The sequence below is a fragment of the Pyrus communis genome, chromosome 2, assembly GCF_963583255.1.
Source record: "Pyrus communis chromosome 2, drPyrComm1.1, whole genome shotgun sequence".
Taxonomy (NCBI): domain Eukaryota; kingdom Viridiplantae; phylum Streptophyta; class Magnoliopsida; order Rosales; family Rosaceae; genus Pyrus; species Pyrus communis.
Window position 1 is genome coordinate 6,793,191 of NC_084804.1, and position 64,845 is coordinate 6,858,035.

The 64,845-nt window shown below is 35.7% G+C and overlaps 3 protein-coding genes, 2 long non-coding RNA genes and 3 pseudogenes across 6 annotated transcripts; 2 read left to right on the forward strand and 6 right to left on the reverse strand.

Moving 5' to 3' along the window:
* Window positions 1-19,793: 19,793 nt before the first annotated feature.
* Window positions 19,794-22,933, reverse strand: LOC137726274 (uncharacterized). 2 transcript variants are annotated; one of them, XM_068465175.1, is made up of 4 exons: window positions 22,797-22,933; window positions 22,503-22,605; window positions 20,916-21,087; window positions 19,794-20,100 (listed from the first exon to the last, which is right to left on the reverse strand). In XM_068465175.1, exons 1-4 carry the CDS (start codon window positions 22,869-22,871, stop codon window positions 20,040-20,042), a joined length of 411 nt encoding a protein of 136 aa, XP_068321276.1. In that variant the 5' UTR covers window positions 22,872-22,933; the 3' UTR covers window positions 19,794-20,039. The 2 variants fall into 2 exon arrangements, with proteins under 2 accessions (XP_068321276.1, XP_068321275.1); XM_068465174.1 differs by having other exon boundaries at window positions 19,794-20,103.
* Window positions 22,934-23,311: 378 nt separating this feature from the next.
* Window positions 23,312-28,408, forward strand: LOC137724644 (multiple RNA-binding domain-containing protein 1-like; annotated as a pseudogene).
* A 4,838-nt stretch (window positions 28,409-33,246) lies between these two features.
* LOC137722770 (transcription factor JUNGBRUNNEN 1-like) lies at window positions 33,247-34,728 on the reverse strand. The gene is made up of 3 exons (XM_068461860.1): window positions 34,492-34,728; window positions 34,007-34,296; window positions 33,247-33,770 (listed from the first exon to the last, which is right to left on the reverse strand). Exons 1-3 carry the CDS (start codon window positions 34,706-34,708, stop codon window positions 33,372-33,374), a joined length of 906 nt encoding a protein of 301 aa, XP_068317961.1. The 5' UTR covers window positions 34,709-34,728; the 3' UTR covers window positions 33,247-33,371.
* A 4,523-nt stretch (window positions 34,729-39,251) lies between these two features.
* LOC137724645 (CBBY-like protein) lies at window positions 39,252-43,828 on the forward strand (annotated as a pseudogene).
* On the reverse strand, window positions 43,823-45,084 carry LOC137726941 (uncharacterized). Its single transcript, XR_011067703.1, has 3 exons — window positions 45,044-45,084; window positions 44,053-44,157; window positions 43,823-43,949 (listed from the first exon to the last, which is right to left on the reverse strand). It is a non-coding gene; the product is annotated as an uncharacterized lncRNA (long non-coding RNA).
* A 50-nt stretch (window positions 45,085-45,134) lies between these two features.
* On the reverse strand, window positions 45,135-52,632 carry LOC137724646 (protein ROOT HAIR DEFECTIVE 3 homolog 2-like). The gene is made up of 14 exons (XM_068463391.1): window positions 52,534-52,632; window positions 49,892-49,962; window positions 49,721-49,784; window positions 49,528-49,602; window positions 49,247-49,294; window positions 49,081-49,145; window positions 48,934-48,988; window positions 48,376-48,534; window positions 48,221-48,289; window positions 48,032-48,123; window positions 47,866-47,944; window positions 46,115-46,277; window positions 45,696-45,820; window positions 45,135-45,197 (listed from the first exon to the last, which is right to left on the reverse strand). Exons 1-14 carry the CDS (start codon window positions 52,570-52,572, stop codon window positions 45,135-45,137), a joined length of 1,167 nt encoding a protein of 388 aa, XP_068319492.1. The 5' UTR covers window positions 52,573-52,632.
* Window positions 52,633-53,852: 1,220 nt separating this feature from the next.
* On the reverse strand, window positions 53,853-58,031 carry LOC137724647 (probable LRR receptor-like serine/threonine-protein kinase At1g56130; annotated as a pseudogene).
* A 258-nt stretch (window positions 58,032-58,289) lies between these two features.
* Window positions 58,290-58,839, reverse strand: LOC137724513 (uncharacterized). The gene is made up of 3 exons (XR_011067427.1): window positions 58,702-58,839; window positions 58,512-58,583; window positions 58,290-58,406 (listed from the first exon to the last, which is right to left on the reverse strand). It is a non-coding gene; the product is annotated as an uncharacterized lncRNA (long non-coding RNA).
* Window positions 58,840-64,845: the final 6,006 nt, after the last annotated feature.

A 64,845-nucleotide genomic window follows, 5' to 3' on the forward strand; every position in this document is an offset into this window, starting at 1 on the left:
TTTCTTCTCCGATGCCTCGACCGCCTCAACGTTCATCCGCATTAGGTGATTCTGGTACTGATTCTTCTAATTCATCCCCAATTACTGAAACTAATGAGTTTATCGTATGGAGAATGCATGATAGGGCTATTATGCAATTAATCACTACTACTCTTTCACCTGTTGCTTTATCTTGTGCAATTGGAAGTACTAGTTCGAGAGATTTGTGGATTCGATTAAAAGAACAATTCTCAATTGTTTCCAAAACTAGTATCTTTCAAATGAAATCAAATATTCAGAATATTAAGAAAGGCGCATACTCTGTTTCTCAGTATTTGCATAGAATTAGGGAAGCTAGAGACTATTTATCTATTGCTGGGGTTTACTTTCTTGATGAGGACATTGTTATTCTTGCCTTAAATGGGTTACCACCAGAGTATAATACATTTCGAATAGTTAGTATAGGCTGTGAAAGTGTCATTACTCTCAAGGAATTTCGATCTTAGTTGCTTGCTGAAGAGATCATTGTTGAAAATTCTACAACTACCCCATTAATAACTGCAACGGTAGCTACAAATCAGTCAAATGGTTCTCAAGGATATAGCCAATCTAACTTTGTTAATGGCAGTTTCAGATCTTACAATGGCAATAAAAATAGAGGTAGAGGGAGATATCATAACAACTCGAGGTCATTTGCACCTAAATAGATGCTTCCAACTCAAACTCATGTGTTTCCTACACCAACTCCAAGTGTACTTGGTCATTCTCCAACACAATACTATGGGGCTTCCAGTGCTCTTCCACTGCATCCATGTCAATTATGTACCCTGAAGGCCATATTGCAATGTTTTGTCACTTAAAACTTCTTGAGAAATCCACTTGTAACATTTGTTACAAACATAACCACAGTACTTGGTACTGCTTCTACAATGAAAAAGGCCCTAATTTTGTTGGTTACCACAATTCTGCTCATTAATATTAGATGACAGGTTCATCAATGCAGTCTTATTCTCTACACTCACATATGGCAGCTTCACATCCTTAAACTCCATTTCATTAACAACAATATCATCCATAGGCTTTACATACTGTGATGTCTCAGCCAAGTCCCTCTATAACTCCATCAACCTCTCAAGTTTGGCTTACTAATTCAGGAGCTACCAATCACATGACTGCTGATTTCAGCACCCTATCATTGGCTTATCCTTATCCAACAAATGAAGTCATTCAAACTGCTAATGGTGAATGTTTGGAAGTGTCTCATATAGGCAGTACTGTACTTATGCCCTCTATACATCCAATCAAACTAAATTTTGTGCTCTATGTCCCTAAATTGACACAAAACTTATTGTCAGTGCATAGAATTTGCTTGGACAATAATTGCTGGCTAATTTTCGATGCATTTTGTTTTTGAATTCAGGACAATGCCACATGGAGGATTCTCTACAAAGGAATGTGCAGTAATGGTCTTTATCCCATACATTCCCTTGCTTCTGCAATCATCAATTACAAAGCCAATGCATTTCTTGGTCAGCTTGTTACCTCCACTCTTTGGCATAACAGATTAGGTCATCCAACAAATAATATTGTGTCTCTGATGTTAAATAAGGTAATGTTTCATCTCCTAAGAACTCTATACATGTAATGTGCCACAGTTGCTTGGAAGGCAAGTTTTGCAAACTGCCATTTCACCGTAGTGTCAATAAGTTTGTACAACCTTTTACCAGTATTCATAGTGACCTTTGGGGTCTTGCACCTTGTCTTTCTATTGAAGGCTGTATGTATTATGTAACCTTTATAGATGAATGTACAAGACACTGTTGGATTTTCCTTTTGATTAATAAATCAGATTTGTTTGCTACTTTCAAGGTTTTTCATTCATATGTCTGCACTCAATTTGCTGCACCTATTAAAATTTTCAGAGTGATGGGGAGAGGGGATAATATATTAGTAAAGCCTTTCAATCATTCTTAGTGAGCAAGGGTATTGAACACCATAAGTCCTGCCCACATACACCACAACAAAATGGCCTTGCTGAGAGAAAGCATAGGTAGTTGAGACAACCATTACCCTATTACAAACAGCTAAACTTCCACCTTCTTTCTGGTTTCATGCTTGTCAAACAACACATATCTTATCAATAGAATGCCCTCTCCAATGCTATCTAATAAGTCACCTTTTGAACTCTTATTTGGTCAAGTACCTGTCATATCTCACCTTAAGATATTTGGGTGCACATGTTATCCTCTCATCCGACCATATAATTCTACCAAATTGCAACAAAAAACAACAAAGTGTATCTTTCTGGGATATGCCACCAAATACAAAGGATATATTTGTTATGAAGTGTCTAAGAAAAGGATGTACAGTTCCAGGCATGTTGTCTTCGATGAAACTGAGTTTCCCTATACAGCTTTATTAACTCATTCTCAGTTCAATTGTATCACATCAGAGAAACAACAGTCTCCTATTTCACTACCTGTGGTTACTTCAAATAATGTAGTCATTTCATATTCTTCACAGTCACCTATTCCAATGGAAATTTACGGCTCAATTATCATTGTATTGCATAGAGGAAAATATATACAAGATACAATCCTTATTCTATAAGGAAACAATAAAGGACACATATATCCTTCCTAATAAAGGATTCCTAATATTTACAATATATATACATGCCTTTTTTTAAATATCACTCATGGCGACACTCCCCCTCAAGTTGGAGCATAGATATCACACATGCCCAACTTGACAAGTGGGTCACCAAAAACTCTACTACACACGACGTGAGTGAGGATATCCGCAAGTTGCTCTTCCGAGTTCACAAACAGTATTGACACTATTTTCTTCTCAAGCTTTTCCTTAATAAAATGACGGTCAACCTCCACATGTTTCGTTCTGTCATGTTGTACCGGGTTCTCTGCAATCTCCCGTGCGGATTATTATCACAATACAAGCTTATTGCCTCATTTTCTTTGAAACCTAGACCGCCAAGTAATTTACGTAACCAAAGAACTTCACATATTCCATGTGCCATACCTTTGAATTCGGCATCAGCTGAAGACCTTGACACCACATTTTGCTTCTTGCTCCTCCAAGTAACTAGATTTCCACCAACGAACGTAAAGTATCCAGAAGTAGAGCGCCTATCAGTTACATCACCTGCACAATCAGCATTAGTAAATCCCTCAATCCTTAGATGACAGGAATTTTTATACAAAATTCCTTTTCCTGGAGCTGACTTCAAATAAGCCAAAATCCGCATAACAGCTGCCATATGATCCACACTTGGCAAGTGCATAAATTGACTCACCACACTTACTGCATAGGCTATAGAGCTAAATAAATTAGTCTTCCTACCAGTCTCTGATATCTGCCTTTATGCACTGGTTCTTGATTCGGGTAAACCCCCAAGTAATGTTTCTCCACAATAAGAGTATCCACGGGTTTACACCCAAGCATACCTATTTCCTTCAATAAATCCAAAATATATTTTCGTTGAGACAAGAAAATACCTTTGGACGAACTTCCTTCAATAAATCCAAAATATATTTTCGTTGAGACAAGAAAATACCTTTGGATGAACGAGCAACTTCAACACCAAGAAAATACTTTAAGTCACCTAAACTCTTCATCTCAAACTCGGCAGAAAGGTTCTTCTCCAGTTTGATAATTTCATCTGAATCATCACTTGTTATTATCATATCATCTACATAAATAAGCAAGGTTGCTACTTTACCGTTTCTCAGCTTCACAAACAAAGTATGATCAGAAAGACTCTTATAATACCTATTCTTTCTCATGGCCTGAGTGAACCTCCCAAACCATGCCCGTGGTGGCTGGTTAAGCCTATAAAGGGACTTCCGCAATCGGCACACTCCCATTTTTCCTCTGTTGCCATACCCTGGAGGGAAATCCATATACACTTCTTCCTCTAGATGTCCATGAAGAAATGCATTTTTTACATCAAATTGTTTTAGTGGCCAATTCAAATTTGCAACTAGTGAGATAAGGACTCGTACCATATTCATCTTAGCCATGGGAGAGAAAGTTTCCTGGAAATCAACTCCGTATGTTTGAGTGTACCCTTTCGCCACCAACCTTGCTTTATATCTGTCAAGTGATCCATCAGCCTTGTATTTAACTGTAAACACCCATCGGCACCCAACTGGTTTCTTTCATTTCAGCAGCTCAACCATTTCTCGTGTATTATTCTTTTGCAATGCCCTCATCTCTTCATCCATTGCTTCAGTCCATTCTCGACTCTTCAAAGCGTCTTCTACCCGAGTTGGTATTGAAATGGAATCCACATTATGTACCCATGCTTGACGTTCGGATAAAAGGTTTTTACAGGACACATAATTGGCTATGAGATACTTCATTTTTCCTTCTGGAGAGAACCTGTCAGGAGGTACACCACGATTTTGCCTTGGTGGTAATTTATATGTACTTATAATATCATTAGTTACATGAGTATCACTAGTGCTTACCTCAGGGATATCCAAAGAAGATGCATTGGACAACGACACTGTTGAACTAGAGAGAGGAGGAAGCTTCGACCATAGTGGGCTGATCATCAGTGCATTTCCCTTCGGCAGCACCAACACACATATTGGCAGTCTCTTCTTCAATAAGAAGCTGCTGACCACTCACAACAGGCTTTTCGGCAGGAAGAGACTGAGCATCAAATGCATCACTCGGCATGGCACCATGTACTCCCCTGAAACCGTTACCTCTTATACATCCAACCATTCAAAAACACCATCAAGATCATAATTAGAACTATCCCCATTGTGATCGAAGGGTGGTGATACGGGAGCATAAAAATATTCTGACTCAGAGAAAGTCACATCCATGGTTCTATACATGTGGCGAGTTGCATGGTGGTAACACTTATAACCTTTCTGGTGGGATGCAAAACCCACAAAGACACATTGAAGAACACAAGGATCCAATTTACTACGATGAATCTTGTGAATATGAACATAAGCAACGCATCCAAACACTCGAGGAGTGAGAGTATTGGTAGAAACAATCGTAACATGTTTTGTCAACACTTTGAGTGGAGTACGAAATTCTACAACCCGGGAGGGCATGCGATTTATAATATACACGACATATATGATGGTTTCTGACCAAAAACTCTTGGGCACAAACCCACCAATAAGCAATGCATGAGCAGTTTCCAAAATATGATTGTTTTTTCTCTCAGCTACCCTATTCTGTTGTGGGGTATACGAACACGTTGTCTCATGAAGAATTCCTTGATCACGGAAAAAAGTAGATATATCAGAGTTAACATATTCTCCCCCATTATCAGTACGAATAACCTTAATAACAGAGGAATATTGTGTAGCCACCATCTGAGAGAAAGACCGAATAATCATTCTAACATCACTTTTATGTTTCAACAGATAAACCCATGTTATACGAGTGCAATCATCAACAAGTGTAACAAACCATTTAATTCCCGAAGTAGTACTAATAGGGGAAGGCCCCTACACATCAGAGTGTACTAGGGCAAACGGAGAAGATGTTCTATTCATACTTGGAGGGAATGAAGTACGATGACTTTTGGCTAAAATACATACTTCACATTTCAATTCTGAGTCTTCAATACCACTGAACAAATCTGGTAATATATATTTCAAATAACCAAATGATGCATGCCCCAAACGAAGATGCAATAACAATACCTTCTGTAGATTACTATTACGTGACGCATGAACCAAATTAGCTCTTCCAGGAACCACATCATCCACATAATATAGCCCTTCTCTCTTAGTGCCATGCCTAATGATCTCATTTGTCTGAATATCCTGAAGCAAGAAAAATGAAAGATACATTAATACAACACAATCCAATTGTTCAGTGACTTAAGGTACCGACAAAAAGTGATGGGACAATGACGAAACCAATAAACAATTTTGTAAGGGAAGAGAGGGTGTAAGAGACACTGTTCCTGCTCCAACAACAGCAGCAGTAGAACCATTGGCAGTTGCCACACACTTTTTGTGAGGATGTGTCATAGATTGAAACAAGGTTTTATCATACGTCATATGATCCGTTGCACCACAATCCAAAATCCAACCTGCATTCGTCATTACAATAACTCACGAGACAATAATACACGACAATCACAACACCACACCAATTATGGAACCACACGCTGAAGTCAATCAATTACTCTAACAATTGTTGCAATTGCATTGAAAAACACTACACCCTTTTTTTTCCCCTTAAATATATATATGAAACCAACAGCAAAGCACTACACGGCAGTTGTTGCTTTTTTGCAAAAAATGCAGCAAAAGGAAAACAAACTGCAATATCTTAACAATCACGGCAAAGACATCTTTGTCTTTCTGCAAAATCGCAGCAAGGAACAAGGGTGCAGATCCTCCAATATGAGCAGTAGCAGTACGGTACTGCGATACAGAACACATAGCACAACAATACAGAACACGACAGCTACATACAAGGGTTTGGCTTGCTGCAGAGATGCAACGACAAACCAGAAACCTTGCTGCTTTCCTCTGTGCGATACACGAGTATGGTGGGAATCTTTTTTTCTAGGGTACGGTAGGCTCTGATACCAAATAGAAATTTACGACTAATTACCATTGTATTGCATAGAGGAAAATATATACAAGATACAATCCTTATTCTATAAGGAAACAATAAAGGACACACATATCCTTCCTAATAAAGGATTCCTAATATTTACAATATATATACATGCCCTTTTTTAAATATCACTCACGGCAACAATTCCATCATCAGATATCAACCCTTAAACTTAACCATCTACTTCTTCACTAGTGTTACCCTTCATAGGTTCCTTATTTTCTATCTCACCAATACAAAACCCTAATACCATTTCTCCATCACCATCCTTTATTGGCACATCACTTTCTTCTTCTCTAATCCTTGTGGCTCACGTCCATGATTCTGAGCATCCAACTATCACTTCTGCATTTCAGCCAAATTCATTACAAGTGGTGCTCGACATTCCACCACTTAATATTCATCCAATGCAGACACGAAGTAAGAGTGGTATTGTCAAGAAGAAAGCTTTTAGTGCTTCACTCCAACAATCTGTCACTTCTAATCTCTCTATGATTGAACCTTTATCTTACAAGAAAGCACTACAGGTTCCAGTTTGGTTACAAGCTATGAAGGAAAAGATTGCAACATTACATCAACAAGGCACATGGACATTGGTTCCTATGCCACCTGATAAGAATCTAGTAAGGTGTAAATGGGTGTTTAAGTTGAAGAAGAATTATGATGGTTCAGTTGCAAGGCATAAAGCCAGGCTGGTAGCAAAAGGATTTAGTCAAGAACTAGGTCTTAACTATGGAGAGACCTTTAGTCCTATTGTCAAACCAACCACTGTGAGATTGGTATTGGCTCAACTCATTATGATTGGCATCTCAGACAGCTTGATGTCAAAAATGCCTTTTTACATGGGATGTTGGAGGAGGAAGTGTATATGGCTCAACCACCAGGTTTTGAGGCTTCCACCAATTCCAATCTGGTTTGCAAACTGCATAAATCTTTATATGGCTTAAAACAGACACCTAGAGCCTGGAATGAATGATTTACAACTTTTTTGCCTCAGTTGGGATTTCAGAATACATACTCGGATTCATCCTTTTTTGTTAAGAAAACCAATTATGCAATTGTAGTGCTTTTGCTATATGTTGATGATATAATCATCACAGGGAGTGACAATGTTGTTGTGCAACATGTTATTGATTCCCTTACAACTGAGTTTGATATTAAAGATCTTGGCTTGTTACATTATTTCTTGGGGATACAAATTACCAAGACTGCATCTGGTTTGTTCTTATCTCAGGCCAAATATATCAGGGATTTGTTGCAAAAATTGAGATGCTTGAGTCAAAGCCTTGTGACACTCCGTGTCTACCCTACAGTCGTTTATTAAAGGATGATGGTGAAGTTTATAGGAATCCTAGCCTTTATCGAAGTGTGGTTGGTGCCTTACAATACCTCACGTTTACAAGGCCTGACATAGCATTTTCTATTCATCAAGTCTGCCAATTCATGCAACAGCTTATGGTATCTCATTTCACTACTGTTAAAAGAGTACTTCGATATCTCAAGGGCATTACGGATCATGGTATTTCATATCACAAAGGTGGTTTGATGTTAAAAGCGTTTAGTGATGCTGATTGGGCCGATGATCCAAATGATTGATGCTCTACAACTGGCATTGTGGTGTTTCTTAGCTCTAATCCGATTTCATGGTCTTCAAAGAAGCAGCTCACAATATCTCGATCATCAATTGAAGCTGAATATCAAACACTCTCATCTACCTCTGCTGAACTCGATTGGATCAAGCAACTCTTACAGTTTCTGCAGGTGTCTTTCTCTAGTGTTCCAGTGTTGTTTTATGACAACCTATAAGCAATTGCACTATTGTTCAATCCAATGCAACATCAAAAGACCAAACATATTGAGATTGACGTGCATTTTGTTCGTGAATGAGTAGCTAAAGGGCAGCTTGATGTGCAATTTGTCAGCTCCAAAGAACAGTTTGCAGACATCCTTACAAAAGGGTTGAGTGCGCCTCTCTTTCATACTCACTGTAACAATCTCATGCTTCAAAGATTGGCATGAGCTTGAGGGGGGATGATAGAGTGTAGCAATTGATGTATAGGATTGAGCCAAGTGTATGTAGATTAAAGGTCCAGATAGTTAGTTAGTTAGTTACTACTTATGCATGCATGAATAAATAGTCTAAGCTTGTATTACTTGGTTATTAAGAAAGATATCAAAGAAGTTAGTTTCTCTCTCCTTCTTCTTCTCTAAGATTCTCTCTGAGCTCTTGATTCTCAATGGTTAACACTCTCCACCACTATGATAGAGGGCCACTTGCATCTATGTGAACTTTTGGAGTAACAAGTAATTGCCGTTGACTTATGGCAGGGAGATCAAAGTGCACCCACTCCTGATTTCTAATGGGATGCAATATGATTAGCAACTAGAAACCCTTGACATGTTTGAATTAGTTAAAATCATGGCACTAATCGTACCTGAGAAGTTATATCGTAAATCATATTGAATCATGAGGAGAAATAACCCTGCAGAAAATTTTCATGCTCGTAATAGTATTGTCTTGAATCTATGTGGTCATCCAAATTTTAAATATTGAGTGGTCCATGAATTTTTCTTAAGGAAATAGATATAAGCTATACTGAGTGTAAAATTCATGGAAAGACAATTGTGGTACATCTATGCCTATTGCATGCGATATGATTTACACAATTTAATCCGATTGAAATTAAATTAACCAGACGTACTGATTTAAATTAACACAAAATGAAATGTGCATGAAGGAGTATAATGCATTATGTATACAAATTAATTACGTTATTAGGCGTAGTGCACCTTATTTTTGTTGGTTAATTAGGTTTCGGTTAGGTACATTCAAAGTTCGACAACTATTTCTAAGTCCAATTTAGTCCATATGTCTAGTACGTTGTATATATTACTCTTCATTTCTTTTGTCAGTTTTGAGGTTAGGTGCTGCATATTGGAAATTTAGACAATTTCCAAAGTCCAAATTGTGTCCATGAGCAGGGCTAGCTAGAGTTAACTTTTGAACATTTTATAAAGTATTAATGGTTGTCGAATTATTTGGAAAACTCCCTAATAAGGGTTTTGAATACATAAATTTCCAATTTTAAATTTTAGCAAAGTCAATAAGTGTCTTTTCTCAAATTTGAAGACATTGAGGCTGGTCCGAATGAGAGACTTTAAAATTCGAAATAATTAGGCAAATTGAGAAAGAAATAGACTACAAAATGTCAAATAGAGGGAAATAATTTAGGCAACTTTGTTTACCACTAGCACCTCCACCACCACCATCCCATAATATCACCAACCCTACCGTCGCACTACTTGTCTTTCTTACTCAGATTAATTGATACCTTTTGTAGGGATTAAATTGAACTTCATTATGTCCCATTATAATATGCAACTTGATAGATAATTAAACAAAATATTACAAATTATAGATTTAAATCTCATATATTTTAATTTCTTTAGTCTTCTTAAATTTCGTTATTCAAATGCAAAATGAGGCTACATGAATATATCATCTTTTATCCAAATTATGATAGCATGCAAAAAATCATGTTAATTACATATAAGCCATCATTTCATTTGTGTTTGACACTTGACAAATTACGTTATTCAAATTGGTGCTCTCGGATACAAATCTTAGAGAGATTTTTAGGTGGAGGAGGCATGGCATTCGTACGTCTCCTCATAGTAAGGCTTGATGACATGCTAATTAGTAGGGGAGAAATGCTAAAGAGAGTTTTTCAAAAGTATGACTCTCCATAGACATTTTGTCACCTCATACTTTTAGCATAATATTTTATAATATTGACAGAAAAATTGACAAACTGTGAGATGGCAAAAAGTAGATGAAGAGTTCACTTTGAGAGGTTCTGTTTAGCATTTCTCTTCTTAAGGTTTGATAAAGTAAAGCATGGCATTCGTCTCCTGATAGAGGTGCGGCGGCTGGCGGTAGCGTATGCACACCAGCACATGCACATGTCTGCATGAGAACTGGTACTATATATAACGAGACCAACTTCCAACACTACATTCAAGTCAACTTATTCGTTTAAAACAAGTGGTATAGTGGACCATAGTAATAGTCGGCACAGCCTCCCTTTCAATTCTCCTCCTCCCACCTCCCTTTCTCTCCTTGCACATTTTCTACCTTGTCTTTTTTTGTCTACAAAGAAGTCAACAGAAAATGTTAATATAATTTAATTGTGACCGTTCAAATAGAAGAGGAAATAAGAGGAGATTAAAAAAAAAAAAAAAAAAAAAAAAAGAGTAAAGAGAATCCTAGTCCTTATTTAGGATCCCTCCCTCTCATTTTGTTGTATTTTATTTTCCTCAGTTCAGTCCACCCATCGGCAATCCCCTAAACCAACATGTGCTAAGAGTAAGAATGCTTTTTTTTTTTTTTTTTTTTGAGGAACATGCTAAGTTTTCTATCGATTAAATAGAGTCTATTTTGAGATTAAAATCACGTTTTAGTTTGGAAAAAATGTATAATTTCTCAAAAGTTTATACCTAAAAACAAGATTTACTAACAAATCAAGAAAATAGAAAGTTAGGAACGCCGAGCGTGCAGAAGAGAAAATTGAAAAAAAAAATGGTAAACTAAGTAGAAAAAGAAAAGAAATGAAGGATGTTGAGAGAGATGCAGGAGAGATACACAAAATAAAAGCAACAAAAAATTAAAAACTAAATATTATTTGAAGTTGTTCGGTTACAATATTTTGCTTTTTGCCGTCTTCCTTATTTTACCTCACCATCCCTTATCCCTTCTTTCTCCCACATACTTTCTTTATATCACTCAGACACAAAATGAAAACCGAAAACTAGTGTAAATTTTGAGCTCAAGCAATTTCGTAGATTATAAGGACAGGAAAAAAAAGTGGCATATTTCAAAGCTTTAAAAATCACACACGAAGCTTGTAGTTCTAAGAGGTTTTTCTTTTTATTCTATTTTATTTTATTTTATTTTTTTTGTCAAGTTAATTTTAAAAAAGGAGAACAACTAGTGGCGCAACCTACAGTTATCCATCCGTTTCAGGTCCAGAGAGGCTATGGGAAATTGTACACTGCCCGTGGCTACATTCACATAGACTCACCAGCTCGGAGTATCGAATCTGACACCTCCCACATTTTTTTTTGTTTATTGGAGAGTCGTAGTCTACGCTTTTACCACTGGCCACTTGCTATGGTTGTAGTTATAAGAGTATTCAATTATACATCACTTACAAATAAATAAATAAAATCACACATTAATCCTTAAAAAAAAAAAAAGGATGTTGATGAGTCGATTTCATATTATATATTTTACCCTATTATTAGTATATTTTGGTAATTATTTTGGAAGAATTTTGATACTTTGTTTTATATTTTCAACATAGGACATTCGACTTCCTCTGGAGCAAAACATGACCAAATAGATGAATTTTGGAGTGATTCCAATTGGAGGATATTCATGAGTCTTTCACGATGATTGTGTCAAAATTCCAGATTTTTCTACCAAATTGTTTGACCGTGGCAATGAAATAAAGGCCCAGCGCGCAGATTGACGTTTCTAGACGTTTGGGGTATTTTGAAGGTCAATATGGAACATTTTGAGGAAGATTCTTTCTGAAGATTTGTTGGGGATGTCTCAAGCTTTAAAAAGAGATATTTTAGGACCAAATCGGAGTTGATTTGGTCAGTCAACGATTAATTTTCTGAGAACTCCGAATTCTAGTTCAAATAGGAAACCTTTTATTTTCTATTTTATCATTTAATTATGTTTCCTAGTTTTATTCTAAGATCTTTTCAAGGTAGGGTTTTATTTTCTATTAGTATAAATAAGACTTTGTAGCCATTCAAAAAAGGGGAACGTACATGGAGAATTTAGCTAGGCTTTAACGCTTTGTATTTACAAGGTGTTTTCTATCCATGTTTTTAATAATATTTTGGTTTATGGTTGTTCGCAGCTAATTTTCGTTTGCTAGGGCGATGCCTTGAGCCTTAGCATGAATATGTAGTCTTTATTTAATTGCTTATGATATTATGCATGTTTACTTTGAATTATTAATCAATGTGCTTTAAAATGTCTCTATATCTTAATGCTTAGCTACCATTATGATGTTTAGATAAGTAATCGGATGAAATTCGGTCGGAATACCACCGGGGGATTGAGTATTGCTTTTTGTGATTGATAGTTGTAATTTCATCCAGAATGGATACCACGTCTTAGGGGTTGCATATTTTTTCAAAAGGTTTTCACAAAACGTAATGAGTCATGCATGTTTATATTTGATATGAATACCACAGATGGATTGCATGTTTGATATATGTTCTAGCTTGAATACCACGAGTAGAATATGCATTAGGAAAACCTAACCTTCAAAGTTGCATGGGTAATTCATAAGTAATTGATAAATCTACATAGGATTGTTAAAGGGACGGCAGAACCCTAGGCTTTTACAATTTGGTTTTCAAAACTATTTTTCTTTTGTTTTCTTTTCTTTGCCAATTTATTTAATTATTTTTAATTAAATTCGTTTTTATTATTTTTAAATTCAAAATCAAGCTCTTCCCAACTTTGTTTTCAAATAATTAATTAAGAATTAGTTTAAATACAAATTATTCATTCAATCATTGTAGAAAACGACCTTACTTGAGTTATTTATACTACAACTACCTTGTTCTCTTGCAAGTATTTTAAGTGTTTTTATCCTGACTTTTGCAGGTGGTAAAAATACCTATCAGATGTCATTGATTTTGGATACGACATAATTAGAAAATAAAAAAATAAAAAAATAAGATAGCTAATTATTACTTCTCATTCCCATCCCAAGTTAACATGCTCTAATTGTTTAGGAGTAATTTTACTTTTAGGTACACCGAAATCAATTCCACCAACAAATGCAAAGGGGATTATTTTATATACTCAGAAAATTGCAAAGAAATGGATGGAGGATGCAAATTGTATGGTCCCAGAAGCTAACTCATAATGGAGAGATTTTTCACTGTTATCAGAACACAGACAGTAAGCCACGTTATTTTACAATTGGAGGAAAGTTTTCTTTTTTCAAATATTCTTCCAATTGTATAATGACAAATGACGTACCGTCATGTGTTCCTATCAGATTAAGACTCTTTCCTCCAAATTCCTCACCCCCTTCAGTCATTTCTTATTTGAAAGGTCACGATTAAGCCATATCAAAGTGTGGTGTTGACTTCTTTGTAGAGAAAGAAAGACCAAGATGAAAGTGAGAAAAGAGGAGTGGATGGGAGGAAATTTAAAGGGCAGAGAATCTGGATAGTGTTAGGGAGACCAAAATTTTAAAATAAATTTGCATACCAAGTGATTTAGTTGTTGATGATTGAATTATTATTTAAGCGTTGATTAACGTGTTTATTTCTTATTAGTAATACATCATATGATTTAAAATTTTAATCTCTCTAGCATTACCCTAAAGAATCCTACTCGCTAGAATCACACTGAAAAATCCCTACTCATAATGAGGTGCTCAATGGCAGGATCTTAGAGTTTATGGCTTTAATGATTGTTTCTCGGTCAACTTAGGGTTAGGGGTCTACTGGCGGTTGGTCCATGATTATGTTTCAACACTGATTAGAGCTCCACTACCCTAATGTACTGGTAAAGGTTAAAGAAAACTAGGTCAAGTGGTCGTTGAAATTTGTGGCAAGAGCTGCACTATTTTGAATCGTGTAAATAATTATTTGATAATTTTTTTTTACCAGTAATATTCTAATTAATTTACTAAAGAGAGATGCTTGAATGCAAAATGCAATAAGTTGAAAGGAAAGATTTTAACCATCAAGACAATCCACTATTAACTAATTGTTAAATAAATGATAGCACACTTGACCAACGCAAATCATTATCTACAAAAAATAATCGCCTAGTTGTAATAAATTGGTTTCGAATTCCTTCTTAAGGACTAATTGACCCTTTTTTTTTACTTGCGCATTTATACTTTCTTTTGTTTCTAAATTTTTCGGCGCATATAGACTTTGAAAATCCAAGTGATGATAAGTATGGTCCTCATCTCTACTCTCTAATCCATGATTAGGGATGGCCAAAAGAAAAGTCTTGAACTGACTGGTTTTTCAACAGATAACGAATTAACCCTATTTACCTTTTGACTTCGAATCAAATTAAAAGGTTAATAAAATTAAGATGAATTAATTAACAACCCTTCTTTAGCCATGTATGCTCCTAGTCATAAATTAAGTTTCCCTTCCAATGAAGTGTGTGTATATAAGAGGTTCTTTTGCATTTTTGGTCAATATGTAACAGTTTATTACACTACTTTGCAAGATATGATTACTTGATATTTTATATACAAGTTAGTACGTAGGTATAAAGAGTTGTTATTAGCACTCTAAATTCATAAAAAACGCACGAAATTTTTTATACGAATATCAAAACCCCCAAGTCTATGAATATACACACTTTAACAAAAACTTACTGATCATAAATTACCCATACATAATTGTGATCGCTGATCAATATATGGGTATATATGGGTGATAACCACTAGTTTTGTTACAGTCCAGCGGGAGACCCTTACTAGTGGGGGGAGTCCATATATATGTATATAACGTATTATGTAAGTATATATATACATACTACATACATAAAAAGTATTAAGCATCTGATCTGAATATGGCCATGAGAACCGAAAAAAATTCCAATGGCAGGTGAGTTCGGTTAATTAATCATTTGGCGCGTGGAGACTTAATAACCAACCAGCCCTTTAGGACAACACAATTAGGTGGTGTTGGTCAAGATGATGAAAATATATCAAGATGATCTACAGTGATGGAGTGACAGCCACTGTGGTCAACCTCCATATTTCATTTGAGCACCATTCATGCACATTCGAGGTCCTTAATTGAAAGGAAAAGGGAAGCCGGCCCTTTGGGTTGGTAGAGAAAAGGAGGGAATTAGAAACAAGAGTTTAAAATTTAGAAACCCAAGTAAAGGATGTATTTTCAAAGCACAAGGGTCCCAAACTTGGTACAAATTATCAACTTTCTATCCCCAAAACACCTTCCACTATGTTGGCTTCATGCTTAATTTCAACCCTGAAGTCCCAATACAAATCCAATGTAGAGGGAACATAAGCATAGCACATGTGTTTTTTTTTTGTCTTACAAATGTGTAAATATTTAATTTGTCTTCACCTAATGTCTAAGAATTCAAAACTCAAAAGTCTATTTCTCATGGTCATATTTTCATGGCTAGCTATACGGTAACTGGTTCATGCACAAATTAGTGTTTGACCTTCTAACATATCTGTGTGTATATATAACGGTATCCAAACCCTAGAAATTCTAACATGCATGAGACAACATATAGTTGATGTAACATTGTCCAAGTTTCTTTAAACAAAAGTTATTGTGTATATCGAGCATTGAGAAAATTTTAGCTAATCTCAGGGACTAAGATAAGGAGTTGTGCTAATTTTAAAATCATTTTAACTATAAAGTTAATTGTAAATTAAGCAGTGCAATTAACTAGTCCTTTATATTCTTAACTAAATCTTTTCATAACCAATAGAATCGTATATACGGGAATGGTATAATAGTGATGTGATATAATTGCATTTTTTTTAGCTTTAGAGTATTTAACAATTAATTAAAAGTAAATTCTAGTGAAGTAATGTCACCAAGATTTTCTTTTGATTGCAAATGCAAGATCCTGCCTGGAGCTGACATGCATGAACAAAATGAAGGATTGCTGCAGTGACACTGACCCTTTCATCAAATATTTCTTTAAGTATAATTATATTTCTTTTCTTTGGAAATTATGACATTGACATTGAAGGGACTTCATCCTAGCCATTCATCCAAGGTCCTATTGAATTTATATAATAATTGCAAAAAAAACGAAAAACAAAAGTTGAAAACCTCTCATAGCTAACTTCTTTAGTTCAGACATCCCATGTTTAGGGATCACATGTGGGAATATTTTTAATTGGAAGATGTAAACATCATCGAGAGAGAGTGCCTTGATGCTTAATCAAATCTTTTGCGTCTAATAATGCCCATTATCCACTAATAACAAGTGATTAGCTAGGGGACCATTTGTTAATCTAATCAAGCCGACACCAATATATATACAAACAATCTTTAGGATTAAGATGCGATAAGATTCTCATACATGTTTCTTGTTGACAAGTGCTTTTGTTCCTTTAAACATCTCATTGACAAACATTCTCCTCCACGTAACACCAAATTATTATGGTCCATGTAGAAATATAAAATATCTCGATTATTGGAAACACATCATGTGTATAATATTGAATATGATTATTTTGTCTTTGACGATATACGCAAATCATTAATCGAAGTCTAACAGGCTAATGGACCATATTCTCTACGAAGGCCCACAATCAACATGCCCCTGGGCCCAATTCCTCATCAATAGTCCAAGTCGATCGTCATGCGACCTATGCAGATTACTCTAATATGTAATTGGGTTACTTATCAGTCTCTTAGCAGAGCAAGACTTTCCGATGCATATTCCAGGAATCTCAAAGAAATATGCCTTGACCAATGTGGAGATTAGCCTGATTAGGTAACACTCTACTAACAAGATCAATGAACCTGGATGCTAGGGTTAACTCCTCAGTTCTCTATAAATAGCCAAGGTCAACCACTTTATTTCTATAATCTATAACTCTCTCCATACTCTTATTACTTCTTACAGTCTTTTTGACTAAAGCATTAGATGCTCTTTGGCTGACACCAAACTCGTATAACTTCGTTTATCTCTTTTCTTTATTTGTGTAAGTTTTCGATTCAATCTAAGGCGGAAATTTTCTCCCACAATCCATTTTCAAGGTTGGCCTATCTGTGGTTGGGACTGAGACACTGCCCAGACTCTTATGAGAGGCAGCAGTGGGGAATTTTCTTCAATGGGTTAAAGCATAACAAAGCAATGCCGTGTGGAGGTAGAAGGCATACGGGTTGTGAACTTCTTTTCTAGGAAAAGAAGCAATGACGATATCTGGGGAATAAGCATCGGCTAACTCTGTGCTAGAACCCGCGGTAGTACAGAAGACGCAAGCGTTATTAGGAATGATTAGGCGTAAAGCTTCTGTAGGTGGCTTTTTAAGTCCACTGTCTAATTTGAGGGCTCAACTCTGGACAAAACGATGGAAACTACCAAGCTAAAGTACAGTAGGGGCAGAAGGAATTTTCGATGGAATGGTGAAATGTGTAGAGATCCGAAAGAACACCAATGGCGAAAGCACTCTACTGGGCTAACACTGACATTGATAGACGAAAGCTAGAGGAGCAAATGAGATTCGATACCCAAGGTTTAAGATGAAAAGGAAATAAGATCTTGATCTAAATGCCGTCTGTTAACCAATTTTTTGGAAATTCTTTTTCTGATAATTTGAATTGTCTTTTAGTCTCTCTTTTGAACTTTAAGGTGTATGAAGTTTTATTTTTAATTCAAGTAGGGTGATAGAAACTCCATTTAACTTAAGTTGTTCTAGGCCAGAAGTAGACCTATGTCGGTAGCTGCATAACCCTTAATGCTTCATCTATTAAACAAAAAACAATATTGAACATATTTATCCATTATCCTGAGCGGATTAGCGGGAATCAAATCCGTATCTTCTCCTGGCAAAGAGAAACTTTCTCATTCGACTATACTCACATTATATATATTTTATTGAGTATGGGCCAATTTGATAACTAGGTTAATTTGATGACATGATATGACAGTTTTATACTAATTTTCTTCTTTTAGCATGGTCATTTAGTAAATATCTTAAACATTGAAAAACTAGTTAGCAGTTAAGCACTCCCGTATAAGTGTATAGATTCAAAGGATTGTATGGTGCACGTGCAAGTGGATGCAATAAGCCGATACGTGGCTAGAGCATTTGAAAGAGAAAAGGAAATAATTTGGGTCGTGATGGGGACAAGTATGAATATCTTTAATCATTAATTTGGTCTTAATCATACTTTATGAACTACAACTTTAATATTATGCTCTTACATTGGAGGTTAGAAAACCAAGCATGGGAGATATCTTGGTCATGGCATGATGAGTTTGACTTTTGGAGAAATTTCCATTTGCTCAGTGGACCTAGCTATTCTGCTTCCAAAAAGAAATTCCACAATTAAGGCGATGATGATCCAGTATTTGAAGCAAAGTATATACGCATATTTAATTAGAAAATGTTTAAGGAATAATATACTAAGAGAACTTCGTTAATTTTGGTCATACTACAAGTGCAGAGGTTTAAATATAAATAAATGAAGAGGGCAAATAATATATTAAGAGATAAATCCGCTAATTTTGTTCAAGTTACAAGTGCGGAGATTCAAACTTGAATGAAGAGACGAAAACATTCACCTACATAATGTTGTTTAATTAGATTGTCTGTTTGATGCATGCTTAGAACTTAAGTGGAGTGGGAAGGCAAACGGGGTTTTGAGAAAAGATTGGAAATAAAATTTGGCTACATGGGGGGCCCAAAGACCCTTTCTTGCCATGCGGTGCCTAGAACAAACAAACAAAGAAAGCAAAGCATGGCCAACAAGAAAATCATGCTCTCGTCACACCAGCATAACAAGATAGAGTGGAGAAATGACTTAACACAAATTCAAAAAGCTGTTTGATTTATTAAGTTATTGCCTTCAAACATCACCTCCCTTCTTTTGTCCCCCTAGGGTTACCAATGAGCCAAGCTCCAGCATGGGGTTTAAGTCCTCCAAGCCATGCAGAGAAGGTGAACTGGAATGGACTAACATGCCCTCCCTCTCTCTCTCTCTCATACACACACACACACACACCCACCCCCACCCACCATGCATAAAAGGAGGGATAAGAGCCAATGACCCCCTTACTGATTCAGATTGATGACGTGATGAGAGAGATAGAGACAGAGATAGAAATAGAGAGACATTACAACAGTTACAAAGGGGAATCTCTCCCTCAACTTCCATTATCGATGGTAGAGACAAACCATGAGTTCCCTCGTGGGGTTTCAGTTCATTAGTCCATAAGCGCGCTTGAAGCACAAAAAGCCTCTCCAACACACGCACGCAGACACACCAGACATACCTAAAAAAGGGAGGGATAAGAGTATAGGATCGCATTAACAGACTTAATAAAACATTAGAATTTATCTCGAGTTCAATAAATAATAACTATTCTTGAAAAAATTAAATGGCAAGTGCAACAGGACTAAAGTTATAAGAAGCCTTGCATTGATATTTCCAAAATTATGTAAGATCAGTACAAAATTTCAAGTAATATAGACCTTGGCCTTCATACACATATAAAAAAGAACAAAAAGAGATGAATTCTGCTCCTGTATGATCTGTTTGAGTCCAACTACACATTTAGAACCTGTTTCCAAAAGTGGGGCACTGGAAACTCACTGGTGTTATAAACACGTGACTATTCTTCTCTGCCTCTGCAATTCCTGATCTCACAATTCACTGGCTTCAGTTTTCTGTTTCTTTTGATTTCGCTTAGTTTCTTTGTGCGGTCTTCTGGTACAGAGAAAAATGTAACTGAAGTTAATCAACTAGTGGTAGGGAGCTAAAAGCGTAAAATTAACACCTGATGCATATGTACAAGACATGATTGACCTTTCAAAACCATTGCAGATCTTTTTGGCAGGTAAAAAACTTCTGGTAAAAAATAAAATAAAATAAAATAAAATAAAATAAAATAAAATAAAAACATCATGCTCATGCTTATGCTGAATTTGGTAAGGATTAGTATTTAAAGGATGATGGGGTTTGGGAGAGAGGGAATATCAAAAGGGAATTATGAAACACCAAGGTTATCCATGGGGGGAAATTGGCGTCCCATTCAACCACTCATTGCCAGCTAAAAAACAATATCAATTCGGTCTGAAAAGAGTATTAAACTTTGGAGCCACCACATGCATTTGAAACTTGGTAAAAATCGACCCTCAATAAAATTTCATACGATAAACTTTATGAGAATTCCCGTGGTTCCACAAACTAGAGAAAGTAAGCATAAATCAGTATCAACAGCATATAAATACTACCAGCACAGAACCAAGACTCAATAGTGTTTCCTGCGGCATATTGTTGTCTGCATTACTAGACATACAATAATACCAAAGGCATGAAAAAAAACAGAACCACAAGTGAATAAATAGTCTAAGAAAAAAAAGCGATCAGCCATTCTCACCCACATAAACATGTCCATGTACGTTTACATATGCTTTTAGTCATTTGCATATACACACACATATACATATTACAAGTCAAAAGCATCGTACTGTTACCAAAAAAATGAAGCAATATTGACCCTTGTTGTCTGAACTAACCTTTTTATTGGACCCTTTCTCGAATCAATACCAATACAAGCCATTATCTCTTCAAGACTCATAATATCACCAAGGTTATGTTTTAATAGATTGCAACTTCCCATAAATGCAGCAGATTCTGGCGGTGCCAAATCCTTTACCTCATCTTTGACGCATTCCATCAGAACAAATGCTGCACAAATCCTCAGTGATGAAATGAATAAAGTCAGAAAATTGTGCACTTCTAAATATAAAAACTCAAATACAAAAAGTTCTATTACTAGTTATCTAGTAGCTTGAAGCTTGATATTTACCAAGAGTTAACATTAAAAGGCATCCAAAACAGGTAGGAGGGATATTGGTTTCAGGATAATGAGGCCTGATCAAATCCCAAACCAGAAACACCCACGCAAACCAAACACTAACCCGAATGTGATATGTAATGGAGGTATGCAACCAAACCTTCCCAAACAAAACAAGCGAAGCCACACCAAATAAAGCAAGAATTTGCTCTTTCCTTCTGCTAATTTCAGTATTTCAAAAACAGAAAAAGCTCATAAGGAGGATTATTCGAAAAGAAGGAAAGGCAAATCCGAGTTGCACATCCAAAGCACAAGTACAAGAAAATAAAGCTAGCAAGCAACCACAACTACATGAAACTCTGTCATAATAAAACAACTACATGAAACTGTATGAAAGTCAAGCCTAATTGACAGCCCTAGAAAATTATTCTCAAGTATATTCTGAACTGTATGAAAGTCAAGCCCCTTATTGTGCACTTGTTTATTGATATGAAAAAAGCCGCAGATTTGAGGTCGGATTTCATTTGATCTTCACTTGTAGTTAAAAGAAAAGGCACAAGTAGCCCTTTTCGTCTTTCTTAAGCTGAGGCCAACATACTTGTTTACTGTGTCTTTTCTTGAGTCCAGCCTCCGTGCAAGGCAATTACAATATAAAACCTACAGATCTTTTCCAAGTGAAAAACCTGAGGACAAACCACCAGGGCTTACTTTAATTACAAAGTTGAGAAACAAGTATAAATAGCTTATTTCGCCTCTCACATTATTCTCAGGAACGCAGTTACAAGCCACACATAGTTTCCAGCAAAGAATGTCACCAATTATCAGAAAACACATTTCTCATTATTGAAATTGGAAATCCATAATAAACCAGTGAGCTATAATTTAAGTGACAACTACTGCAGAAAAGACAAGCAAAAGTTCTACCCCTCAATCCGAAACCTTTATTGTCAATAAATATGGATGATACCACAAATCCCCTCATAAGTAAACAGAATTGTCAGTTAAAGCATCAACTTTTGGCTTTCATTGTTGAAAACATAAACCAGCCTCAATCCATCCAAGGATCATATAAGACCGCTCATAAGCTTCGGCTTCTGATGCAGATGCTAATCACAATTTTTTAACCGTATCACTCATATACCAAATCCTTAACATTGGAACACAAAGTTTCGAACTTTATGCACAACACAATCAATGAGGTGTTTTACTTTCTTTATTGCTCCAATCAAGAGCTCAATTCGAAATTCGACAGCCAAGCAAAACAAAAAACATCGAAACAGATAAAGCTACCGCCTATCGGACATACCAAGAGCTCGAAGCACCTTGAGATCAAACCTTTGAGCAAGTTCATCGCACCCAATCATCCTTGCACGATGAAGAACAATCCTTTTTATGCTAATCAACATGTCCTGCCATAAAATTGTGTGTTTAATTCAAAATTTTCGACCCCATTAACCATAAAGCTCTAATCTTTAACGTCAACTTGTCTACTTTTCTATGTACAATTTGATATGAACAATGAAATTAACAAACGAATTCATAATTTAAATTTACCAAAAAAATAATAAATCAAGAAATTAAGTATGTAAATAATACTTACAAGTTCGGACTCAGAGAGCGAGCAGAGCCAGCTCACATCGTCAACCTTGTTCTGCCCTAATATCCCTTCCATCATCAGCACGAACTGATTTTATTTACCGGCACTGCCGAGCCTCCGCAGAGCAGACGTTTGTGGAGTTGGCGCACACGGTGGGAGTTTACAAAACCCTTTTCTCTTCAGTTCAATTTACGGAAAACCCCCCGAAGGTTTTAGAAATAACACTGACATCCTTGATGTTTCAATTAGCTTCATAAACTCTGTTTCGTTGAAGTCATCATGAATTTTTACCTGACAAATTTAACCTCAAAGATTAAGCTTACACGCTCCTTCAAGTATATTTGTGTTTTCACATTAACCTCTCGTTCATACCCCTTAAGTATATTTGTGTTTTCACAAATAAAAATAAGGTTGTAAACAACACTACTCGTTCTTCTTCCTTTTTAATCTCTTTTTCCTTCTATTACGGTTTAATTATATTAATTTTTTATATTAAATTTTTTATAATATAAAAAATAATGTGTGAAAATATAAGAGAGATAAAGATAGGAATGAGAGGGAAAAAAATGTTTTATTAACAATAAAACTATTTTTCGACCCAAAACCCTGCTCAGGGTCCTTAAACCCTGCTCTCTCAACACACTCGATTTCCAGAATTCCTTCCAAAAATACGACTCAAGAATCTCATTGTTAGCTCTATAATTCAAACCTCGTATTGAAAATGTGAGTTCCGGTTTATTTTCTGTTTGTTTCCCGGGAAAATTTCACTTCGGCGGTTTCTAACGCACCGCAAGGTTTTTCAATATTCAGGTCGAGGATTTGCGTCAAGAATTTGCCCAAGCATGTGAAGGAGGACCGACTCCGGGAGTTTTTCTCGGCGAAAGGAGAGATTACGGACACGAAGCTGATGCGGACCAAGAGGGGAAGAGCCGGCAGCTCGCGTTCATCGGGTTCCGGACGAAGAGGGAAGCTCAGGAGGCCACGAAATACTACGACAGGTCGTTTTTAGATACGTGTAGGATTAGCTGTGAGGTTGCGAGGAAGGTTGGGGATCCGGAGATTCCCCGGCCGTGGAGCCGGCATTCGAAGAAGAAGGAGGGGAAAGGGGGTGGAGGCGAGAAGAAGAGGAAGAAGGAGAAGCGCGGGGGCAGGGGCGGGGCGAAAAGCGGGAGTCTTGAGGTGGAAGATGAGAGTGGTGATATTAAGCTTCACGAGTTTTGATGCAGCCGAGGGCTAAGTCGAAATTGTGGGCGAACGACACGGTGGTGGCTCCTGTGGCTGACAAAATTGGGAAGAGCAAAAAGGAAAGTGAGGAGAAATCAGGAGCTGAGAAAATTGGAAAAACCAAGAAGGAAAGTGAGCAGAAATCAGTTCTGGTGGATATGGAGGAGGCAGAGAAAGGTGCTAAGAAGAATGATAAACGCAATGTAGCTAAGGACGATGTTGTTTTGGATATGGATTACTTCAAGAGCAGAGTGAAGACTGAATGGTCGGATTCCAAAAGCAGTGAAGAAGATGATAATGAGGAGGAGGAGGAGAAAGAGTTTCGAAAAGTCAATGAGGAGGAGGAGGAAGTATGGTGTGAGCAAAGGTGATTGCTTTGGGAGAAACTCAAGTGATTGCAGAGACCAAAAAGTCTCTTACAAATGCTGGTATAAATGAGAATTTTGCTGCTGGGAAAACTGATGGTGTTAAAAGAAGCAACCATGTTATACTGGTGAAGAACTTGCCATATGGTTCTACTGATGGTGAACTGGCAAAGATGTTTGGGAAATTTGGGAATTTGGAAAAAGTTGTTCTCCCGCCGACGAAGACATTGGCCTTGGTATGTATTCATGTGTTCTTCTATCAAAGACTTTTTCTTATTTTTATTTAGTTTACAGCAGATGTGCATTTGCTAGGTTGATGTTAAAAACATGTTTACAGTGTTTTCATCTTGTATTCAGGTTCTAGTAAAATATATTCTGGAAATCATGTTTCTGACTGCTAATTAAAAGGCAGTTAGACTTTCTACCTTTCACATTTCAGTTCAGACATCATTGTGTTGATGAACACTTGACCTTGCCAATCATAATTTCATCGATTGTTTTGTCAACGGTTTGTTCATTTCTTGCCCTACCTCCCGATATAAAATTGGCGTTCTAATCAAGGTATTGAACCTTATTTATGTTTTCTAATATAGTGAGTTTTATTTAAGAAAAGAGGGATGAGGGAGATACCAAAAAAAAAAAAAAAAAAAGGGTTTTTGATAGGTATATCAATTCTTAAGTGACCCTACAGTAGATCAGTCGGTATGAAGTTGTTCATTGATTTGGAGAGTGGAGTTTTTGACTTGTAGTCTGATAGTATCTGGTAGTTTGCCGGAGTTGGAACAAAGTTTGACCATGATCATTCAGACTAAGGCAATGAAAGGGTGGAAGTGACACGGTTCTCCGAGTCATTAAGATTTTTTGAGGAGTAGAAAATAGTTTTGTAATGTTTTATGAAATTGGACACTTTGCTTTTGGTTTTTTAATTAGTTGAGTTTTTCAACTCCTCTTTGACACTTGGTTAATCATGCCTCATTATGTACTTTTATTCTCCCAATCTTTTGATACTACAGAGAGGAAGAAACTTCTAGATTACTATATTAGTCTACTATGATGCTGTGTTGTTAAAGAGTGATTCTTTACTAATTATTTTCTTGAATTATCATTCTTCAGGTTGTTTTTCTTGAACCTGCTGACACTCGAGCAGCTTTTAAAGGTACAAGCGCTACAAGTAAGTGTTGAAAAATCTTGTATGTATGTAGGTTCCATCTTTCATGTTTGTATTCTCTTTGTGGGGGTGGGGGCTACTTATATTCTCCTAGTTTAGAAACGAGCTGGTTTTTATTTGCTTCCTTGGGGTCAAATACAAGATACATAGTATAAAAGAGTGTAAAGCAGATACCTATTCACTTCAATGGCTTACTTATTTTTGCTTCTGGTCTCTTTGCCGTTGGGTCAATGACAAAATGAATTCTCAACAAATGTAAAATAAGGCCCAGAACTATACCTCATGTCAATTGAAATGTACCCTTGGTTTGACTTGGTATCTTTATGCATAAGTATATGGGTTTTTCCTGTAGGATATCTGTTGAGGCGTATTATTAGTTGCAATAAAAATCTTTTTGTTACTCAGTTATGTCAGAGAATAAATATTCTTTTCCCCATGTACAATGATACAGGGATGGTCCTTTATATTTGGAATGGGCTCCTGGCAATGTTCTTAGTCCAAGTTCAACAACTGAGAGCATTGAAAAGAACAATGCTGTTGCTGGTGAGCATGATGTCAAAAGGGTTATGTTAGAGCAGTATGTGGGAGGAATCGCTGATGTGGATGCGGATCCGGATAGAGTTGAGGTTGGTGTTTGCGTGCTTTTCTTTTTTCCATTAGTTTTATTTTTTCTTCCTCATTTGTCTACACAACTATTCATATGACAAACAAACTTGGTGTGCCCACATCTTTACTTCCTAAATGAAGTTCAAGAAAGTATTCTCACAATCCTTTGCACACAACTTTTTGGTGTTTAGACATGATTAGGACAATTAGTATTGCAAGGAGAATACCACTTTTAGCTGGGATCCAACTGACCATACTTGATTATGGAGACACTAAATCCTTTTAAGTGTTAATCGATGTGAGTTTATAATGCTGCCTTAGTTAATGGCTGGTGTAACCATCCTTTGAGCGTTTATATACATGTATTGTGTATTGTGTATATATGGTTTGTGTCACCTTGTTATTTGTTCAATTGATCTGGTTGGGCAACTACTTTTGCAATAGGTAACTCTTTTGTATTTAATTATTCAGTTTCATCATCTAACAGAACCCATGCAAAGCATTGTTCATGTAACTGTTACAAGACAAAACTCTAGTTTGGTGATGAGAAATTCTGCAATTTTCTTGCGTTTAACTGTCATTTCAAGTTCAATTTTGACGAAACTTAGTTGATTATTCTGTTATAAGTTAAAGCTGGTAACCTTTGGAGGTTTCCTTTAGATAGTTTTACATTTATGCTGCCGTTTCTTGTCTACGAATTGTTGACTCCTCGCTTAACCTTTTGTCTTGCCAATATAATATTTTTTCTGTCTTTGTTGTGTAACATTCTCCCGTCACGATCTCTATATGTCAAGAACCTGAGCTTTAAGACATCGGACGAGAGTTTGAAAAAGCCTTTTAGTGAAAAAGTGAAGGAGGGAAAATTATTAAGTGTCAAGGTAATCATCCGCTGCCTAGAAGCCGTACTTGTATTTGCTTGCTGTATTTCTCATCTATATCATCTTTCTGTATGTGCAGGTAAAGAAACACTTGAAGAATGGGAAGAATATTTCAATGGGGTTTGGTTTTCTGGAGTTTGATTCTGTGGAGACAGCTACAAATGTTTGCCGGGATTTACAGGTGAAGCCAGAATCTGGTCAAAATTATTTGCATTCAGTATGCAATTGTGAAATTCATTGCAACTAATATTTTACCATTTTCTAGGGAACAATTTTGGACGGGCACTCTCTTATTTTGCAACCTTGTCATGCCAAGAAAGAAGAAGTGCCAAAGAAAGTTGACAAGGATAAAAGTTCTACAAAACTACTTGTGAAAAATGTAGCTTTTAAGGCCACAGAGAAAGAACTGAGATAGCTATTTAGTCCATTTGGTCAGGTAAACTACTGACCTTTGATGAGTTACTAGATTCCGGATCCTCTAACATTTTTGTGCAGAATTTGTACTTATGACCACGTCATTTCATACCTTGTTTGATTCTACTGTAATTCTTAAACGGTAAATTTTAGACAATAGATATGTAATCCCGTGAACCCTATGGCAATGTTTTAGCCATCACTGTGACTGCAGCAAGCGTGTCCTTGCCCCCTATGGCAATATGGTGTTCATAGGATGATAGACAACCTGACTTAGTACACCAATGTATTGTTCTTCAGTAATTGACTTTAATTTCTTCTTATATGGCAGATCAAAAGTTTACGGTTGCCAATGAAATTTGGACAGCATAGAGGATTTGCATTTGTGGAGTTCATCACAAAGCAAGAGGCCGAAAATGCCCTTGAAGCGCTTTTGAGCACCCATTTGTATGGTCGGCATCTGGTAAGGCATTGAAACTTATGTAGACATGTGAGTTCTCTTTTGTAAAGTAAAATCAGCCTATATATGACTGCTTGCTATGAACTCCAGGTTCTAGAGAGAGCAAAGGAAGGTGAGAGCTTGGAAGAAGTACGAGCGAAAACAGCAGCTCAGTTTGCAGATGAGCAAAATGGGGTTTCGAGGAAGAGGAAGCACGTGGCCACCTCGGACGAAGGGAAATTCAAGTTTGAAAGACTCGATTAAGATTTCAGGTTGGTGTGTACTACGTGTTAGATGATGATCCGAGTTGCAGTTTTCATTCGTTATAGGTTGAAATTAGTTTTAGTTTTGTTAGGCTAGCCCCAGTTTTGCTTTGATGGGAACTGGGTGATTACAGTTTTGTTATCATACATGTTTTATGTAAATCAATGTTTTAAAAGGCTCGCCTCAGGGCGCGCCTAGGCGCCCTGTGAGGTTGGGCTTGAGGGTTGCCGCCTCTGTTTTGAGGGAGTGGGCGGAAGGCGTCGCCGGAGCTGCCTAGGCACGTCTCAGGGGATTTTTTTATTTTTTTTTATTTTTTTTTTCTGATTTTAATTTTTTTATATAATGGATGTGTGTGCTGTCTGCGTGCATTGTTATATGTATGCTCATTGTGTTTTTCATCCTCTATTTTATATATATATATATATATATATGTGTATGTGTATTTATAATATGTGTGTGCTCAAAGTGATTATTGATTAATAATTTTTTTTTAATATAATATATGTGTATGCATAGTGTATGTATATAAAAATTTAGGCCCAAAGCCTCACGCCTAGACTGGGCTATCCCTCGGACGCCTCGCCCACGCCTCACGCTTTTAATACATTGATGTAAATTAACACATGCTACTTTGATTGCATAAATGTTCGGCCATTCACCACGCTAAAGATGAACACCCGTAATTAACGATCCAGTTGCGGAACAATTTACGTTGGGAAAATCCGCTTTTAGGGTTCCGGAATTGTATGTTGCCTCCGCTTCTGTTTGTCAGTCGACTGGCACCAGAAGAAGAAGAAAGTAACATACTAGATGCTCGACGTAATTCCTCGTGTCTTCGTAGTGACTCTAGGCTTTCTCAAACTTGAGGCATCATGGACATGAACTTTGAAGATTTAATCCGAAAAATGTCAATTGAATTTTGAAATTACAAAAGTTCTCTCTTACATAAATTGGGGATCAACACTAGTTTCGGAGACCAAATAGAATTTGATCAATACTACTTATTTCTTAATATCTGTAGTGTTTATTTGGAAGTGTTTTTAAAATACTAAAATCAGTTTTAGAAAATATGTTTTTGGGTTCCAAAATCACTTGAAATGTTTTCTGCAAGAAACACATAACTTGTGCTTTTCTCAGGAAGCACTTTAAGTATATTTTCATGATTTGTTTACATTTTTACTAAGAATTGATTTCAAAGATATTTTCACTAAAAATACTCTCAGCTATTTTGAAAAATTTTCCAAGCAAGCTCGTATTCATAATTCTTATATGGTCCCATCATATAAGTTGATCAGGGGCCCCTGTTCATTTATGGAATTTTCTTTTTATGAAGAAAAAATTTATTAAAGTTTAAAACCTTTAGTACAACCGTTTCCCATACAATTAAAATTAAAGGCTGTCATAGCCGAAATCGAAAGATAATAATCCCAAAAATAAGGGTTGGCAACAATGAAACCTATATGAGCTAATGCGTTTGGCATGAAATTAGCCAGGTGGAGAAAGATGTTTGGATGCCCCTTGACATCTTAAACCTACCATAGAGGATGTCAAATAGTTGGTTTCTGGACTTTTCAGCATATTAGATGGAAAGATATTTATAGGACGGCGAATTTTTTAATATTTTGAATGTTTTAGCTCCTCGTATCCCTTTGGCACGCTGACCAAGTTTTACTAAGTATAATCCGCTTGTTAATTAGAGACAATGTTATGGCATTTTCGTGATAAATGGAGCCTTTTGGACCATGGCTGCTGGAGACTCAAAGCATAATTAAGCACTAATAGACTAATTTTTAAGTTTTCTTTCCTCCCACGTAAGCACTAGCTAACTAGTAATTGATTAACCACCAAGGGGTGACCCTGTGGATGAGACTAATTACAGACTCGTATTCTACATAGCATGTTTTGAGTTCGATTTCTGAAGCTGGTGAATCACACGATAGTGCCCATGGTGAGGCTGGAATGCCGTGAGTCTTTTTGTCTCCACAAGGGTGGACTATCATATCGAAGTCATCAGCTGGTCCTATTTTTAAAAAATAAAAAACTAGTAAGTGATTAATTTTGAAAGCTACTAGACCCACCCCATTATCTTATTTTCCCACCCATATTATAATCCCACCCACCTTAAAAAATTAAAAAATTAAAATGCTATTTTCCCAACCACTATTATTCCCAAAATAACCTTTAATAAATACATACATATGAAATTATAAAATTGTCTCTTAAAAAATATAACAAATAATATGTAAATAAAAACCACTAGAGTTTGCAAATTCAAATGAAAACTTCAAAAGAATTTAACAACAACAAATTTAAAAATACGATGGACAAATTCAAATGACCTACACACAAATTATTCTTCTACCTTTTCAATAGAAACATAATCTTCTATCTTTTCCGTAGAAGCGTCATCTTCCATCTGTTCAATGAAAAAGTCATCTTCTAAGTTCATTGATAATTTTTTACTTTCTCTGAATGAAAGGAAATGAAAATGTGAGTTAGGGTTTAAGGTAGACAAATCATCTCCCATGCCCAAATTATTTTTTTTAATTAAGCAAAACAATATAATTAATGTCCTTATTAGTCTTTTTGTAAATGGACATATTTGTAATTAAAAATTTCATTAAAAGGTGGATAGGAAGATAAGACATTAAAGTGGGAATAACATCACTCTTAATTTTTTAGGTTATTTGATATGGTTACTACGCAGTACGTACTAATTAAGTAACTTGAAAATTGCCAAGGCCCTAGTAGAAAATATTTGTCTATACTTACGGTTAACTTATGTCTAAATCAAGAAGGTTTCTTCCTTGTTTCTAGGTGATGATCCGCTTCCTGAGCATTAATACCAGGTCCAAGAACAACCCAGATCGATCACATAAACTTGTCAACTATTTGGTTTCGTGCCAAATTCCATAAAAAACCAAAACTTAAAAGAAAGAAACTCGAATACTGCAATCACAATACAAACACAATGGCTGATGATCATGCCAAGGCTGGATGTGAGCGTTTGTTTAAGCGCTTTGATTACAATGGCGATGGCAAGATTTCATTGACTGAGCTGGCCGATGCACTTAAAGCACTTGGCTCTTCTTCGCCGGATGAAGTCCGTCAGAGAATGGAGGAGATTGACAAGGATCGCGATGGGTTCATTTCACTCGAGGAGCTGTTCGATTTCCAACATGCCAACCCTGATTTGATGAAGGAAGTCATCAAGCAATTGTAACAAAAGAAGCCTTATAAAATGTATTATTTTTACTGACCACATCTCTCACAAAAGTTTAATTCATACAAATCAGTCTTGAAAACATGGTGAGAAAACGTGGTAAGAATATGACATGTAGCGCTACTCAATTTTATTTTATTTTTATTATTTTTTTATATAAATTGATTCAAACTTTAAATATGTATGACCTTAATTACTCACAATGGTGAGAGTTTGTACTCTAATCATTCTAGAAGTTCATTTACATATTTATAAGGCCTTTTAGGTTTCATTCATATACCAGCTTCTAGCTTTCATGTGCTTATTAGCCATAAATTTTTCTTTGTGACCTCTACCATTGCATTATGTTGCCAATTCATTCACAGAACACGTGTTTATTTTTACAATATTATAGCCCGAGTCTATAAATTCAACTTTGTTGTCCACTAATATTAAGAAACTTTTGATTGTGATCATCACTTGTGTTACTAATCTACGCGTTATAAAATAATTGATATTTTATGGACATAAGATGAGCATAATAATAATATTACATGATAATGAAGATTATAAAACGTGATTAGTAACATTATGTTACGACACCTTTTCAATTGTGTGTGATGTATCTTCCTTTCATTTTTTTAGTTTCCAAATACCATTTTTAATGAAATATATAGTTTCAAAGTAAATATGTCACGGTTTTGCAGCTATTGATGAATAAGGGCAATAGCCTATGTAGCTTTTGACCACTACAGATTGAAATTTCATCTGGCTAGGACGAAGTTAGTCAAACTAATTGAAGATAGTGATCGAGTTATGCTACAAATCCAGTACAATTCGTCAAATAATAGACAGTGAGTTATCCCATACTACTATTGCTGCTCCCCCTACACCCCAAATCATCACAAAAGCCAAAAATACACAGAAACATTGACTTCAACATTTTAACTAGGATTTTTATCACAAATGATCCATGAAATTGATGCTTACCATCAAAATGGTTCATAAAATTGAAAATCAGTCAATGTAGTCCCTGAAAATAGTTGTCGCAAATCAATGTGTTACTTCCGTCACAATTTTGTTAAAAATTCTATTAAGCGTTGATGTGACACATAAATGGGCCCACGAGATTTACAGGTTTTTATCACAAATGGTCCCTGAAATTGACTCACACTATCAAGATGGTTCCTAAGATTGACCCACATTATCAAGATGGTCCCTAAACCTATTTGTAATTTTATTTAAATTTAATTAGACTTTGTGATCCATTTATGTGTCACATTAGCATATAATATAATTTTTTACAGAATTGTGACGAAATGACTACATTGATTTGGGACACTTACTTGTGTGACTACATTTATCGATTTTCAATTTCAGTGACCATTTTGATGGCACAGGTCAATTTCAAGGACCATTTTGATGTGACAAATAAATTTTGAGGACTATTTGTGAGAAAAAATGACTTATGAGACCATTTATGTGCCACATCAGTACTCAACAGAATTTTTAACAGAATTGTGATGGAAGGACCACATTGATTTGAGGCACCTATTTTCAGGAACTATATTGATTGATTTTCAATTTAAATTACCATTTTTGTGATAAAAACCTTTTAATAATTATTTGTGCCTGTGAGTTTTCGTCTCTTCAAGAATAGGAGGTTAGGGTGGCTTATTTTGTCCAACTACAACTTCTTTTAAAAAATTAAATGATATAAACGTAAAAGAAAGGAACTGTACTAATATAGGGTAATGCTATCCACACATCTCTTTTAACTTTATACCCCTCTTTCAATTTTCGATCGTCGGATTGAGTGAATTAAAGAGGATAAAAATGACAGAAATTAACAGAAGTGTGTAAAATGTAAAAAGAGACATGTGGATAGCACCGTTCATAATATGTTATTCATGTAGAGATAATCATCAACATCCAAGAGTAAAAAAGAGTCCCGCATGCTATGTGGGTGTGTAATCCCCCTAACTATGACAAAGGTTAGAGAACTTAATTTCCGCTAGCTACATATAACTGTATAGCAGTGATGGATTAAGAACACAGTCAACCATTGGTCTGAGCTCATCCCAGTTTCCATTCGATGTTAACATCTCTTCATTCGGAGTATTCGGAAAGCTCATGCATGAGTTTGGATTGTTTACGTCGTCATTTAAGCTCAGCCAGCCTAGGGAGAATTGGTTCCCTTCATACGTTTGAACATTATTGAATAGAGGACTCCTCTCAGATTGATCGTTAGCAGCCAAAGCACCAAAAGTTGCATCTGACTCAGAACTGCATGTTTTAGAACTTGAACCAGCCACACTTTGCTTGGGATTCAAGGTTGTCATACGCCAATTATTTGATGTATACTTTCCACACGAAGTATGATCTCGCTTCAAAATCCGGCAAAGTGTCCAAACTTCCTGCAGTCATATGAAAGAATTAATCAATATATATTGATCGTAGTATTTTCTCAACTAGATAATCTAATATGTTGTATTGTTAAACCATCTAGACTATTAATTATGTCGTTCAATGTGCGATCCAAATTCAGAGTTTGTGGAGTACGTAATATGTTGAATATTGAGTAACAAACGTACAACTAGGAGAATTTAATTAATAGTACTGCAACTCGTTATTTAAGATGAATTAATCTTACAGCTTCTTGAGTACTGTTCTTGATAGAAGTATCATTGTTTGAACTAGCTGGAAGACGAAACTCGTGCATCATCCAATCAGTTTTGGTACCTTTTCCAGCACTTCCTCTGTAGTAGACTAAGGATTTCTTCAAGCCAATGCAATTGTGAAAGTCTCCAACCGAATATACAGGCTTGTCAATGCCAGTAGCTTTCCAAAACCCAGATTTTGTAACCCTATTAGGTCTTATGCTATTTCTGTATTTCCTTCCCCTTCTGCAAAAGAAGTACCACTCCTTGTCCCCACTCTCTTCTACATTTCAACAAATGGAGAAAAAAACTTGCGTAAACACAAAAAATAATACGTAATTTCACTACACGTATGGACTGATCAATTCTATCCATGCTTTACTCACAAGTTGTATCTACATAAAATCATGAGCATGCAAATATGTTGGGAACAATATGTAGTAGTTAGAAATTGAAGGGATGGATCGGAGGAGCTTACTTGGAAGATCCCAAGGGTCATATTTGTAAATATCGACATGCTTGATTAGGTCAAGACGAATAGGTTTGTTCTCCACCTTCCTCCGAAGGTAAAACCTCACCAGCTCTTCATCAGTAGGGTGAAAGCGATACCCAGGAAGCATATTGGCATCTTGATTCTTATAAATCATGTTATTTGAATCACTAGCACTCATCATCTTCTGATCGACCTCCTCCATTTTTCTCTTTAGCTTCTTTTTCTTGGTGTTTTCTGATGATCCATTCATATTTGAGGATTTAAAGAAAAGCTTAAACGGGTGAAAAGAGTGATTTGGTCAAAAGTCGTTTGCATTGACAGACAGTTATATTGACATTGTCACTTTTGGGTGGAGGGCAAAGGGTTGAGAGACTTGGGCGTTGAGAGAGATGTTATGGAAGAAATAAGGCAAAGTACATCAATAGCATTATTAGTTAGAAAAAAATCAAACCGTATTTATGACACATGGAAAAAAAATTTCCATCTTGTCAGATGTTTGACCAAGCTACAGAATTATTAAAAAAAAAAAAATATGTGACGCACTGGCTCTGAAAATGTTTGATAAATTAATGGAATATGGCCCATAGAGGAACAAGTTTGACCAAATCTACAATTCCTAAGCTCTAATTTAATTTTCATTCAGAGGAAAGAAAGCATGTAGCCGAAATAACCCACTCAGAATGCCAAACAAATTGGTGCAACTATGTAAACCTCAAACCTGTGTTTTTCACTTATGCTTCCCAAGTGAGAATGTAAAACTGGTTTTCAGTTACTATGTCAAATATTCAGCATGCTATATATATATCATGCAGTAATGTCTCATCATTTGGAAAACTATCTGATAATAAATAGGACAAAAGACGTTAATACATGATGTTAATGATTTGATATGTGTGTGTTTAAACTATTTCGAAATGTGGTTCAATGATTAGAATTATTTAGTTTTTAAATTCTCTTTTAAAATTAATTCATGCAAAAATCGTCTTCGGTGTCGGCATTTTCATTTCTCACTCTTAGTCTTATGCAGTTTTTTTTTTTTTTTTGGAACTATTATTGGCACTTTACGTACGTCATTATGCCACTCTCAAAAAGAAAAAAGAATAAAAACAACGAGTGTAAATGTTATGTATATTTGTACGTGAAATATGATTCCCCTTCCCAGTATCTTTAAGTTTCAATGTCTCATGCAGTCGAGCTGCATTCATGTCTAAATTGTGCAAAGAATGAAACTAAAGGGAATAGAGATCTCATTGAGTTCCATGTAAAGTTGTTTACTCCGTCTCTCGTTCATACATGTAACCGAAGATTAAAAACTTTGATCTGGAAAAACTTGATTAGTATCTTTACAAAAGGTCAACTTTTTAGATTGACTTTTAATCAACACCCTTAGTTACTTGTAAAATCATACATGCAGACGAGAGATTTTTCAGTGTAACCATTATACAAGATGGTACACTACGTGTCTTATATAAATTGTGAAATATATGTGTTAAAAGGTTAAAAATTTTAAAAATAAAAAATTTCACCACTTACATAAAAACACATGATGTACCATTCGTGTTCCGTCACAATAAAAAATTTCTTTCATGCAGTGCATTTTTGCTCACCATCATTTAATGTAGTGTATGCTCACCATCCTATTTATCACCGTTAGATGAGTTTAAATTTTGAGATTTGTGTTTATCCACTACGCGAATCTTGAAATTCAAACTCATCTAACGATGATAAATAGAATGGTAAACATACACTACTTTAAATAGTAGTGAGCAAAAATGCTTCCCGTTGGCTGCCGGTATTTCTCCCGCAGCAGGCTGCCAAGATTGATTGACTGGACTCGCGCTCAAGCTGGACAACAATGGTCAACATATAGGAAAAATAAATGCACTCGGAATGATAACACCGATGAGGTTTTATTGCAGAAAAATAATTATATTTATAAATTTTAGTGTGGGTTCGATCATTTTCTCTTCTAACAACTTTAACAATTTAATCCACTAATAAAATTCTTTATCTAATAAAAATGATATATCCATATATACTTTAAAATAAAATGTTAAAATTTTCACATTGGAAAATTGACAAACAAATTAAAAAAATTGTTGAGAATGAGTCCTACATTAATGGTGAGTAGCCCAACCTGCTTATAAGTCCATGCACAATCCCTCATCTCATCAATAATGTGAGATTCATTTTCAATACACCTCCTCAAGTGTGGCGAATTTTCAAACGTAACATGTATACAACACAATGGGGTGACGTGGAGCGTGTGTGGCCGTTTGGCTTCACACGTGCGACAACCAGCTCTAATACTATGAAGTTGAGGTTTCACTATAAAACCAATTGGCAAATTGGGGATTAGCCCAACCTATTTATAAGCCCATGTAATGTCCCTCCTTTTATCAATGTCGGACTCATTCTCAACAAAAATATGGTTCTATTCATAATTGCACGGAGACCTTTTAAGATAAAACTCAACTTTAATTAGACTAGCACTAGCAAGTGGTTAAGTTGAAGCGATGTTGGAACATTGACTCATGACAACTTATTTACAAACTCATGTACCTAAATTTAATATATATATATATATATATATATATATATATATATATATATATATATATATTTTACTAGAATTCTCAACAATGAATATAATTAAAATAAATTAATAAAATAGTTAATCAACTTGATCAATGATCGATGTTAATGTTCATAGTGTATGTATAAGTACTACGAACACATATTTTTGTGTATATAATTGATTTGTTAAAGTCAAAGCTTCTAAAGTGCTTATGTATATAATTAAAGAATTAAATATAATCCCAACTTACGAAACTATAGTTCATCTCATCCTCTATAAAATTAAAAACAGAGCAGTTTTTTTTTTTTTTTTTTTTTCAATCCAAAGGCCTTTCAGTGTACTAAGAACAGGAGTGTCACAAAACAATTGGTTCAATACTTGAAAAAAAAAAACTTTCAATTAATTATTTTATAACACTTGGTGTTTCGAACTGTGTTTCTGAGTACACTAAAAAATTTCTCCTTTCCCAGACTCAAGTGATCGATGATGGCACGCTATGCGACTTTTCGCACTTTTATAAAAAGTTTCCTTCAAATATTAAAAATGAGTGGGTGAGATGACGAGTGTCACATCCCGGTCTGGGCTCCCATCACATCCCAAACTCGACTTCACCGTAACACGATATTGTCCACTTTGGGTCTCGACCACACCCTCACGGTTTTGTTTCTGGGAACTCACACGAGAACTTCCTAGTTGTCCCAGTGGGTCACCCATCCTGGGATTGCTCTCGCGCGCTACTCGCTTAATTTCAGAGTTCCTACGGAACCCGAAGACAATGAGCTCTCAAAATGCCTCGTGCTAGATAGAGATAAGAATATACATATAAGGCTTACATGATCTACTCTTCTAGACGATGTGAGATGTTACAACGAGATCAAAGATTGTCCATCTTTCCAATTAGAAGTGCGTTGAAATTTTTACTAAAAATTTAAAATGTTTCTTCAAAACCAATTTATGCTCAAAAATACTTTTAGTAAAAGTACTTCTAGTAGAAGTATATTGAAACTTTTACTAAAAATGCAAATGGCTTTTTAACTCTACTTCTAGTATAGTTAGAATTGTCTTTGGTAATCTGCAAACGTTTTTAGTTATTAAAAGCACATTTAAACATATCCTTAACTCCATGTATAATTTACCTAGAAAAACTATATAACCAAATATTTGCATGATCAAATTTATGACCTAAATTAGCAAAGTCGTCTATCTATTGTTCATCGTTCATATTTTCTATTTTGTGGTTTTTTTTTTTTTTAATTTAATTTTTATCTATGACCTTTCGCTCACGTCACCATCACCTAGGCATAAACCTGCTGGGAGCTGGAGTCAACGGTTCACATTAATATGTTGATATTGACCAGGAGGAACATGACCACAACAATTAAACTTTGCTATAACAATTGGATAGCTTTCATTTTCAACATACGTAAGGGGGAAGTTAGGGCTCGTTTAGAAATATTTTTACAATGACTGAAAATATTTCTTAGTGAAAATAAATCTGAAATTAATCTCAATAAAAATCTAAGTAGATTCTAAAAAAACACTTAAAGTGTTTTCTGCAAGAAGCACATATCTGGTGCTTCCTAAAAAAACAATTGAAGTGCTTTTGACAGCCAAAATCAATTTACAAAAACACTTTCAATTATTCAAAAAGTAGTTTCAACGAGCGCAATTCAGACGCTCTTGACAAATTGAAAAAAAATATACAAAATCCTTGTATTTGGTTTTCTAGTCCTCCTCATATAGTGACCCTTGTATTTGGTTTTCTAATCCTCCTCATGGAGCGACTTCGAAAGTGTTCTTTGACTTAGTTCACTAGGAATCCCAAGTGAATCCAAGTTGTAATTTCTTATGTTTCTTAAAAAATAATAATAAAAAATAAAAAAAATATGATCGCAATTGAGCACAATCCCTAATGGGCTAATTTATTAATTAACACTTTGGGTCAAAAAGCCCAAAACGAGCTTGAACTTTATGGGCTTTAACAGAAATTGGACTGCCGAATCAGCCCCGAATTATATCGGGTTTTTCTAGGGTTGAACTTCGGGTCGTCAGGACACAACAGACAGAAAATCCATAAGGGGTATAAGAGTCATTTCATAATAACGCTATTTCTTCTTCAGTTGAAGTTGATATTTTCTTCCCCGGTCAGCTGTAAATCAAACAAAAACCGTTTTCAAGCAATCACCTTTCTTCTGCTAATTGCCATGGATGCCGCTTCGTGCTCAATTCTCCGAGCTCAGCCCTTTTCTTCCACCGCCGCCGTTTTCCCGCCAAGTAACAACCCCACCGCCCGCTTCTTCGCCCTCCCCAAGAGCAACCCCAACTTGGTCCCTTCATTTTGCTCCACTTTCCCAAGAAACTCAACTTTTCCCGGAAAATGCCTGCACTTCGATCGGTTCACCGCTTTCAGCTCGCTATCCAGCGCTCAGGACCAGAACCCATCTCAGGAACTCGCTGTTCTCCTCGAAGTCGACGGGTGGGACGATTTCTTTCTCCTTCTTACTCCAAGCATTTCAATTTAATTGCTTTCCTTTACTTCACAGCTTCTTTGTTTTATTTTTATTATTTTCTTGGTTTATTGAAGCTGTTTTTTGCTGCATTGTTCGAATTGGAGTTGGGTTTTCTCGGAGACCTTTTTCTTGATGATTTCTCTTTGTTTCTTTCAGGGTTCTTATGGATGCTTATCGGTTGGGAACCGCCAAACCTTCAATGCAGGTGAGAAAATGCAGTATTTTCATCCTGTTGTATTAAATTTTCTTGATTAAATTGTGTTTTATGTGTTAATATTACTGTATTTTTTCTTGTGATATATTGGCAGCATTTAAGAAGCTTGGACTTGACTGTGCAAGTTGGACAGAGCCTGTTTACTTGGATCTCCTAAGGTGGGAAATTAAAATGATGAGTAAAGATTCATGAATTTAGATTATTTAATTGGTTTCTTGTTCTTTAAGTTATTTATTTGGTTTCTTTTTCTTTAAGTTATTTAGTAGGCTTGAAATCATGATTCATGACTTGCTTCAATCTAGTATGAGTCAATTTAATTACATTTCCAAGTGTGTATCTGGGTCGTAGGGTTTTTCGATATGAAAAATCACAAGATTCTGACCCATATTACTTGTTCGTTTTACAATCATTCTTTGCCTTGTTCATCATAATTGGTTCGGATAAGCGTCTGGACTAAAGGTTTATCAATTTTTATACTTAAGGTTCTGAAATGTAGTTTATGTAATTTTTCAGGAAGAGCGCTGGTGATGAGCAAAATATGGTGAATTTGTATTTTAATCGGGTGTGTTACTCTTTTGTCGTCTTTGAAAATAATGAATAGCTGAAGTAGCTCTTCGAAATTTTCCTTCATTTAGTATCTTTTCTTCTGAATCTACGGTTAATCTGTCCTGCAGATTGGTTGGCCTAGTTCATTGCCTACAAGTGAGAAGGAGTCATTCGTGAAAAATGTTCTGCAAAGAAGGTATGGTCTTATTAAGGGCAAAGAAGGTATGGTTTTAGGGATGCATCTCAACATTTATTTCTGATCTTACCACTGAGATACAAGTCTAGACTTAGGTACTTGATCATACACAAAAGGAAATATTATAGTCTTTGAGTCAGTATTTTGATCATATAGTTATGTATACTGAGGAACAAAAATAAGGAAAATTTATAATTCCAGGGCTAATGAGGGATCTGCTTTCGGTTAATAACAATAATAAGAGAACTGTTTGTATATTTTTCCAGGGAAGGTGAGCAGGGCTGATTTAAAAACAACAGAACCTTTTTATTATTTTCCACTTGAAGCCACCTATGAAAATTATCAATTTTACACAAAAGAACTGGCTGCTTGTCTGAGATAAGTGCAAACTCATTTCACTTGTTACTTTGATAGCTTATTATTTTGTATCTTACAATACAAGGTAAAACCTTAAAATTACAAAACTCATTACTGAATGGGAGAGTAAATGTCCTTTTATTTTCGACTTGTATCTAAAAAGTAATTAAGTCATGCTTTCCCGTATGGAGAATGAAAGTAGCTAATATTAATTTGTTTTTGGCAGAAAATTGCAATGGATGAGTTTCTGATGTCAGAAAGCTTGACTTTACGACCTGGAGTTGAAGAGTGAGATTCTGATGACAGAAAATTTACTTGGATGATTACACAATCTTTTAGCTCTCAAATATACCGAGTCTAAATTTCTGCTTGATATTTTTACCTTCTTCAAATATGGATAGCGTGGACTAAAACCATGTGCAAAACCTCTTTATTTGCACTCATTTAGTCATTCTTGGCTTCAGCTATACTTCCGGAATTTCCAAAATTTGGAATTAGCTTAAAGCAATACATAGAACTTGGGTGTGAATATTTTTCACCATGACCAGCATTTGGAAATTCTGCTGAAGTGTTGCCAAAGAAATGATGTGAAATCGAAGGTAGCTTGCTACTTGTTATTTTATTTCAAGAATATACCAGACTTTTGCTCTCAGAAGTTTTGGCTTAGACTGGGCCTTAGGCATGCTGGGAGTTTATTCTTGACAAATATTCGCGAGTCTATTGGTTGATAGTCTAGATGAACTGATGATCCTAAATCTATAGGAAGCTAGAAGTGATGAACCATTGACAAACAAAAACAACTGGACTAGAAATAATCAGTTGACCTTTAGTGAGATTTCATTTGCATGTCAATGCCATGTCTAGTTGGATGTTTGTGTATATCCTGTTTCTCCATTGTTTCCAACAGTTAGGCTTATTTTCTCCTTTCCATTTGCAGGTTTATTGATGATACATACAAGTAAGGGATACCTGTGGTTGTACTGACAACTTATAGTAAGAGTGGGGATCGAATTGCCAGGTAATAACAAACATTTTATTCTTTGTTTTTATGCCTTTTTTTTTGTTGAGTTTCCAGACAGTTATGAACATGCTCTGGGCTTTGGAGACTATGGAATGCACTGTAGCTATGACTATAATTGGACAGTAGTTTCTTTCGATGTGGTCATAAAGGACTCAGCCACTGACATAACTGCAACTTTATATTTTAGTTTTTCATTCCAAATTTCTGCAATAGCACAGATTCTAGTGTCACTTGACAGCATATGCGATTTCCATTGTGGAAAATAGTACATAGAATTATGATAAGTTTTAATGCGACTGATTGATCTATTAATCATTCTTAAGCAACTTGTCATTAGCTCTTTGTTTGCAAGTTAAATACAATAAAAGTATGCTAAAAAATATAGTTAAGTACACAGAAAAGCACATATACACATACATATTTGTGTGCATATAATATTGAGCCAAAAGCTGCAGTTAAGTACTCTCTATTAATCCTTACCACCACATACCAGTTTTAGTTCATTATGTTCCTTATGGATGGTATAGGACTGTGCTAATACTCCATTTAACACTTTATAAATGTCAGATCAGTCGTTGGAAAGCTTGGCGAGGAAAGAATTTCAAAGCTAAAGATTGTCGGAGATAAGGAAATTGAACAGAGTTTGTATACCCAACTAGTAAACGATACAGGATTATCGTCTGGTATGGATGAGCAAGTAGCTAAGGAGGCAATAAAAGCAGGTAGACTCTTCATCTTGGGTTGATAGTCATGTATATGTTTTGTGATATACATTTTTCCAGTGCAGAAGGTTGGGTACTAAGGGGCTCTGTTATTGGTTTATGGGTCAGTTTCTGCTGAGAAACAAAGGATTGCAGAGGAGGTTGCATCTATGCTAAAGCTGAGTGTAGATATTGATACTAGCCCGTCTGAAAGGTTGGCATGTTTCATTGATTTTTATTGTTTGTTAATGTTAATTCGGTGCTTTCAGGGTTTGTCTGTGTCCACTGATTATTTTTGTTTTGTGGGTTTTCTGATGTTCAGGGTTTAAGAGACTTATGATTTTGTCATGTTTATATATGATTCTGCTTACATTAGACTAGGAAGAGATTATATGCCAATTTTGAACCGTTTGTGCGATTATGTATGATTCAGCGCTGAACTTAAAGAGTGATTTCATATATCTGGTATTTAATTCTTTGCTCTTATGGTCGGCAAACGCTGTGCAAGTTCTTGTCCTTGTTTTCTTTGCTACGGTATTTACTTTTCTTGATCGCAATTTAATATTTCAGCGTCATATTAGTTGTCTTAATAACTGAGTAGAGTGCTAGGCTGTCTATTCTATGACCGAATTTCTTGTTCGCTTGGGCTGATTCCAACGTTTGCTTAGAGAAGATAATTGCTGCTTTGAGAGCTGTATGCGATTGTGTTCTTGTTGCAGGAAGCCAGTCTGGTGTGGCTGGAGCTGAGCGAGTGGGCATGCCGTGTGTTGTTTTAAGAAGCAGGTGAAGGCTCTTTTTGCTTCATTAATATGTTCCTGTTGCAGATTCTCACCTACATTTTACGTGCTTCATTTTTGAATTGCTCAAAACAAATCTCTCAAACAATTTTTATCCGTGTTGTTTACAATTGCTTTTTCCTGTGTTCATGTAGTTTGACGGCTTAGAGCTGTTTTAATTTCTCAAACAATTTTTATCCGTTAATTTAACCGTGATAAAATTGTAAAAGTTCTCAAGAAAGAAGGAAATACATTAAAACTTTTTGTACCTTCAACAAGAAGCAAACTATTTTATTTTTACACAAATGATATTGGAGAGGTGGATTCAAATTCATGTTCTTAACCAATTTAACTACAAGTCAAACAAATTTAACGGACATAAAACAAAAATATCATGTACAAGAAATAAAATCGGGCATTAAACTAGTATTGATCAAGGACCAGGTGATAATCCTAAAATTGCGAGACCCACATTACACGCAGCCGCTGCCGTACCAAGTGCTAATTTTATAGCTATTTGCCTTTTACGGTGCTTATGAGCCTCCTGAAAATACAAAGTAGCAAAGAATTATAAAAGCTTCACGATATAATCTAGGAATTAAATTAAATTAAATGTAAGATAAGAGGTGATCCGTTATAAAATATACCACGTCTGAAGTAGCTTTCTTGATATGTTTCTGAGTCTTTTCTTTGAACTTGTCCCACAATTGTTGGCATTGTGCCGATGTGAATAAAGCATCCTTCAATGAAACCTAGTTCGGAGTTAATTCAGTTATATATATATATATATATATATATATATATATATATATATATATATATCTATATCTATAATTCTTGTTTTATCTGATCTATATCTATACTTCTAACTATCTATTAATAGAATGTCTTTGCCAATTAAAAATCAATAAAAATATTATTATACCCTTCCATGCATAATTAAAAGAAAACCAATGAAATTACTCTTACCTTATACATAAACTACATATTAATAAAACCAGATTTGTCAAACAAAAACCAATAAAATTACTATTATACCCTTTATGCATAACTGAAAATAATAAAAAATAAAAAATATGGGCATTAAAGTAATTTCGCACGAACAGGTTTTTGCTGTATTTTTTTTCCTTCCTCACCCACATATGACCATAGTTTTACTCCTCTACTTCTCTCCCCCGCTTCCTACTTTTTTCTTTTTTTAATTTTAATTCCAATTTCTTAATTTTTTAAATTGTCATATATTTAAACACACAGATAATACTAGGGAGACTAAATTTGTAAAATTTGCAAATTAAATGATGTGTTACCAATAAGAATGAGCACGTTTATCAACGCTTAAGTAATAATCAAATAATCAAATTTCATGTCTTTTGTTTACAAAATTTTGTTTATAAATTTAGTCTTCCTAACATTATCCTTAAACACACACATAGTGTATGACTTTTATCTAGGGGGATACCAAATTTGTAGACTAAATTTCGTACACTAAATGATATAGAAGTTGATTAGATTATTACTTAAGTCTTGATTAACGTGCGTATTTTTTTTATTAATAACATATAATTTAGTTTGTAAATTTAGTTAACCTAACATTACTTATTATATAAATTAAGCAAAATACATTAAATGAGTAAATACCTTTTGCCAGCTCGAGGGAAGAGCGTCTTCAGTCTCTTTCAACTCAAAACTAACTTTTATAGTTGATAACCTTGCTATTGCATTTTCAGTCTCAAGCATAAGAATTCTTCTTATTGAAACCCACATGTCTTCTCCACCATGCAACAAGTTGTTCCTACAGTCAACATTATACAAAGTTTCCCAAATAAGTAATTTTCTTTTATTCTTAATACAATGATATGATTTACGCTGAGGGGTGGGGAGATTTTTCGGCTAAGCCTAAGCCCCACAATGACAAAGTCATGATAAATTGATAACGAACTTGTCATTCAAGGGAGTCTAACCTAAGAATTTCCACTTATAAATGGAGAGAAAATAGCATTATACTGTAATACAAGATGCTCCTAATTAAGTAATTTAAGTAATAATGTATAATCAACATATAATTTATTTAATAATTCTATATATTGAATGAAGCACATATAACTGACTACATTGAGTTTAGTCTCTAAGAAGTTAACCCTATCATTGCTCATACACTATCTATTAGTCTCTAAGAAATCAACAAGTTACTGGTATACGGTCTCTAATATGGAGATTGACTCCATCATTGTATGTGCGACTAACATATATTAGACAGTGGAACGAAATTAGTTTTGTGTAGAAATTTTACCTCATATTTGTCCTTCAATTCTGACAACTTTGCACTACGGACACATAATGCATGTGCATTTACATCACGTTGAAGCTTTTCTACAATGCTTGAGAAACTCCAATTACTATGTTGTACGGCAGCATCTGCAAGGATAGCTTGCATGGTTAATTCAAGAGAGTTTTAACGAAAAACCTACGGTATTGTTCATTTTAACGAAAAATCATATTTTTATATTAAAAAGTCAAACCTGGTACTGTTCACTTTACCCTTTATTTTGTCCTTATCGTTAAAACTCCAAGTTGTCAAGTCTTTTTCATTAATTTTCCTTTAATTCAATTCATCCAATTAAGTAGATGAAATGCCAACAATGATGTAAGTTTAAAGAAATTTGTGTCTTGAGAAACAATTAACAGAATGACAAAGGATATTATATATACCAGCACATCCTTGGCGAAATTCATGCATGGAAGAAAGAATACAGGCACGAAGAGACGCAGCAAATCCTTTTTCTGGGTCCAGTGACGTTACCCCCGCTTTAAACCTTTCAAATGCATTAGAGCTTAAGTGTCCCAACATGGTATTGTACACAGCCTGGGCACACTGTACAGTCCAGAAGAAAGCAAGATTACGAATAGGAATGGTAATAAATAAAAATAAAATAAAAGGGTGATTGACATTGAATTATGGTTCGGTTGAATATTTCATATATACATATATTATATAGGCGAAACTCTTATTTTTCAAATAACAACCTACCTAAATTTAAACATTCAAATAAAACCCAAATTTCAAATACCCTGTCACGTAGACAAATTTATGACCAAGTATTACAATACATTTACAACTTATGCCACAAAATCCTAATTTGGTCAATAAATGTTATTGCTCATCCTAATTATGATGAGCAATTAAATCCATATGGATATTTTACCTTTCTTGCATCATAAAATTAGCAACATATATAAATTAATTTACCAAATTAAAAAAAAGACATATCTTGTACGGAAAAAATAATATTGTTTGAATTATGTAATTACCTACATACAAATTAATTTACATACTTATAAAATATTATACTAATTTTCCTGCATTTTGAATCATGTAATTACCTACACACAAATATTATACTAATTACCTACATTTAAATTAATTTACCTATTCCAAAAAAATAAAAATAATAGTGATATTAGATAATGTTCGAATGTTGTGGGTTTGTGCTTGTGCGCAATTAAATAAACGTTTAATCTAATGTACATAAATCATGTAGGTAAATTAGACCATTTTGGAATTAAATTAGACCCTTTAAATTTGGTTTGATGGAATAAGTAAATTAGACTATTTTGTAGATAAAAATTGTGCGGAACATATAGCTTTTGTTTTGTGTATTAGGGATTGGAGTATTAGCCGAAGTTGTTTAGGTTTAATGTTGTGTTGGTAGGTAAATTAACTTATATATTTAATGCACAAAATTATGAAATTAGTATTATTATTTTTCAATTGGCACGTTAAAACAATTTGAAAGTTAATACATTGAATATAGTCAATATACAATGAATGACATGAATTATTTTGTAAAATATAATATAACAGGTCACTGATCCAAAAATCTCATCCAAGTATTAATAGGGGTAGTTTAGGTATTTGGAAAATACACAATTTGAAAAGTCAAACTTAATTAAAGAAATTGTTTAGTTGGAGGCTAGTCAATGGGCTTTATTCAAGAAAACAAAAGGAAATGGATTTTAGTAGAGGAAAATATAGTTTCAAGGGGTAATATCAAATTTTCAGTATTATATATTGTATCTCTTGAACATGCATTCCTCATACATGGAACTGCCTAAGAAACTGAACCTGTATATTTACCAAGAACATGAACTTACAAGCACAAATATCATACTGCTGTGCCCCTATTTTCTTGAACTGCAGTATGCAGACCTAACTAAAATTTTTGTTAACTACACTATTAGAAAAATACTCGTAGAGCACAAACTTACAGGCACAAATATCATACTGTGCCCCTATTTTCTAACATTAAGAACAATTTAGTTCTATTCGTATTCTTTTGTTTTGAGGGAAAAATACTTACTCAGTACAAGTTTACATTGGGCACAAAGAACCGTCCTAACCTGTAAACAATAAGTCTTTGACACAAAACAATTAGCCAGAGAGGAAGATAAAGTAGCCATACCTGCAATGCTCTCGACTCCAACATGTGTCGTTTCATCTTCCTTACACCTTCGTCATAGTACACGACCTCCTTGTCATATCTGTATGTGATGCACAAATAAGCAAGATATATATTTCTCAAGGCATACAAATAAAGTCATAAGTAGTAAAGCTAGAGTGGAACTTACTCAGAAAGATAGTTGTATAGAATTGAGCTGACCCTTCTACCGAAATCTGGTACAGGACCAGTTTCAGCAGCTTTTTGCAATGCCAACCAGCCCTAAATTATGTTCATGTAAGACTTTGTTCATGGTATAGAATTAAGTAGAAGAATTTCAAAGCATCAAATGGATTATAGTTAAGTATAAGATACATACTCTATTTTCCATCAACTGTTTGAATATATCGGTGGAAATCTCTTCACACCGCAAAGTGGCAACCATAACCTAATTAAGGTACAGTGTATGCATAAGAGAGGTGTGGCCACAAATGAATTAAATTCTTTAACTGGGAGTTGAGGAAACTAATAAACCTTGTGAGCAGGAAGGTCCAGGTCCTTGTTCAGTTTGATTACTCTCCACATCTCCTGTGCACTAAGAGAAAATCCTGAGGCAGGGACAACGCTCCTTTTATCACCAACAAGGCCTCCTGGAGAAATAGAATTGACAAAGCGCTGCCTCAGTTGAGCAACCTGCATGATATGTGCAGGCCATACTTGTAAGTATCTATCTACTAAACTCTAACAACGAATGAATTTACTTAAGGCTGTTTGACAACAGTTTTCGGCTTTCAATTTAACAAAAATAAAAACATATATACTATTCGTTTGGTAACTAATTAATTAAAAATTTCGGGGAGGTGAAATTTTGAACCCATGCATGGGTACAACCCTACACCCTATGTGGATTCATACTCTCAACACGCCCCCTCACATATGGTAAATTTCTTAGCCTAATGCAGGTGCGGCTTTCGAACAGATGCTAAAACATACCCCAGGAATTAAAACCCAAGAAAAAAGAAAATGGAATGGGCAATATTATGATTTTAGGACATGGTGAATTGCTTCTGATATATATAGTGTAAGGGTTACCTCCTCCTTGAACTTCTCCTCCTTCTCTTGATAGTTGGACAAAGCAACTACTTGTACCCTTATTTCAAAAATGTTAAAATCAGAGACAAAGAACACGCAGGCTGTCAGACTGTCAGCTAGCAGTGGAAGGTGTAAGAGATCGAACTCACATTAAAAAACACAGTGAGCGGGGAATTTTTATGGGCTTGGGGCTTTGAAACTGCATTCCACATCTGCAGAGTGTAGAATATAGATATATATGAGCAGATACAGAAGAAAAAAAAAAAAAAAAAAAAAAAAAATAAAAGAATAAAAAGGGGACCGACAAAACTACCTTCTCTGTGTCTTCCCTTAAGCGCTTCTCCAGCAGTACAAAAGGGGCCTAAACGAACACCGGCAAACAAGACAGTTAATATGTAAACAAATTTAGAATTTTTCCCACGCACTCTTTTTATCCTCTTACACACTTTTCTTTTATTTCTGACTATCAAACTGAAACAACTAACAAAAATTAATCAAAGGTGTCTAAAGGAAAGAAAATTGACGTGCATTTTCTATCATTTCTCTATATTTTCTATTTAAAAAACATCATTCTTTTGATATGTTTCTCAGTACCTTTGATGGCTTGTCACGCACAACAAACATTAGCGTCGTTTTCTTAGGGGGATCGCTGAATAAGCGCATCATAACCTTTTACATATTCACAAACATTGACAAAAACCAAAAAGAAGATTCAAAAACCAGAAAATGTCAAATAATAACAATGAATGTTGAGATATAAGTACATGGTTACAGTTAAGATGAGCACCTGAAAAATAGTTTTTAGTAAAGGTTTGCTCGCAGCATGCTCCCGACCGATATCATGGTACCACCTGTATATATATAATATCCAAATAAGTACAGAAGATTTGATCTCTGTATATGGCTAAGATTGGCCATCAGTCAAGTAATTCCTGGGTTATCTAGTTAATGAGCTTACATATTTATGAGCAAAATGTCTGAAACTGCCAGCGCAAATAGGGCGATCCGTTTCTCGAATGTATTGTCATCCTGATTAAACCAAATTGCAGAGGAAGAAGTACGAAGAGTGAATATATACGAGGATTTGAGCTGTATTTGCCATATATATTATGATCACTTATAATTACATGAATTTGTTCCAAATTAATTTCATTTAAAATGTTGCCTTTTTTTTATTTATTTTTAATTTTAAAGTAATGTTAGGTAGATCAACTTTTTAGATCCAATTTATAAACTATGTGTCAGTGTCATTATAAAAAATAAGGACTTTAATCAATATTAAACCCTATACTTAAATAATAAGTCAATCATCAACAATCATGTCATATCCCTAGATTTGATATTTGATGTGCTCTTTGAAGTTCTGCAAGCACATGAAATCGAATGAAGATTCTCTTTGGATTCTCTTTATGAGGATATCCTCTATGGATTCTCTTTGTGAGGATCCCTGGGATCCATGAATCGTGTCCGTTCATCATACATCGTGTGGTCAGAAATCATTTTAAGTTTTATTATTCAAAATTGAACACAAATAGTACCTAAAGAAAATTGACCACATAATGTACGATAAACGGATACGATTCACATGTCTCCGAAATTCTCACAAAGAGGATTTAGAGAGGATTTGGATTAGATGAAATCAGCCTCATTTTTGTGCGGCTACATTAATTATGGTTAGTGTCCATATATGGTGAAACGGGTGACCTGATATGTGACCACGTTAATAGTGTACGACAATTTAGCGTTTTAAATAGTGGGAATTATTTAGAAAAACACCCATGAGTTTTTCTTCTGCTTTCCAAAAATAACATTAGTATAAGGTTTTAAATTATTTTCAAAAAAAAAAAAAAGAGAAATTTTATTTGAATCCATATAATCTCTTTCTACACCCAACTTATTTTTTATACCTATATAGTTTTTAATTAAATTATCAATATCTCTTTAAACCCAATTTTACTACCTAAACTACCCTCACAAACCTAATATAATATGCAAATTTATCTTTACACCCATTTTAAAAATAAAAATCCAAAATTAGTGTTCTACAACTACTTTTCCACAACTTGTTGATTGAGAGTGTAATGTCCATACATATATGGAATCGTGTTTGATGAATTGGTCAAACAAGCAATTTGGAATCGTGAAGTTATGTGAGCAGACAAGATTAGATGAAGTAATTAACTCAAATGTTATGGTGTTTTTGTGCTTATTTGATATTGAAATGTTAAAACAATATGCTTATTTCTCTTACAATAGAAATCGAGTTGGTTTTAATCCTTGTGTGCTTTATCTGAATTGCATTCCCATTGTTTTTATCCCATAGCCGCTTCATAAACAAATGCAGTAGCATTTTTCAAATGCTTTAATCTCAAGTTTTTACCTTGGTTTTAAGATTAGGTGTATTGGGTGGTGGAATTGTAATCTGTAAATCCATATTCTTAGGCATCACTTGGGTTTTAGCCACAATAATTCAAATCTGCATGAATTATAGGACTCAAAATCATTTTATACATACACATACACTAGTAATAATAATTAACTTAGGCCCTCAGTTGTCATTGGAACTGGAAGTGGGTTTATTGATAAATTTTAGTTTGATTTCTGATTTCATCTTATATTTGATGATAATTATAGAATAGGGTAAAACTGACAATTCATATTTTCAATTTAAGTTGGGTGTAGAGCGAGGTTATATAGGTTCAAATAAAATTTCTCAAAAAAAAAAATCATTCTGTTAGTTTTTCCATCTAAAAACTGAGATGTCATGATAAATTTTCACCAAATGATAAATTTTAGGGAGTTTTACTGATAGGGGGTGGGTGGGAGAGAGAGGGGGTGGTGACAATCGAGTAGAGAGGGAGAAAAGGCTGGTTTCACATGAATCGTTTTTAATCTTATATACATTTTCTAAATTCGATTTTAATCGCTCATCAAAAGTCATATATATAGCCATGTGATTATGTGAAGATGGTAAAAGTATGGTGGGAAATAATGCCACAGAAGCAAAGACCAGAACAGCAAGCACTGGATTACTGAATGTTTTTGTTTCCCATTTTGCAGAAACCCCAGCCATCAACCCTAAGCACATGACCAGCAATACCAACCTAACCCAATACCACAAAGACGCTAACTTTCTTGGAGAAAAGGGCTCCGCCACCGCCCCCTTTCCTTTTAATTTTTATACTATGCAACAAAATTTATTTTCTTTATTTAATCCACATGGCATTACACAATTGGTTTTGTCCTCGCATGAATGTCACGTCAGCATCCTGACAGACTTTCTAATGGAAGTGGACGGCAAGGACAATTTTAATGACCAAGGCAATGGATAAATGACTAAACTGAAGAGCTTGAAACATAAAAAACTACGCTGATGAGTTGCAAAAATATAAAGCCCATTTTTGATAATCCAACTAAACATAAGAGTAATGCTCAAGAGAATAAAGTTGTAGATTAAATTTTGTAAACTAAATGACATAGAAGTTAATTATTGGATTATTATTTAAACGTTGATAAATGTTCTCATTTTTTATTGGTGTCACATAATTTAGTTTATAAATTTAATCTTCCTAACATTACTTTAAACATAAAGATGATTACCTCGCCTCTCTCGCTGCTATTGCTACCTTCCAAATCCATGGCGATGGTGCAAGGGTCAATGCCGACACACTTGGCTATCCAAATGCCCTTCGTTGTTTGGCTCTTGAATATTTAATTAATTATACACAAATACTGATTATATATATATATATATATATATATATATATATATATATATATATAACTAGCATATGCCTGCATACTTTGTGTGTATTAACATTTTTTATTTTTGCTTTTAAAATGGAAAATAGAGAGGTAGAGAGAGAACGTAGGTGGGAGTGGGAATAAGAGGATTTTGTTTTTTTATTTTTTTATTTCTAATATTCGATATATCTTAACATCATCCGTAGGTGATACTTCTATAAAAACAGTAAAATATGGTTAAGTGAAATTACATTATACTCATCATTTTTTGTGAGAGAGAGAGAGAGAGAGAGAGAGAGAGAGAGAGAGAGAGAGAGAGAGAGAGAATAGTGCACATATGAGTGATCATGTAGAAACAAAGCATGCATGCTAAATGCAAAGTCAAAACTAACTAACTTTCCGCATTCTTAAACGGGTTGATCTTGCTTTGGAATTTTTGATTGATCCGAGGTTATTTTTCAACTGAGATTTGCTTTGGTGAGCATGAACTTCCCTACATTTTGGTTTTACTCGGCCCCACCGTTGAGACCACTTATTTTTGAAAGGTGACACTTGCATAGCAATTTAACCAAAGATTTTCTTCAGGTGACACTGATCAACCAACAGTTAACAATCACTCGTGTAAAAGAGTTGGCTTATGCAAAAACCCTACCAAAGAGTCCATTAAGGTGACAACGTAATCAATCAATAATTGACAATAACTCGTCTAGAGCCAACTCGTGGCTTTTGTTTATAGGCATCTACTAAGATTGCTTATGTTTTATTATATGTACTTGGCTATTAGATAGAAAATGGTGGTGCTATTCACACCTATTTTTACCTCCACTCACTCTTCTCAATTTTCAGTTGTCGGATCATCGAATGAATTAAAAAAGGCCAAAAGAAAAAAATTACCAAAAAAATGTGTGAGAAGTTAAAATGAGAATGTGAATAACACCAACTATTGAAAAAGAAACTTCCATTTTTTTTCCTTTTTATTAAAAGAGGAGATTTACACTGCAACATACTAACACAAAATTGACATGCAATTTTGACTCAAATATCTATAAAATCGTATCTTGTTTTAGATATACATCATCATAGCCAAAACCTTAGAGGCAGAAAAGACCCAAGGATAAGTACAGGGGTGCACAAATGGATAAAAGAAGCATGCGGAAATCATTTCCCATTATTTATCACCTTCCTTGTCCTCTAATGCCAGCGAGCAATGACTAAGTGACATTTACAGGAGAAGGTGCAGGGTTAACCCCGAGGGTGTTAGCACCACTTGCATTGCTGCCTTCGGGCTGATAGTTGAGGCGAACATTACTATGCTTGGAAGTAGTTGATGGGGTATCATCCTTCATCAAAAAGTTACCTGTTGACAATGTCGTTACATCTTTAAAATCATAATCTGTCAAATAGCTCGGCTTTGACATGACAATGCCTATGTCAATATCTCCAGAGAGCATTGCCACCACGCGTGACATAGATGGCCTCGTCATTGGTGATGCCTGCGTGCACAGGAGAGCTGCTCTTATCATTCTAGTCGCTTTAGTTTGGTCAAACTCTGTCAATCTGGGATCCACCAGCCCGAGAGTTTGGTTGTTTTCATGTAGAGTCCATACCTGAAAAAACATCATGCCACGGTCAAAGGAACGTATAAATAAGTTTTTCACAACAATGCCAAAATGAAGCTAAACGAATGCAATTCCTACCCATTCAAGAAGATAAATCTTTTCTGGATCCAAGTTATTGTAAGAGTTTGGTCTCCCGCTGAGGATCTCCAAAACAACGACTCCAAAACCAAACACATCGGCCTTCTCTGTCAAATGTCCAAACAATGCATACTCCGGTGCCAAATAGCCTCTGCAATGCAAGATAATCAAATGGTTGCACAATGTTTCTTGAGATCATTAGTGGCATTATTAACATGATGTGTCTTAAAATTTCATGCAAGTATAAATGTGTGTGGCTATAATATATGTAACCTGTGGAAAAACAATAAAGGATGGCTTACATTGTCCCTGCAACTCGGGTGCTGATGTGGGTTTTCTTGTCATCATAAAGCTTTGCCAATCCAAAATCTGATATTTTTGGGGAAAGTTCTGCATCGAGCAAAATATTATTGGCTTTGACATCTCGATGTACAACCCTTGGCCTTGACTCCTCATGAAGGTAAGCAAGTCCTCTTGCTGTTCCTAACAATATATTGAATCGAGTAGGCCAGTCAAAGTGCAAGTTACTTGTCCCTGAAATATTAGTGAAATCTAATCAAAAACATTTTTTAAGTAATTTTAGAGTGCTTGAAACTGCAGAAAATGATGTTTCTATGCAACCTAATAGTAGATAGGTTTGTACCAAAAAGTGCCTGATCAAGGCTTTTGTTTTCAAGATACTCATAAACCAAAATGTGGTGGCTGCCTTCGATGCAGCATCCATACAATTTCACTAGATTCCGATGTTGCAGAGCAGATATGGTAACAATTTCAGATACAAATTGACTCTTCCCTTGGTGAGATGTTACTGAAAGTTGCTTCACAGCCACTACTCTACCATCAAAAAGTGTACCCTACAATGTACACAGAAACACAATTTAGTGACGTGAAAGGAAAGAAAAAAGAAGATATAGTTTCTTCTCTCGCTCACTCGCTCTCTCTCATTTCTCGTCATTACTTCAAGTACATGATATTGATGTAATATAGATTTCACCTTATAAACGGGGCCATATCCTCCCTCTCCTAGCTTATTTGAAGGATTAAAATCTTCAGTTGCAGCTCTCAATTCAGCATAACTGAAAGTATATGGTCGGGTGCCTAATCCTAGAATATCTGCACATTCACGAAACAGTATGACATAAGTTTTACTTTCGTGAAAGCATTCTTATTTCTGTGTGTTAATGTTAGAGCAGAGAAACCTGAATTGGATACCACTAATAATATGGTCATTTACCTTCATCGTCCTCTTTTTCTGATTTTTTCCTCCTCATATATAGAATCGCAGATATTAATAGCAAGCTCACAACTCCAACAGGAACTGCAATACCAATTATCAACCCAGTCCTACTCTTCTTTCCTGGAGTAGTTGGTGGAATCCCAGAAACGGTTGGTGTAAAATCTGAGCGATAAAACAGACGAATTCTTCAGTATCAATTAACAGTTGAAAAATACATTTAAACCACTCATAGGAAATCTCTATAAGTTAACACATACTATACCTGAAGCAGCATGGACAGCTGCTATTAGTGGTCCGTAATCACTACGATCAGGTATGCAACAAGTCCCTTTACCAGCCCAGAACAGATGAATTTCAAGATAATTCTCTGACACGCTAACATTAAATTTTCTCACAACTGCTCGGTTAACACCACCTGCCTCATTCGATATGTCAAAGTCCTTCATCCTGCGGGTACCCTAGCAACCAAATGAAGAGGTAGGTGATACTTCTAGTCTCCTTTAAATCACTATCTTTAGTTAATGTAGCTTAAAACATCGAAAACCTGTCCAATGAGGTGTTTACTTCAAATCAGTTAGAATTTTTATTTTATCAGCAGTCTTACCTGAATATAGATATCAAATACACGCTGTCCTAGACTTTTCCAAGTTTTCGAAGTGCGACTTTCATAAACCGTCTCTGCAAAGTGCAATGTTACAGTGTAGGGGCCATTCTCAAGGCCCAGGCCATAGTATCTCAGTGATCCTGGGGACACTCTTGAAGTCTGGAAAAGCTCCGGGGTCACATCTGTTCCGGTGACTTGTGCAAGGGTATTCACTAGAAAGGATGCGTTCTTTCTGTATGTAGAAAACAAACCGGCATTGCTGACAGCCCATTTCTCTGTACTGGTTACATTGAATGTTGCTGGGCCAAGAGCCGAGTCTTCAGTCTCATACAATATGCCATCACTTCCCGTCATTTGTTTTCCACCACACTTGATTGAGAAGTTTGCATCTGTAAAGTTTCATGTAATACCAGAAGCTGGCCATGATTAGTGATGAAACGTCAAATTGAAGACTCATGCTAATGTTCATCAGTCACATATTTCTAACATGACGTTGCGTTAAAATAGTAAATGATGGGTGACATAAGAACAAATTACATCGTGGGGCATTTCGATTGCATGGAAAATTTCTCTGGAGGCAATTTAATCCAGGAAGACTGCAAACAGAGAACAATTATTAGTTATCTAAATAGAATCATGAAGTGGAAGAGTAGTGATAGTATTGCTTGTCTAAAAACGAGTAAGAGAAACTTCAACTCACGTTATGTTTGAACTGTCAAATGTGAAGTTGTTGACCACTAAGTTCCTGCATAAAACATTAATCAATCAACATATGAAGAAATATATCTTTATCAAATGAAAAATCCATGTACAAGATCAAAACTTAGTAGGCAAGTAGCACTGTGAAAACGAATCTCAAGGATAATTTTTTATCCAAACATATTATGGTGATTTAAATTGTAAAATGAAGATGAAAGATAAAAGGACATGTACAGTTGCGATATTGTGGTCACCCACTGGGGAAAGCTTCCTGATAAAAAATTGTAAGACAAATCTCTGCAAATAACAAAATAGAATCATAAGGCACAAAATGCATGAAAGTTATTAAGAACTTGTGTAAGATAGGATTAGAATGTTTACGATTATACACAAACACATACATGCACTGTGCATTCTATATGAGTACTTTAAGAAACGAGGACTTACATAGTCTGAAGTTGATTGCTCTTTTGGCTCGGAAGAGGTCCGGACAGACTATTGTTTCCAAGAAACCTGGCCATTTGGATTATAGTAGAAGGCACCCAGAAAAGAAAAATAGATGAACAACAAAAGGTCAGCTGTGCACAAAATCTAGAAGGATTAGTCCACATCTTCAATCAAAGTAGGGAATGTTAAGGATTTGATAACTTATGTAAGATAAGGCAATAAAAAGATAATAATAAAGACGGGGATTACAAGGATGTAAGAGAACTCAAGCTGAACAAAAGACTTGGGAGTTGGCCTGTCAAATTGTTGAAACTCAGATCCCTGCAACACCAACGATAAGTTAAGAGGAGCAGTCAGAATGAAACAAAAGCCTTGGGACTTAAGCTTATATGCGCTGGTACGTACAGTATCTGTAGAATTCGATAGTCTCCAATATCAGATGGGATGGTACCAGTGATTAATGCGTTTCGTAGTTTTCTGTATTCCAAAAACATAAAATTTGATAAAAAGTAGTGGAGTAAGATATCAAATTTCAAAAGGAAAAAGAAGTTAGATGAAAGTATCTGGATCGATGAGAATCTTCGCTTACAATTTAGTCAAGCTTTTCAGATTTTTTATGAAATCAAGAGAGGAGCTCCCATTGTATATATCACTGATTCGCCTACATCATTATATGCAAAATCAACTGAAATCCCGTCTTCGGAGAAAGAGAGAGAGAATTACAATTTAGTCAAGCTTTTCAGATTTTTTATGAAATCAAGAGAGGAGCTTCCATTGTATATATCACTGATTCGCCTACATTTGTGCTTACAGAGTTTTCAATGCGATCAGTTGAGAAAAGCTGGTTGGTATTGGGCCCTCGAAAGAGCTCCCTTGTAAATGCCTACAGAAACATATAAGAAGCTTGTGAACAAATTATCCATCTCAGGTCTGCTTTCATAAACTGCAAAAGATCAAAGGTTTCTCTACTTACAAATCAGCGAGTTGTGTCCAATTCCCTATGAAATCAGGTATCTTGCCTGAGAAAGGACTGTTCGATGCCCAGCTAAAATTCAAAAAGTTGACTTATACCAAGCTCATCCAAGAAAAGCAATCTCAAAGTACTGGATAAACGAACAAATGTAAAATACGATTTAAGAGCCGTTCTTACAGGGTTTGCATGTTGGTGAGCTTGGCAAATGTTGAAGGAATTTCACCACTGAGTCCACAGCTGTCCATGTAACTGTGAAAAATCATAAGGCAACTGATTAATACCCATTTCATACTATAAAGTGCAATTTTTGCTCATCCGTAAGGAATTAACATGTAATTCAAATTTGATGATTTAACGAAGCACTTACAGTTCCTTGAGCTTGACTAAATTACCAAGTTCTGGAGGGAGTGTTCCGGAGAAATTATTTGGTCCGATGTCCCTGCAAGTCATGTTGAACGAGCAAACACTTACTTGAAAGCAATTATTGAAGAGTGATAGAAGGTTCTGTTGAATTGTAAGTCCATAACTGATTAGGAAATAAGCTGTGTATCAAATTTGTGTATTCACTTGAGTTTAAAATACCAAGTGTAATGATCCTAGCAACTAGCTAGATGTAAGGTTGAGATTGTTTTGTGAAGAGAGAGAATCCACCTTGGATTCTAACGGTTATGTAAAGCACAGAGTGTGTGTGAATTGTAAGCAGATGAAGAGAATATGCTCTGCTAGATTTTGCAGAGAGAGAGAAACCTTCAGAAAATTCTTCCATTGTTATCCTTCTCATTTTTGGTTCTTCGATTGTTCATGCATAACCAGATTTTTAGCTTCTAACAACAAGTTTTGTATCTAATGTTTACGACACAAAATTTTATTGTACACTATCTAATTTTTCATGGCTTACAGCACAGTTAGCTCCTTAAGGTTTCCAAGCTCCTTGGGGATGGGCCCAGAGAATGAATTGACCCTAATTGACCTGAATGGAGATATCAATTAGTGAAAGATAAGCACCATTAAACTTAATTACATTACATACCAGGAAACTAGTACTGCATTATTCAATAAAAGCATAATGATTTTTTTTGTAGATTACAACATAAATAGTAGCGAAAAGGTGTAAAGAACATAACTGTAGATTATGATATTCAAAATGAAGTATACAAATTGCGACGGGTCTCATCAGAAGTATGAGTACTTAAAGAAATGTTCTCTCACTACTTACAAGTGAGTCAATGCAGACATATTGCCAATGAATGCCGGTAGGGGACCGGTGAAATAATTCTGATTGATCCTCCTACAAAAATTGAAAGGAAGTGTCGTTAACTCTTAATCTTACGACATCATCATATTTTTGTTGAAATCCCACATCGGTTAGAGAAACAAAGAAAGAAGAGCTTAAATATCCAAATCCCACTCCAACTAATGCCGAGGCTTTTTGAGATAAACCCCATTCCTGACGGATTGTGCAAGTGGTAATTACCAAGTTGGAGACAATATCAGTGTTGTTAGAAGTGAGCTTTTGGCCCGTCTCTCTGATAATTCTACAATTTTTAATATTCAATATAATATTTTGATGAATCAAAAACAGAGAAGGGAGTTGAAAAAAATTCATACATATATGTAAGATATCTCAGAGCCACAAATTCTTCTGGAAACACCCCTCGTTTGTTAAGAGCATACACTCTCCTGGAAAGCAAAAAGATTGAACATTTAGAACTACATAAAATGGAGTGACACAGTCAAATTATGACGTTAACATATATAGGTAGCAAGTGAAAAATCAGCAGTGGCATGGAAATCTTGTTCATAAAGAGAGAGTAGTTTAACATACAGTTTGGTGATGTGGCATGTAGTACCGTTGTCGTAAGTACAGTCGCATTCGATGGCTGGGTTGAAATCGGGGTTGTCATTGGGGCTCTCAAAGTCGGTGCTGTTGATGGTAGATCCACTGCAGGGTTCTCCACTGATATTCCACAGCCCCGGCACTGCTTGTGTGTCCCATTGTTCAAATATTGAGTTCAACGCCCTCACTGCACTCTCAGTTAATTCAGTCCTTGTGTGTATTAGATTACATCACACCATAATTTGACTTGTGTTACCACTTACCAGATTATCTCGAATCAACTGAGAGATCAAATTGATTATTACAAAGGAAAATTACCCTTAATTTGGATGTTTTGTACATGGGAAGAAAAAAGGCTTTGCAAATAAGTTCCTCGAAACTTCATTTCATAGTCGAAAAACACTTAAAATGTCATTTTGTTGAGGGAAAAAAGCCCAGTTCCTGGTCAAAAACACTTAAACGTGGCAAAGTAGGTGTGTGCAGAGGGGTGGGAGAGAGAGAGAGAGGAAGAGAGAGAGAGAGAACCTTCAGATGGATCAGTGGTAGGATTTTGAGCAAAGGACAGCTGAAGCCAAAAGCAGCTGAGGAAGCAGAGTAATAGTATCCTCATCATTAACTTCATCTTCATATTGTACATGTGCAAAACTTGCTCTCCTCGACCGCGTGAACTTAAACGACCAACACTTATATTTCGACTGGCTGAATCATGCATTACATGTAAGAAGAGGAAGAAGACCATTAGATTTTAGTCATATTTATATATGTAAAGTCAAGGGCTCAATGAACAGTGTTTTTGGGTGTCACAAGCTTCATACAAAAATCCTCTGATGCGGGGGTGTGGGGGGATCTGGTGGAAGGAGGATATGGGGTGGCTGATATGGATTAGCTATGGCAGATCAGCCATGGCATCTAACAGAATGAGAATTTAGAGTGCAAAATAAAATTTTTAGAGTGTCAATATAATATTCTATTGTTTTAAACTTAATAGTCACTTTCTTCTTTCTTTAACAAAAACATGGAAAGGTACATTGAAATAAGTAATTATCAGTAGCGTACTACATAATTTTCTCATCTATATAGCCAATTGTTACGAAATTTCTTATGTCTTAATTGGGACTGAGATAATTTTGTATGTATGTAAACAACTTGCTTTCTCTCGGTCCATATATTTGCTACTAACGTCTTAATTGGGGACGACTAAAGTACTTTCATGTGTATATAAACTTGCTTTCTCTTAGTCCATATATTTGCCAATAACATCTTAATTGGGACTGAGATACTTTTGCTTGTACGTAAACAACTCGATTTCTCTCAGTCAATATATTCAATGGTAACGTCTTAAATGGGATTGACTTACTTTTCTATGGATGTAGACAACTTGCTTTCTCTCAGTCTATATATTTGCTAGTAACGTCATAATCGGGACGAACGAGATAATTTTGACTTGCTTTTTCTCGGTCTATATATTTGCTAGTAACGTCTTAATCAGGACGACTGAGATAATTTTGACTTGCTTTCTCTCGGTCTATATATTTGCTAGTAACATCTTAATCAGGACGACTGAGGTAATTTTGACTTGCTTTCTCTCGGTCTATATATTTGCTAGTAACGTCTTAATCGGGACGACTGAGATAATTTTGTATGTATGTAAACAACTTGCTTTCTCTTGGTCTATATATTTGCTAGCAAACGTCTTAATTGGGACTTTAATATTTTATATGTATGTAAACGACTTTGCTTTCTCTCAGTCTATATATTTGCTAGCATCTAGAAAAATTCATAGTTGCATACCAATCAACGAATTAAGATCCAACTTTTGAGTCTTGACTAATAGTATTAACTAGAAAATACGCCCGCGCATTGTGGCGGGAACAATTGTTTCATGCGTAATTGCATAAATAAGACAAATTTAACCTGAATAAATTTAACACAATCATAAATGAACAGAGGAACACATGAATGAATGAGGTCGATAAGATAAGCAGAACTTATGTAATCATGTTAACTACAAACTGAGAAATGACTTTCTTTCTGCATAAAAATTTACTGAAGAAACAGAACTTACGTAATCATGTTAACTACAAACTGCAATACAAAAAATTTGAAGTATTTCCAAATATGTTGAAATCTGAAAGGAAAATGATGATAATTCTTCTTACTGCATAAGATTATACAATAAACATAAGATGGTGTGATCTCATAAAACTCAGTATTTAGGAGAAAGGAAGATATAAATGTGACAGCCCGTCCCGAGAAATTTAAAAACGTACGCGTGAAATGACGATTTTTCCCCTAGTTCGATTTCTTTACGTTTATTGGTTGTTTTTGTGTTGTTGGCATGCTTTCAGCCACACACACCTTCCCACACACCCCTAACCTTTCCTCATGTTTCCTGCATCTGTCCCGAGCCCCATTTCCCTTCCCATTCTCTATCCTTTGTACGGACCACACCCAAAACCCATCAAACCTCCACATATCGAGGAAACCAAGACCATATTCGAGCTCGTGAGGCTTGTAGGAGTCCAACCATACCATTTTCAGGTAAGAACACCTTCGTTTTCACGTCGAATCCACGATGTCCGATTTCGAGTACTGTTCATACACACGTGATTTCTCACGTTTTAGGAAATTTCAAGCTTGTAGGTAGCTTGGTGAGGTCCCTAGGAGGCTCGGGGTGGTTCGTTTGAAGGTTTTGGACGTCGGGATCGCGAGTTTCGAGGTTGGGCGGATTTTGGGTGAATTTGCAGGTGAGATTTTGTGGTTTTTAGCACTTGAAAGTGGTATGAATGTGTTCCTCTAGTTCTAAGCTTCATTTTGGTACCAATTTTGTGAAATTTGGGTGAAAAACGAAGGAGATATCGAAGTTTGAAAATTTCTCGATTTTCCGGCGCCGGCGCCGGAGGCTCGCCGGAGAAGGAGACGGAATATTCCGTCAAGTCTGACGGAATATTCCTGACGCCGTCAACGGAATCTGTCAAAACTGACGGAATATTCCTAACAGCGTCAGTTGACGCCGTCAGCGTGCCAGGCACGTGCCTGCGCGTGGCCGTGCCTTGGCCGGCGCGTGGGGGTGCGTGCGACGGTGAAAAATTATTTTAAAAATATGGGGATGTTCCTGAGGTTGAGTAGGTCACGTTGGTATATTCATATACCCCATTTGAGCATTGTATGAGAAGTTATTTCTAAAGGTTGGTTATATGCTTTAAAATTGACGTTTTTGAAGTTGTTTCGCATATAGGTGATACCTATCCCGAGGACGAGCATGGTCACTCGAGGTAGGGGGGCTACGACCCTTCCACATACCAGTGAGTGAGCTTTTGTTTTTCCGTATATACCTATATACTTATATTTTCCCAGAAAATGATTTAAATTGTTATTCGCTATATGCCATATATTATATTGCCGTTGGTTATGCATGGTTATTGCATTTATATATGCGCATGTATTGGTGCTGAGGACGCACAGGTAAGTGCCAGGTAGGTGTTATGCATGTTTACTGTCAGTAGTGATTCGAGATGCTTAGAGAGCTCATAACCTGCACCCCCGGTGTTAGTGCTCCCGCTCAGAGTAGGGCACAGTCCTTCACGTGATGTTCACTTCCCGCACCACACGCTCAGCTTGGATCCAAGTTAGGTGCACAGTCCTGTCGTACAGACCACTATAGGTGGTTCCGACTCGTAGGTGACCCGCGATTATTCGCCCAGCCTTCACGTGATCGTAGCACTAGAGCGTATATATGTATTACACCCAGGCCTGTCGTACAGACCACTTTAGGTGGATCCGACTCGTGTGCAGGTTCAGATAGTGAGATTGAGATTTGAGCTCTAGATGCAGCCGTACAGGTCACGTTAGGTGACTCCGGCTGCCAGATTATATGTTATTGATATGAATTATACCTGAGCACTTGCATTTCATTATGAGGTTTTGGCATGGCATATTCTTGAGCATGATTGGTATATATTATACGTATATCTACTTTCTGGGAAGTATACAGGTTTTACGGCGAGGGGTTAGAACGTATTTGTTAAATGGTTTTTGAAAAGCTTTATTTTTGCCCACTCACGCTTTTGTTTTGCGCCCCTCCAGGTTCTAGTTGAGTAGCAGGTTCGGTGGTTTCCCAGAGGGCTTCCCGGCATTTCTGACAGACCCTCACCAGCGTAGGGCCACCTTCGGGTGTATTGTTGTCGTATCTTTTCCATTTGGACCGCTTTAGGCTTGCTCTGAACTAGGTGTCGCACTTATTATTATTACTTATTGTAAAATCAGTTTTTATTTATTCGTATTACTATTTTTCATTATTATTTTATTAGCTTCCGCACTGTGCACATGGCTACGTCACTTCCACGTGACGGCCAGCACGTCCTGGTCTCGACCGGGGTGTGTCAGTTTGGTATCAGAGCTTAGGTTTGGCAGTCCTATGTTTTTGTGAGTATTTTAATGGTTTTGGTGTCTTCTGTCAGAATTATGCCGCCTCGTCGGGAACCACGTCGCTCTACTGAGCCTAGCTTCCCCGATGTTGCTCAGCTGGGGGAACTTATTGCTATAGCCATTCAGTCGGTGATCCGCCCTCCCCAGAGGACTCCCCTGAAGACTATGTACAATTTGAAATTGGATAAGTTCGAAGGTAGTGAGGGTCACGAGGGTGCAGAGAGATGGTTAGAGCATATTGAGAAG

Excerpts from the sequence above, each read along its gene's own strand:
- LOC137722770 (XM_068461860.1), bottom strand. The coding sequence starts at position 34,708 with ATGGAGGAGGTCGATCAGAAGATGATGAGTGCTAGTGATTCAAATAAC. Across the intron at positions 34,297-34,491 it reads TGACCCTTGGGATCTTCCAA|AAGAGAGTGGGGACAAGGAG; the intron begins GTAAGCTCCTCC and ends GTTGAAATGTAG. Across the intron at positions 33,771-34,006 it reads AGAACAGTACTCAAGAAGCT|GAAGTTTGGACACTTTGCCG; the intron begins GTAAGATTAATT and ends ATATGACTGCAG.
- LOC137726274 (XM_068465174.1), bottom strand. The coding sequence starts at position 22,871 with ATGATGGAAGGGATATTAGGGCAGAACAAGGTTGACGATGTGAGCTGG. Across the intron at positions 22,606-22,796 it reads CGCTCTCTGAGTCCGAACTT|GACATGTTGATTAGCATAAA; the intron begins GTAAGTATTATT and ends ATTTTATGGCAG. Across the intron at positions 20,104-20,915 it reads AGAAAGGGTCCAATAAAAAG|AAGACCGCACAAAGAAACTA; the intron begins GTTAGTTCAGAC and ends TCTCTGTACCAG.
- LOC137724646 (XM_068463391.1), bottom strand. The coding sequence starts at position 52,572 with ATGGATTTGGAAGGTAGCAATAGCAGCGAGAGAGGCGAG. Across the intron at positions 49,146-49,246 it reads TAAGGGAAGACACAGAGAAG|ATGTGGAATGCAGTTTCAAA; the intron begins GTAGTTTTGTCG and ends TACACTCTGCAG. Across the intron at positions 48,535-48,933 it reads AGGAGAAGTTCAAGGAGGAG|GTTGCTCAACTGAGGCAGCG; the intron begins GTAACCCTTACA and ends CATATCATGCAG.